Source organism: Salvia miltiorrhiza, chromosome 2 (assembly GCF_028751815.1).
Source record: "Salvia miltiorrhiza cultivar Shanhuang (shh) chromosome 2, IMPLAD_Smil_shh, whole genome shotgun sequence".
NCBI lineage: Eukaryota > Viridiplantae > Streptophyta > Magnoliopsida > Lamiales > Lamiaceae > Salvia > Salvia miltiorrhiza.
In genome coordinates, this window is record NC_080388.1 from 28,072,031 (window position 1) to 28,132,978 (window position 60,948).

The window sequence follows — 60,948 nt, forward strand, 5'->3', positions numbered from 1 at the left end:
AACTATATAACATATACTTGAAGACAATGTATTATAATAAAGTATTGTAATCGATATGATAATAAGAAATAATTATACTCAATGAAATAAAGTTAAATTAATTAATTGAAATAAAATAAATAATTAAAATAATTAAATAATTAAAAATGAAATTATAGAATTAGCAGCGGCAGTGGGCCGTCGGTAATCAGCGGCGGCAGTAGGCCGCCGGTACTCGTTCGGTCAACGTCCGGCATCGGCAAGCCATCACCGATCGGTCAAAGTTGCCGGCGGCACCATTGCCGCCGCTAATTGCCGGCGACATAATGGCCACCGCTACTTGCCGGCTGCGTTCGCAGCCGGTAAAAGTCAGGCCAACCACCCGACTTGGCCGACAATGTTTACCGGCGGGAATCGTCGGCCGCTTCATTTTGCCGTCGCCGATCACATCTCCGACGAGAGAATTGCCGACGGCAACTTGCCGCTGGAAACGCCGCCGCTAATCCCATCGCCGTCGGCCGCTTCATTTTTAGCGGCAGGAATTGACGCCGACGATTCAATTTTTTTTGTAGTGTTTGTTGCTAATAACAATCTGGAATACGGTGATGCTATGGTTGAAAATTAGATCAATAGAAACCTATTGTTGATCATATTTTAAAATAAAAAGAAAAAAAATCAAACTATTGTTAATAACTTTATAAACTTTTGAGTGGATTGTGAAAATACCCCATTTCCTTTAGTAAAAGTAAAAATTAGTCACTAAGATAAAAACTTAAAAAATTACCCACACTTACCATTTTAGCCCTTCAAACACTACCCTGTAAAAAATTTCCGTATTTCACAATCAGAATTTTTTGGTTGTGAATTCACAACCAATCGAGTGAATTCACAACCAGTTAAATTCACAACCAGAATTTATTTTGGTTGTGAATTCAAGTAGTTGTGATTTTGATGTTTAAAGTTTGAATTCACAGCTAAAAAAATTAGTTGTGAATTTACAACTAACAATAGAGTTGGTTGTGAATTCGAGATTTAAAACTCGAATTCAAAGCTAACACTAACAATTCTAGAATTCACAACCAAAACAACTAGTTGTGAATTCAAGCTTTTTTGTTGTAAATTCACAACCAGTAGAATTCACAACCAAAACTTAATTCACATCCAGAATTTTTTGGTTGTGAATTCACAACCAATCAAATTCACAACTAAAATTTAATACCGAAATTTATTTGGGTTGTGAATTCAGTCGAGTTGTGAATTCAAGTTTTTTTGGTTGTAAATTCATAACCAGTAGAATTCACAACCATAATTTAATTCACAATAAGAATTTTTTTGTTGTGAATTCACAACCAAAATTTAATTCACAACCCTACACCCACTCTAAACCCTAAACCCTAATTTAATTCACAACCCTAAATCCTAAACCCACTCTAAATCCTAAACCTTTACCTTAAATAGTCGAATTTACAATCAGAATTTAATTCACAACCCTAAACTCACTCTAAACCCTAAGCCCTAAACCATAAACTCTCAACTCACTCTAAACCCTAAACCCTAAACAGTCGAATTCACAACCAGAATTTAATTCACAATCGAAATTTATTTTGGTTGTAAATTCAAGTAGTTATGAATTTGAGTTTTTAAAGTTTGAATTCACAAAAAAAAAATTGACTTGAGGATGGGTGGTCGAGGGTGGGGTAGAGGGGGGGTCGAGGGGTGGGCAGTGGAGTGGAGTAGTAAAAAAAAATGGCTTGAGGGTGGGTGGTCACGGAGGTGGGGTCAGGGGCAGGGAGGGAGGAAAAGAAAAGAAAAATTGGCTTGGGGTGGGGGGTGGGGGTAGGTGGGGTCTGGTGGTAGGGGGGAGTAAAAAAAAAAATTGGCTTGGGGGGGTAGGTGGGGTCGGGGTCTGAGGGGTAGAACAGGGCGGAGGGAGTAGAAAAAAAAGATTTTTCTTTTTTTTGGCTGGGGGAGGGGGGGTCGCGGTGGGGTGGGCAGGGTAGGGGTAGTGAATTTTTTTTTAATTTTAATCTTAAGGATAGTTTAGTCATTTAACACAAAAAGTGGGTAATTTTTTACAAACAGTGGGTATTTTTTTAAGTTTTTATTTGAGTGGGTAAATTTTAATTTTACTAAAAAAAGTGGGTACTCTCATGTATTAACTCTAAAGTTTTTCATATGTTATAACTTTATAAATAATAAAACGATCATAAATTACGGCGTAAAGTGATACCCGTGAAATTTTTAAAATTTGAGTAAGAATGAAAAAAATTAAAAGAATTATTTTTTATTTTATTTCATTGAAAATTTTTCAATTTGACAACAATTTACCTCTTTCTGAATATATATGGTCATGGTGACCTTTTGATTTGCTTTTTTTTATAATCTTCTGTTTATTAGGTGGTTTCTAAAATTTGGAGCGTGAATTCAAACACGCATGCGGTAATTTTTGTATTTGTGCGTATTGTTGTTTTGCTAATGTTTACACAAAAAAAAGAAAAGAAAAATAATTATTGAATTGAAAGTATAAAAGTCATAAAGTGTATACCTTTTTTAGTATATATAGTTTGATTTAATACTTTTTTAGTAAAAAAATTCTAAAATTTATAAATATATTATAAAATAATTTCTACATCATTTAAAAAAAAAAAAATAATAACATCAAATAATTCCGGTCGAATTTGACGGGTTACACACTAGTTTACTTATACACATGGTAGGAGACCAGGTCTTCTCTTTTGATACCGATAAATTTAGCCGCTGATCGCTGCTAGAGGTGCATTATTATAGACGGCCTTGGGCATTGCGAGAGGGAGGTCGGGCAGCCGATGTTCAGATGTGAGAAGTTGCACAACTTGGCTTATTGAGGGGCGCTGGGTGCTATCTGGATGAACGCACCACAGCCCGACAACCATCAAACGCTCTATCTTGCTTACTTCGTATTCTGACGACTCCAGTTTGGGATCAGCTGCATCAAGCAACTGCCCACCTCCGTAGAGCTTCCACACCCACTCCACCAACACAATCTGGCCTTGGGGATACCTATGATCAATAGGCTTTCTTCCACAAGCAATCTCCAGTAAAACAATGCCGAAGCTGTACATGTCAGTCTCCTTGCTCGCCCGCCACGTCGCAACATACTCAGGAGCCATGTAACCTATGGTCCCTGCAGCCACGGTCGAATGCAGATCTTTATCGTGATCAACCAGCCGGGCCAATCCGAAGTCGCCCAGCTTGGCGTTGAAGTTGTTGTCGAGCATCACGTTGCTCGATTTTATATCCCTGTGCACTACATACTGTCTCAAGCCTTGGTGCAAGTACAGCAGAGCTGAAGCTAGCCCTTGTGCAATTCTGCATCGCATTTCCCATGTCAGCAATGAATTTAGTTTGAAGATGTGGGAATCTAAGCTCCCATTAGGCATGAACTCGTAGACTAGCAGAAGCTCTGCTCTTCGATGGCACCAACCGATGAGCTCCACCAAGTTCATGTGCCTTAACTGGCTGATGATTTTGACTTCGGCCTCGTATTCTTTTCGGCCTTGTTTGGATCCCTCAGCCACCTTCTTCACTGCGATGAAGGTGTTTGTCGCTTTCAGGAAGCCTTTGTAGACGCTGCCGAAACCCCCTTCTCCGAGCTTATGCTCCGCTGCGAAATCGTTGGTTGCAACAACCAATTCATTGTAGGAAAACCTTCTAGGTCCGTTTCCCTTTTCGAATTCATCATCCATAGCAGAATCGGAGAGCTGATCTGCCTCTAACACCTCGTACCGATTTGATAAAAAACAGAATATGGTAGCTGATGCAAGAATGAGTAGTGATACGGCAGCACCGCTCGATCCAAAAATGAGTGCCCTTTTATTGTTGGACTCCTTCTTATTAGGGCTCAAATCAGTGGACGAAAAATTCCAAGATTTAACATTGTTTTTCTCAAACAAGCCTCCAGTGGCAGCCAGGGGCGTAGCCAAGGGGGGGCTAGGGGGGGCTGAAGCCCCCTCCCAAATTTTGAGTTTTTTTTAGTATATATATATATAGATATATGTTTATATTATAAAAGAAATTTGTTTTACAAAAGTTGATTAGCTTGTTATATTCTTCCATTTATAATTAATTTAAGGATAATTGTGTTATTTAAAAATATATAATCTATAAAAATATTATACATTATTATCACTATTATGCTTGTCTTTTAATAGAAAATGCCTAAAATGGATGGAATGCCCAAAAAAAATTTGTTTGCTATTATTACTATGCTTGTCTTTTATTTTATTATTATTGATTCTAGCTTGTAATTTATTGAAAATATATAATTTATGAAAATATTGTTCGTTATTATTGTTATTATGCTTGTCTATTAATAAAAAAATGCCTAAAATGTACGAAATGACAAAAAAAAGTTTGTAATGTATTGAAATTAATTTGTAATATATTAAAACTATATAGTATATGAAAATGATGTTCTTTATAATTACTATTATGCTCGTCTTTTAATAAAAAAATGCTTTAAAAATACAGAATGTCCCAAAAAAAATTGTAATGTATTGAAACTAATTTGTTATATATATAAATTATATAATCTATGAAAATGTTGTTCTTTATTATTACTATTATGCTTGTCTTTTAATAAAATAATGCCTTAAATATACGGAATGTCCAAAAAAAATTTCTCGGGGAACCCCGTGTAAGTTCAGCCCCCTCCCAAATTAATTCCTGGCTCCGCCACTGGTGGCAGCTACAAATCCGACAGTAACATATTCAGGCAGGTAATTTCTAAGATCAACCTCGTAGCTGAGGTTGTGTTGTCGGAATATTCCGTTGGAGTTGCCCGTGAAATCGACCCTCAAGATCTTGGTAGTAGAATTGTAAGTAACCCAAACATCGTTTTCCCAGCCTGCAGAAATATTGTTGTACCATGTGGTGGTTGCTACGGAGGTGATGCTGTTGAGATCGATGCCCACATGCGGAACGACGGGGCCGCCATTAGAAGGTGGATCACCACCATTGGGAAAGGTATCGAACTCTACAGCAACGAAACTCTCCAAGGAAGACGAATCCACTGGTGAGGAGCCGTTGTCGAGGCCGAGGTGGCTGCCGTATGACCATGGTTTGATGGAGGAGCCTTGTGGGGCCAAGAAAAAGGCGAGGCCGTCGCCGAACTTGTCGCTGCCGTAGGAGTCTATGACGATGGAGAAATGAGTGGAGAAATCAGCCAGCTTCTGTGAAGCCTTGTCCCACAAGTGCAGCGTCTCGAGGTAGGTGGCTCGCCCGGCTCTGTCCACCCGCGCTTGGTCGTGCTCGTTGGTTGTGACTTGGATGCCGTCTTCGGCGATGTAAGCGTCGCCCGTGAAGTTGAAGTGGCCGCCGTCTGATCTACTGATGGGAGACATGTTGAAGTTCAGTGAGACTGTTGCAGGGATGATCAACGCCAGGAACACAAACATGGAAATGGAAGAAACCACGGATGTCCACATGTTTCTAACTCTTACTATGTTTTTCAGTATTCAAGAAAAATTTAAAAATTATTGGGGAAGAAATTGAAGGGCTTGATGACGGAGTCTTTTTTACCAAGTCAAATAATTTCGGCGACTTGACTTCTTGTAGTGGTCCAGATATGTAACCAGTGAATTAAGTGATAGATTTGCGATTGAAATGTAAATTCCAGACAAGAGAGGAAGATAGGGAGAAAGAGAGGAGGAAATTGATAATCTTCATTTCTAACTTTTCTTGTAACACAAGAGACACTTATATAAGTGGTCCCAATCAACACACGAAACAGCACTCTGGAAACTAACTAAAATTGTCACGATCGGACTTAATTAGCCGGGAAACCATGACCAAGGATTGGGGATAAGGAATGGGATAGAAAGGGGATGAACGAAATAAGAAATAAACAATGAAGAAACATACTTAATTATTAATAACGAAGGGAACGTTTACAACGGAGTTAGAGTCGTGATGACTTAGTCAAACTAGTAAGTTCAGATAGCTCCGACTTAGCCAAAAATAATATGAAATTCTTTTGAGTACGCAGCGGAAGAAGGTTCTGATTACATGTATGAAGACATGTACTCAAGAGTTCTTTAATACATATAACTTCAGACAAAGGGATTTCCTGCTCGTCACTTCATCACCACCGGCTACTGCTCAACCTGCACATTTAGAAATACATGCAGGGCTGAGTACAAAAGTACTCAGTGGGTACATATGCCTATAGAAACTTGCATTGAAAACATAATTAAATTGTCATGCCATCATATCAGTACAGCAAGGGAGTTTTCATGAAATAAGCCCAAGCTTACTAAATTCTTTTGTGATTCTTAAAGTTCGACTGATCAGTCTAAGTTCTCCTTGTATTTTATCATATCTAAAGCTTGTGTGCCAGAGAGGTGGCCACCTCTCACGGACACCTGACCGGCCAACCCGTTAGATGACTCACGACCCTGGGTGTACACTAGCCCTGGCAGGATAGCTATCAACTGCTCAGGACCCTGTTCGCTTTTATTTTTACTACGCCGCAAGTATACGGTGTAGTTGCAACATAGGGAAGCAAGGTCGTATTCCACAAGGATTAGAAGTCAAATTCTAGTGATTACCTTAAGTCATTATGCTAGAGCTATTTAGACTAAACAAGGAGGTGAGTGGTTTGATTAACTAACAAATTCAAAGACAAAATAAGGACAATAAAACAAAGTGGATTAATTAAGTGATGAAGGTGGTTTAGGGATTAGGCGTCGATGGATTAGCAATGGACTTCAAATTAGCTCAATATTAGTCTTGATATTCCTATTTATCTAGAGTAATCTCCCTACTAGTTCTAGCCCCCTCCCGGACGACTAAAACTGTAGATTACGGGTCATAGTTGCCGTCCCCGGTCAACTTCTAACCTATAACTCCCAAGAGCACAAATGATCGGTAAACTCTCACCCAACTCTCAACCTCCCGGTTTATTGAGTCAATATGTTTCAAGCTCCTAATCTATTATGATTATCCTCTCCCGATTCAAATCACAAATTAGAAATGCATAGAAAGTGGCCAACAGTCCATACACGAATTAAAGTTAGGGATTGAAAAGATAATGAAGAAGGCATAATCAAAGACAAATATTGAGCATAATAATCAATCCATTACATAATCTACTAGCCTAATCCCCAAACCAATGGGGGATTTTAGCCTAACATGTGCACAAACAACAATCCAAAAACAAAGAGATACATAAATGAAATAGAGAGTAAAGTGACAAATCCTATTTCAAGGTTGCTTTCTTCCTTCTCTCCTCTTCAATGCTTCAATCTTGGTAGGTGGGTGTGTTAATGGAGGCTAGGGTTTTGGTGTGGAGTATTGGGGAAGATGAAATTGGATGTGTTGAATGTTGGGGAAAATGGGGTTTTTGGGCTCAAAATCACGCCTGGGGCCCACTTGGGGGAAGCCCCGCCCTTTTCCCGCGGTCACGGCCCGCGTCCGCGGCCTTCAAACGTGGGGGATGGTCAGGGGACCCGCGGCCGCGGGTGATGACCGCGGGTTGTGACCGCGGGGTACTGGGCGTTTTGCGCAGTCCGCTCGTTTTGCTCCGTTCTCCCTCGTCCGGACTCCGATTTGGTCGCCGTTTGCGCTCATGGATTCCTCTTGAGACGTACTTCAATCCCATGTCTTCAAAATCCACCAATTAATCCTTGATTTTTCCTGAAATTACTCCAAAACTACACCAAGACATCAAATCTTCATAAAACTAAATATTCGGGCACAAACAAGCATTCACAAGCAGAACATGAAGGGAAATGACAACAAAACATGTGGAATTGAGGTACGAAAACCATGTTTGTCAGACCCGAATTCGATTACTTTAACTTTGGCATTGCCTCAGCAGATAGATATCATACTGAATGAAATATTTTATGGCAAGACAATAACTGAGATAACTGAAATAACTTTCCGTTCATAGATTCTATAATGAAATAGCTTGCTTGAAAGTAACATTAAAACTCATTTGATATATCTGAAAGTAAACCCACTTGATATGAAATCTCTGTGATTCGGTGGTTCCTTGATTGACTGTTATCCCCGACCTTGACCTTGATTTCGAGAAAAAAACATAAGATACTTACTCGAAAAAAATTCTCAGGATGAGAATGCATAGTTAACCATGCATGAATCTGGTATGCATGAACTAATCCTCTGAGCGATAGTCGGGAATTTCTACTGTTAATCCTCGTTAATAGATTTAGCTACCTCTCGTTTATCGCGGTCAAATAAAACTATAACTCTTCATTTCCCATCGGAATATTCTAATGTATAGTAAATAAATCTCGCTCTTGTATTCGATTATTAGGAACTGACTCGGCTTAAACAAGATGTGACCTTGTAGAAAATTATCGGGCTTAACAGTAGAACATACTCACTATTGTAGGTTTTAAAAAAAAAGAATAGGTTCAAAGAAATAAGATAGCCGATTAATTAAATAACAAGGTGGTTCCAAAGAAATAAACAATAACAACCCACTTTAAATAATTTGGGCTTGGAGGAAATAAGTTCAATAATTAAGAGGCTCAGTAAAGCAGCCTGATAATTAATCACAGATGGCTCGAATTAAAGCACTGTAGCTATCTAAATAAAATGATGGAAGTGTCCCATTGATATTCTAAATAATGTGGGCTGGAAAGAATAATTTTAGTCCAATAGGCACTTTAATCGGCCCAAATGAAGAATTAAACTGGCCCAACGAAATATAAATGGGATTAGAATAAAGTCTATCACAATATACACTTCAGCCCATCTCTTTTAAAATTTAGAGCCCAACAGAAAAAAAATAGTAAAAATGGTCCAATCTCACAATTAAAAGAAAAGCCCAAAATCAAACAAAATAGGAGCCCATCCCCTGATTAACACTCGGCTCTCTCTCTCTCTCTCTCTCTCCCTCTCCCCAAAACTAATTCTCGCCTTTCTCTCTCTAATCTTTCTCAAGGCCGGCCGCTCGGCCCCTTCTCCATAATCGATCGGCTCTTCCTTCTCCAGCCACTCAGCTACCGCCTGCTCCAGGCGGCGTCGACTGCCGACGCGTCAAACCCTGGCGACGTCCTCTCTCTCTCTCTCCTCACGCAGAACTCCGTCGAGCCCTAACTCTGGAAATCATCGCCGCGGTCGCATCCTTGTCTGAATCCGGCGAGCTGCCGCCGCCTGGAAGCTCCGTTGTCGCGCCGTCTTCCCGATTCAGAGCAGGGCAGCAGCCCACTCCTCTCTAAAGCTAAGTCAAAATCTCGCCCCCTTTTCTACCGGTTCCAATTGTGAATATAGACAATTGCAATCTCTCCTTGTTTTGCATAAGAAACATGCTATGCTCGATTGAAACTTCGTATATACTATCACTTGCACACTAGAATGTTGTTGGTGCTTGCTAAGTTCAAGATGATTATAAGGTCCTCTGTCGTGTGAAACTAATCATGATCATGCTTGGTATGAATGTTTTCTGGAATGGGTATTTGAGATAGTGAATTACCTCGAATGTGTTTGAACTGATTGCTTGCTGTTGGAGTTGAAAGAAATGTGTAGTAACTTAAATGAATTGAAGGTGCCATGTTGAAACGAATGGAGGAGACTTGAACTGAAATAGCAAGGTTAAGGACAGAGCTTACCTTGCAGTTGTTTGGTTTGATTGATGTATTGTTCGTTGTAGTTGATTAGTTCCAACTGGGGAATTAACTGAAATGAACGATGATTCTTGTTTTAATGCAGGTGAACTAATCAAAGAGAATGAAGTCATTGAAGCCAAGCCTTACCTTGAGAGCTTCGGCCGATCGAGCTGGGGCTATTCTTTGATTCTCTTTTGGGTGAAATGGGTTGAGAGTGAAAAACTGCATTTGTTGGCTGGGTTGATATTAATAGAGAAAATGACGCTGCATACTTGAGTATGCTAGAAAGATGAGCAGGCATAGGGTGGCTGGAGGTAGAGATTTGAGGGAACCGGGCAGCCATGGAAGGCGGCTGCAAGACTTTTACCGATGGTTGATGAGATGGAAGTGCAGAGGGGTGGCTGGCTGTTGCTCCAACACTCTTCTTTTACCTTTCTCTCTCTTTGACTTTTGTGCTCTAACTTGAGTGAAAAGTAATAAGTGGGCCATGTAAGTCCCAACCTTTGTAATATACTATACGAATTTCCCCAAGCTGGGAACTAAACTGTAATCCGTGAACTGTAAATAAAATACTGGTTCGAGTTCCTAAACATCGCGTTTCTGTATCCGTTTGATATCTGCTTTCTTGTTTGCCAATATCGATAAACTGTAATATAACTTAAATTAAATCCGGGGATTTAATCTGCTTTGCAGTCGGAATAATTCCACGACTTCGAGTAGCACTAATAAAAATATAACTGCATCTGTTTTTCAATTAGTAAATAACATGACTTCGCTAAGTCAGTTATAACTTGGAAATAATAATTACTGAATGGTTCAATAATTCTCATCGCGATTTACTCACGCGATACAAAAGCATAGAGGTAAAATAATAACTTCGTCTCTGATAAATAAATCAGGATCGTAAGCTGAATTCTCGTAAACTGTCAACTGGATTCTATTCACTGAAAGATGCGATTTTAATATCGCGATACTGTATTTAAATAACATGAAAAGAGTGGGTCACTACAAACTATCCCTCTTAACAAAATTTCGTCCCGAAATTTGATAAACTCGGCTAAAACAATCGGGGTATTTCTCTTTCATCTTGTCTTCAAGTTCCCACGTAGCTTCTTCTTGTCCGTGGTGTCTCCATAAGACTTTCACTGATGTGATTGCTTTATTTCTGAGTTGTTGCACTTTCCGATCCAGAATGGCTTCAAGTCTTTCTTCATAGCTCAAATCTGGGCTAAGAATCGTCTCTTCTTGGTGGATCACATGCTTTGGATCGAAGACGTATTTTTTGAGTTGTGACACGTGGAAAACGTTGTGAACGTTTCCAAAGCTTGGCGGTAACGCCAACCTATAGGCTATCGGACCTATCCTCTCTAGGATTTCATATGGTCCTATAAACCTGGGCCTAAGCTTTCCTTTGACACCAAACCTAGTTATCCCCTTAGAGGGAGATACTTTTAGGAAGACCTTGTCTCCTAATTCAAACTGTAACTCGGTTCGGCGTGCATCTGCGTAAGATTTCTGTCTATCTTGCGCTTCCTTCATTCGGCCTCGGATCTGGCGAACTATCTCAATCATTTCACTGACCGCATCCGGTCCTAAAGTTTTCCTTTCACCCACTTCATCCCAATAAAGCGGCGATCTACATTTTCTTCCATACAATGCCTCATATGGTGCCATATCGATGGTCGCCTGGTAACTGTTATTATATGCAAATTCGATCAAAAGCAGCACTGCTTCCCAACTTCCACCCCTGTCTAACACCACTGTTCTCAACATTTTTTCTAGGGTCTGAATTGTCCTTTCAGACTGCCCGTCTGTCTGCGGGTGGAAGGCGGTGCTAAAATTCAGTCTCGTGCCTAACTCCTTTTGTAAGCTCATCCAAAATCTAGATGTGAACTTCGAGTCTCGATCTGATGTGATTGACACGGGTACGCCGTGTAAGCGTACAATCTCCCTGACATACAACTGGGCTAGCTTATCTGCTCCGTATGTGATCGGTATCGATATAAAATGGGCACACTTCGTGAGTCGATCCACTATTACCCAAATTGTAGTGTTTCTTTTCTTTGTTCTGGGCAAACTAGTCACAAAATCCATTGCAATGTGTTCCCACTTCCATTCCGGAATTTCTAAAGGTTGCAACTTTCCATATGGCCTTTGGTGTAAAGCCTTCACTTGCTGGCATGCTAGGCATCTCTCTACAAATGATGCTATGTCTCGTTTCATGCCTTCCCACAAAAAATACTTCTTGAAATCTTGGTACATCTTAGTGCTGCCTGGGTGGGCAGTATAAGGGGTATCGTGAGCTTCACTCATGATTTTATCTTTAAGCTCCTCGTCGTGGGGAATACATATTCTTTCCTGAAAGAAGATAGCATTATCCGATGCTTCCCTATAGTTCTTGAGGTCTCCTTTCCTTATTGTTTCTCGAAGCTTTTCCATTTTCTCGTCCTTTCTTTGTGCTTCTATTATCATTTTTCTCAAGTTGGGTATCGTTGCAACAACGCTTGCTATCGTTCCTGGTGGTTTAACCACTTCTATGCTCATTTTTCCAAACTCTTTGATGAGCTCATTCTTTTGGGTGACGAGATATCCCAACCTAGATTGAGTCTTACGGCTCAATGCATCAGCTACTACATTGGCCTTACCCAGGTGGTAGTTAATACCGCAGTCATAATCCTTCACTAGTTCGAGCCACCTCATTTGTCTCATGTTAAGGTCCTTTTGCTCGAAAAAGTACTTCAGGCTTTTGTGATCCGTGAATATTTCACACCTGACTCCATATAGGTGGTGTCTCCAAATCTTCAGTGCATGCACCACTGCGGCTAATTCCAGATCATGGGTTGGGTAATTAAGTTCATGTGGCCTTAACTGTCGTGATGCGTATGCTATTACCTTTCCTTCTTGCATTAGCACGCAACTAAGTCCGTTCTTAGACGCGTCCGTGTAGATCACGTATTCTTTATCGGCTGTGGGGACTGCTAACACTGGTGCAGTAGTCAACTTTTCCTTAAGTTCTTGGAAACTCTTCTCGCACTCCTCTGTCCAAGAATACTTTATACCTTTTCTGAGTAATTGCGTCATTGGTCTTGCAATTTTGGAAAATCCTTCTATGAACCTCCGATAGTATCCTGCTAATCCCATGAAACTCCTTATCTCATTGGGGTTAGTTGGCGATCTCCATTCTCTCACTGCTTGTACTTTTTCAGGGTCCACTTTGATCCCTTCCGATGACACAATATGTCCCAAGAACATGACTTTGCTAAGCTAAAATTCACACTTGCTGAACTTGGCATACAGGCTCTCCGTCCTCAATGTCTCTAGGACGATTCTCAGATGTTCCTCATGGTCCTTTTTGTTCTTTGAGTATATCAAGATGTCGTCTATGAATACTAAGATAAATTTGTCTAAGTATGGATGGAAAACTCGATTCATGAGGTCCATGAACACGGCCGGTGTGTTGGTTAGCCCGAATGGTACAACCAAAAACTCATAGTGACCATACCTAGTTCGAAATGCTGTCTTAGGTACGTCTTCTGGATGAATCTTCAACTGATGATAACCAGACCGCAAATCAATATTTGAAAATACACTTGCTCCCTTGAGCTGGTCAAAGAGGTCATCTATCCTTGGCAAGGGGTAATTGTTCTTGAGTGTTACTTTATTCAACTCTCTGTAGTCTATGCACATTCGCAATGTGTCATCCTTCTTCTTCACGAAGAGCACGGGTGCGCCCCAAGGTGACACACTTGGTCTAATGAATCCAAGATCCAAAAGTTCTTGAAGTTGTATCTTGAGTTCTTCCAACTCCTTTGGAGCCATCCGGTATGGTGCCTTTGAAATGGGAGCCGACCCGAGCTCCAAATCAATGGTGAACTCGATTTGTCTGTCCGGTGGTGGTCCAGGTAAGATTTCTGGAAATACGTCTGAAAATTCTCGCACGATTGCTACATCGTCTATGCTCTTCTCTTCTCCAGGTTCTCCGTGCAGGTACACGAGGTAAGCTGGGTATCCCTTCTTCATCATTTTCGTTGCTTGTAGGGCGGAGATGATCATTTTTCGTCTTCCCATGCCGATCCCGTGGAAATGTGTCAGTTCCTTCCCTGGGGGTTGAAAGGATATCCGTCTTTCATTGCACAAGATGGTGGCGTAGTTCTCAGCTAGCCAATCCATTCCTAGGATTATATCCACGTCTTTCATCGGTATAACATACGAGTTATTCACTACAATCTTGAGTGACCCTAAGTTCAGTTCTAGGTTCAAGCACACATGATCTACTGTCGTCATCCCTCCTATTGGTGACGATATACTCAACTCCTGATTGGCTCTTCCCGTCTTTAGTCTTAATGCATCAACACATGCACTTGCAATGAAAGTATGCGATGCGCCCGTATCAAAAAGGAGTATAATAGGGGTATTGTGCATCATGCCCATACCTGCCAGGTTTCCCTGGTTGCTCTCGGGCTGCTTTTGTCTCATCGCATAAGCTCTAGCATGATGGGGTCATCCATGCTGCTTCTGCTGTTGCTGTGGTTGTTGTCGAGGTTGTTGCTGAAATAATTGTTGCTGTTGAGGCTGATACTGTTGTGGGTGTTGATATTGCAGCTGCAGATGTTGTGGCTGTTGATTTTGTTGTGATTGTCCAAGGTGTGGTTGGGGTTGAGCTTGGATTGCTCGCAAGTGTGGAGCCTGAATAGGTATGTTCGGCTTTGAACTTGTTCCGTACTGCTTGTTCGGGCACTGCTTCGCGTAGTGTCCCTTGTGGTGGCAAATATAGCAGCCATCACTGCCAGCTTTACAATTTCCCCCATGATTCTTGTTACACTTGGGACAAGGTGGAGCCCTTTGCTGGTTACCTCCCATCGGTCTCTGTGCATTTTGGTTCCCATAACCTGGTGACTGGAAGGTTTGTCCTTGCCATGGCCTCCTCTCGGCTTGGCCAGGGTTATTGTTGTCCCATTTCCTCTTTCCTTTGAAATTCTGATTATGACTCTGGTTATGCGGCGGTGCGGATGCAGTTGCCGTTGCTGGTCTTTCTCCCGGTATTGCTGCCTCAATGTCTAGCGCTCGACTGAGTGACTCAGTATAGGATAATCCTCCGTGACTTGCCAAAGTCATCCTATTCTCGTGCCTCAGACCGGCACAGAACTTCTCAGCCATCTTCTCATCTGTGTCAACCTGATCCGGTGCATACCTAGACATATCGCAGAACATTCTATCGTATTGTGTTACCGACAGTGACGTAGCCAGACTTTTTAATCAGGGGGGGCAAATAATAATTATAATATAATAAGTTCATAAAAAAGAATACAGAAGACTCCGAATAAATAACAATCTCAATAAAATCACAATAATGCTTTAGTTGCACTGCAGTATTACAAAACTATAAATAAATTTCCTACCATTATAACATTTCTCTTCTATTTTTCATGTTTTGAAACCGCTGCATAATCGCTTCATTAGTAACATTTACAAATACATCATTTTCGATGTAAGATATCATACAATCATTTAACAGCTTATCTCCCATACGATTGCGTAGAGCACTCTTTATGAACTTCATAGGTGAAAAAGCTCTTTCTACTGTAGCTGTAGCAACTGGTAGAACCAATGACAACTTGATTAACAGATAAACTAACGGAAAAATTTCATGTTTTCTTGTAGAAACCATCTTTTGAGCCAGACCTCCGATCCCTAATAATTTTGAGAACTTTTCATCTAAGCGCACATCAAAAATAAAGTTCTCAAGCTGACTTTCAAGTTCATACAAAGTTACTTCAGAAAATTCAGATGGGTAAAGCTTTGCAAGGCGAACCAGCTTCTTAACATCAAATGCAGAAAATGAATCTCTAGGATCCAAGCATGCCATGCATAAAAGTAACTCTGTGTTGATTTCATCAAAACGGTGATTTAACTCTAGAACTTGCATATCAATCACATAATAAAATAACTCAACTCGATAATGATGGAGATTGGTCATTTTCTCAACTCTACGTCTTCCTCTTCCTCGAGCTACATATTCATCTTCCATATCAAGCATAATTATCTCATGCGTGCTACAAAACTTGGAAACTTCAGTCAACAAAATCTCCCAACCATCATCTCTCATCGCTTGCAAACGTGTTTTTGCCACTTTAACAAGATTCATAGCATTAACAATATCTTGATCCTTTCTTTGTAGCACTTGAGATAGTTCATGTGTGATTCCCAAGATTTTCCTCATAATATGTAACACAAACACAAACTCAAAGCGATTCATAACTTCTAACAAATCAATGGCTTCAGCCCTCTGTGCATCATCATTTCCATTCTTCCCAACATACTCAAGAACATCAATAATCACTACTACAAAAATGCACATACATAACGCTTCATACATAACGGTTTTTTTAAAAAACCGTTATGTATGAGCGCATTTTTGGAATAGATAACGGTTTTTACAAAAAACCGTTATCTATATAGTGTTGTCCATACACTTAGATATCGGTTTGAGTTAAACCGTTATGTTTGTGCGTTATCTATTAGTTGCATACATAACGGTATTACAAACCGTTAAGCCGACTGTTATCTATGAGCATATTTTACAACGATTTATTAAACCGTTATGTATGAGAGTTTTGAAAACTGTTATGTATAAATATATTTTTTTAATTTTTTAAAACTTATATTATAATATATTATATTTAAAAATAATAAATAAATTGGTAGATTTAAAATTTGAATCTATTCATGAATATAGACTTTGAAAAATTTAAAACCCATGACATTTCATTAATAATATTTCTATAAAATATGAAAACATTATTAGAAAATAAAAAAAAAATTGAATAATAAAAGTATGAAACAAAAGCAAAAAAAAAAAAAAAGACTTACAGCACCACCGATTTCACTAACCCTATTCACTCCCGTTCAAAATTTTCGTTCCTCAATTTTCGCGGCTCCTTCCACCTCCAAATTTTCGTTCCCTCAACACTAATGTTCTCCCTCACCGATTTCGTTTAATTTTCTTGAAGTTGTCCGGCAGAAAGAACCGATTTACAGCACCTATTTCGTGTTTAAGTTCCGCCGATTTCGTTTCAGGCAAGACAAGAAGTCCGGTCGATTTCAGTTCTTCGTTCTCTGGCCGATTTCGTTTCAAGCAAGACTCGGAAGTTCTTCCCCAGTTTCCGTCGCCGCCAAGACCTCCGCCGCGTCCATCATCTGAAGCCCACTGCTTTCGCCGGCGACGAGGTAAGAGTTTCAGGTGGCTTTAATATGTGAATCGATGAAATTTTGTATAATTTCTGCTCCACTTTCTAATGTCTTCGAAAAGCAAGCGCAAATTCAGTCAATTCGAAACAAGCTCCGCAGAAAACCTAAAGCCCGAAGCCCTAGTCTAGCCGAAATTCAATCCGAAGCCTAGCCAAGATAAAATTAGGGCTAAACATTCAAATCGACAGAGCCGGAGCTAGAGTCCCAGCCGAGATAGAATTAGGGATAAGCATTCGAATCGGCGGACTAAGAGTCGGAGCCCTAGCTGGAGCCGCGACATGCGGTCGAGGCGGAGCCGTGAAGATGGGTCGAGGCGTCAATATCGGTCTAGGAGCAGGAGCAGAGAAAGGAATAGAGAGAGAAGTAACAGGCAAGGATCGCCCGAGTAGCGTAGGTTCGATAAAGGGTAGAAGCAGAAAGCGGTGCACGGTGTTGGTAGATCTGATTTTGCTAAATTGATTGACGGTTATGATAGTATGGTATGTTCTTCAGGAAATTCATATCTCTTGCACTGTTAATCATAATCTAAACCTTATTTTTTTAATTTCTTCAAGTTCTAATATTGTATTTAGACATGGATATATGAAGCTTCTAGCTGAATATATTGCATTAGAATTTATACTTATTTTCTATTGATTCTTTGTGGATTCCATTGATTGTACTGTTCTTAATTAGTATAATAGACACCAGCTGAAAGAGTCAAAGCTAAGATGAAGCTTTGGCTTTCAAAATGAGGGAGTTCAAAATGTTGTTACATAGATACTCTTTTGATTGTACCTGACTGAAGTCTTGTTTTCTCAGGTAACCATCATGAGTTGTATGCTGAATCTAGAATAAATATTACTAGTTCTCGTTGCCTTATGGTGATAATAGGTCTCTGAACTAGAAGGAGCAACTAGGTCACGTCGTGCAATGATTTTGAGCAACTCCAGAGTTGCAGATGGTGCCTCTGATATTCTGGCTTTCATAAGGCTTCTTAGATAAGGCTTCAGACTTGCGGTGTTGGTAGGTCTTCCCTTCTAGTGCCAATCTAATCTATATCCTATCAACGCCGGTTCTGCTCATCTCTATCTTATAGTGTAATATATGTGCTGCAAAGAAAAGATAAGGTTGCAGCAAGGCACTAATGAAGCCAAATCTCCCACTGTAAGTGATCAAATCTCAAATTTGATCAAAAACTCAACCAAAATACATTGCAGAAGCAGATTTTTTGGTTAATTAGTAAGTTCTCTTTCCCTTTTTCATCTTTCTAGGGATTCTTGAATTGAAGCAGAAGGGTGTTTTAGAATTGTGATGGCCAATAGAGGTCTCCCTTTTTCTAATATTCTCTTAATGGTTTATCAATTCCAGTTGTGATGTTAATCTCGATGTTGTTGTTATTGAGTTTCTAATACATTGTGCTTGTGTTTTATTTCAACGCAATTGTGTGGGAAGCAAAATTTATACTGTTTTGCTCATATAATTATGCTAGATTGGCCACTGTGATTATGACTTTAGTAGAAGTTGTTTATCTATATGCTATTGTTGTAAATTGTAGGAATTAATGCACCAACGTCGCAGTCGTTCTTGAATTATGTATTATTGGTATTGGTCTATAGAAGCATTATGCTCTATTGAAGACGACCTCTGAAGGTCAGTTCATTGGCCTCTCTCTCTATCTCTCTTTACTCTTACTCTGTGTTTTTGTTTCTTTCCTTATTTGGGGTTTTTGAGTTTTTAAGATAATTTAGAAATAGACCATCATGTGTGACTTGAGGTGTGATTGAGCTAATATTGGTTGAAAACAATAAATATTTCAGAAGTTTGGATATGTTTATTACTGATTCTGCTAGACTATCTTCAGCAGCACTGTAGCAGCCAACTTAACAAGCTTAAGAAAAATAGGTTGACACAGACGCTCCCTTGCTTCAAAGGCTGAGCATGGTCTGACTGATTAGAAATTAAGCTACTCTCCCTTGCTTCATCCAGACGCTAGACGTTATACCACTGGTCATAGTCATATTGCATTTTGGCGTCCTTGTCATTTATTTTTCACTTCAACAATCCAACCCTGGATGAGATAATATTTATGTAACTGATCTAACATCATATTGTTATCAAAGGATATTGGTTTTGAAAAGTTTTCGATAGTTCTGATAGGTTTTGTCCATTTTACCAATCACTTTGATATGCTTTTTAAGTGTTTATCATGATGCTCTATATTGTGATTCTTGGTTGGCTCTTTGTATGATTTTGTGGCAGGTTTGTGGTGGATTAAATGAGCCGTACGTTGAGCTGAAGAGGCTTGTGAATTCACAAGAAATGTTGTACCATATGGCTAGCTAGTTGCATATTTAATATGTTTAGTATTTTTGTAAGGCATAATAGTATAGATAAAGCAGTTGTTGAATTTTGGCTATATTCAAATCTTGTATGAATTCTTTTTTATGATAATAATATAAAATTAAATATTTTGGAGAATATATAATATTATTATTGTTGGTTTTATCATTTATATTGTTATGTATAAATTAATAGATAACGGAGAAATAGAAATCTAATTACGGTCAAAAACGTTATACATAACGGATTACCAAACGTTATTAATATCAAAAAACCGTTATGTATAGGTGTGTACATAACAGTGAATATTAAACTTTCATGACGGTTTGAAACGTTATGTATAATACTATAGATAACGGATATAATCCGTTACGTATATATAAACAATCGTTATGTATAATAGAATAGATAACGGATATAATACTATAGATAACGGATATAATCCGTTATGTATAATAGAATAGATAACGCTTAAATCTCCGTTATGTATGAAATCCACATACATTACACCATTATATATTACGGATGTTTTCGCACATAGATAACGGATAAAATCCGTTATCTATGAGCGAATCTGGTGTAGTGAATAGAAGAAAATAAATGCATTAGGTTGATAAGAGTACCATAATGAGAACTCCAACGAGTATCCCCGGGCCGATTCAATTCCATCTCTTGATTTAATCCTCTTCCCGTATTAATTTCACCATTTGCAATACCTTCAATGATTTTTTCTCTTTGATTCTCTCGAAGCATATCTCTGCGCTTACAAGAACCACCAACAACATTGCATAATCGTGTGACAGTATTAAAAAATGACCCAATACTTGTATGTTTTTAGCAACAGCAACAATTGTGAGTTGAAGTTGATGAGCAAAATAATGAACATAATAAGCACTAGGAGTTCTCTTAAGTATCAAACTTTTCAACCCATTGAACTCACCTCTCATGTTGCTTGCACCATCATATCCCTGACCTCTCAAACTGGAAACACTTAAACCATGAGTAGAGAACAAAGAATCAATACCCATCTCAAGTGAGGTTGAAGCTGTATCACTAACATGCACAAGACCAAGAAAACGTTCAATAACACATCCATTCTTATCCACATAGCGTATAACAACACCCATTTGCTCCTTGACAGATACATCCCGACACTCATCAACTAAAATAGAGAAAAGTCATTTCCAATATCCATAATGATAGCTTTTGTTGTCTCAACTGCAGCTGCATTTATGATATCACTTTGGATGTCAGGAGATGTAAGCTTGAGGTTGTCAGGAGCATTTTTCAATACAACTTTAGATATATCTTCATTGCAAGAAGCAACAACTTTCAGAAGCTCAATAAAATTCCCTTGATTTAAGGATCTTTCCGACTCATCTTTTCCTCGAAAAGCTAAACCTTGCATAATAAGATAGCGAAGACAAACAACCGAAGCATTCAATCTACAACGATAATCAATCTTAGATTGTTTTGATACTCTAGAAAGATTCACTTCAATGTGTTGGGCTTGATTCATCAAATCTTCGCATGCCAATCTACATCTATTATGCTCACTAGTATGGTCTCCAACATGATATCTCAATCTTTCTTTTTTGCGCCAAAAATTAAATCCTCCAGATACGAAAGCATCATGTCCCTTTTCACTACGCCCCGATGAAAAGAGATAACAGTTTAAACAAAAAACTGCGTCTTTTGTAATGCTATATTCTAGCCAAGTCTTGAATTCATCAAACCAAAATGGAACAAATTTGCGTTTTCGATTTCCTTCCATCCTTTGAGGAAAGTCATGATTCCGTGGCTGACATGGACCTTTCAATAAATAAGCTCTATGAACCTACTCAATTAAATTTGGTGGATAGCTCATTATATCAAGTCGTAGTCCCGGATCACTTGGAAGATTTTCTAAATCGATTTCAATATTCATTCCCTTTGTTGATGCTTGAGGTGGAGAATCAACTCCAATGCTCACTTCCTTTGGTAATATTTGAGGATGTTCATTCACTGATGAAGATGGAACATCTACCTTGGGAGATGCTTTCGAATAATAGCGTTCCATTTATCTAAAATATAATAAACAAAATTAAACAATAAATAAATAATAAACAAACAAATAAATAAAGATGAAACAAAGGAATAACTAAACAATTAACTCAGTTTTTGATTATACACGTTTCAAATGAAAGGAATTAAGGAAACTAGGGAAGACCACTTTGAATAAACAAATATACAAATTTCAATGGCTTTAAGAGTGTTTTTTTTGCTTTACACGTGTTGTTCAAAGCCAAATCCCATGGCCATATGTATTTTTTTTTTCTTTTCTTCCACTTTAGTCTTTGGAAATCATGGAACCTCCAGTTCAGATCGCAACAGCGCCGCAGAAGGTAATCTTTTTTTGCTATTCATGTTTCTTATTTTTATGATGATTTTCGTTGATAATTGATTATATTATTCATACGCATACCCTGTTTATTAAAGGGAAAAATCATAAAATTGAATTAGGGCTTGTGATTTGGGGATATTCTTACTCTGAATTAGTATGATGTGCAACCTGCAGTGTTGATGGAGCAGCGGTGGTGCCGTAGTGGGGAGGGTCGTCGCAGCATCGTCGTTGGAGTAGGGGCGGCGTTGGAGTTGCTGATTGCGGGGAGAGAGAGAGAGCGAATTTCTGGGAGAACCGCGATCAACGAGGGAGAAACTAGGATTGAAACTAAAATAATATTATTTAATTATTTATTTAATATTAATGTGAAATTACTTAAATACCCCTAGTTTTTTTTGAAATTTCCAGTGGGGCCCAGTGCCCCCACTGCCCCCCCCCCCTCTACCTCCGTCACTGGTTACCGACATCCTTCCTTGCTTCAGGTTGTAAAATTCGGCTTCATTTTTCTTACGATAGCTCTTGGGTATGTACTTGTCATATATACTTGCCTTGAATTGCTCCCAAGTCAAATTTTCCAATTGTTCCTCTGTCATCGTTTTCTTTCTTGCTTCCCACCAAAAGTCGGTTGACCCCGTCAGCTGAAAAGACATGCAAGCCAGGCGCTCTTGGTCAATGCAACGCAAAAAGTTGAAGATACGCTCAATAGCGTGTATCCAAGTCTCGGCTTCTGCCGGGTCCCCTGTTCCGTTAAAGGTGGGTGGATTCTGTCGTAGGAATAATTTCTCAATTCGCCGTTCCGGCTGTACAAGTGGTGGAACTACCTCCGGTTCTGGCCCTGCTTCTGGGCCTCTTTCTTCATTTCGGGGAATTCTTTCTCCTCCTCTTGGACGTCCTCGTTTTGGCGGCATTCTATTTGGTCACAACACAAGTTGTTAATGCAACATAACAAGGCATACTATCATTCTTATTGTTCTGCCCAACTTCTCATATTTCATTCATGCTTAAACATAGACAAAACATATAAAGTAAACATTGGTGGGTGACTCATCCCAAAAAACCGGTAAGATCGCTTTATAACATAGGAAAATCGCCTCAGTGAGGACTTTACATCAGCATAAGGATCTAGATTCCTCCAAGTACAATTCATGATGTACTGGCTAACTGGCTAAGCCATCACAAAAATCCTTAGTTCACAGAACGCCTCAACATCTCGCGTTTCCATACTACTATTACACAAAGACTGTGCCATCATAAGGCGTACAAATTAAACATCAGTACTACATATGCTTTTGGAATAATTACATAACAAGCTACTAGGTACATAAGGTTCTATCTACGAAGGTCAAGTGTACGATCCCTGAGTCGGGGCCTGGTCACTAGCTGGCGTGGCAGGTATGTCCTCCTCCGGATCTTCCTCCGGATCCTCCTCTGTTTCTCCATCAGAGGGGTGTAACTCACCATCTCTCCTACCCACGGCCTAGGCAATGGTAGCCAAGTGAGCTAACTCCCCTGTGACCCTGCTGTTCGGGTCGTCACCTGTGCGAATCCTGGTCGTAGTGTCTCTGGGCTGGTGCGAGGCGGTAGGTGATGAGAATCTCAAGCGAACCATATCCAAGGTGGCACGTAAAGCTGAGTGGTTGTCCTGGGCTGGGGCCTTGCCTTTGATAATAAAATTCTTAGCATCGGCTAAGACTCTGTCGATGTCAGCCATGGCGGCTGTTATCTCTGCATCGCTCATACGCCTCGATGGTCGTGGTCATCCCAGGGCTAGGGGTACTGAGCCCATGCCAAATGGAAAATCTCTGTGGGCTTGAGGCCTAGAGGGGCCTGCTTCTGCGTCATGCCTCCCGAGGTGCCATGGGATGAGGGCTACTGGTGGGGTCAGCTGTGGGAGTGCCGCCGATGGCTCATCTGCTGAAGGTATTCCAACCGGTGCAAAGTCCCCTGGGCACAAGTATGGTCCTTGAGGGGCTCTTTCCCAACGAGTGAAGCGGGTCTAGATCTCAGCCATAAATCCAGGAAAATCATAGTGTAGGTCGTAGGTCATGCCGGAGCGAGTGGCGAAACGAGTCGAGATCTTCCTCGCCCAACTTTGCCATTCCGATGGCAGCAACTCAATCAACCGCTGAATCCCATCATAGTCTGATATCTCGTGGTCTCTCGCAGCGACCCAGTGTCGATGGAACCCTGCCAAGAACTGGCCCAAATTGTCGCCGTGGCATTGGCGGTAGGTGAAATATGAGTTCCGAACAGCCTCCGGACTCGTATCTCGACGTAACGGTCGACGCCTGGTGAAGCGTATTCTTGCCATCTACACACGAAGGTTGCATAGTCAAGTCACGTATAACATAACAAGTGGCAAGAACAGTAAGGTTCCAAATCTAAAGCTGTAAGGCAACAATTCTACTCAGGACATCGCAATTCTAACCATTGCATATCGTAACGTAGTAAGGTTTAACACTAAACTTGAGTCTTCATCATGTAATCTCTATCATGATCACTAGTACTAGCTAAGGTTTCGAAAGGGCGACTTTGATGTATCGCGATTCAGCTAACTATGTGTAGCACTCTCACTGTCATGAGAAGTGTTCAAGACATACTAATTAAGGCAATAGTTGATTCGGTATTCCGCCTTACGCGAATAATCCGAATGAAGATCTATGCCCGTGTCACTACCTCGTACGTGACACCTTTCTTTACTCCACATTTTATCTTGTTTGTCGATTTCTCATTTGATTCACAACCCTTGTAACTTACTCCTCACCTCAATCTACAGAGAAAAGCAAAAGTGTTCTTGCTAACTTGTTTCTACTGTTCTGCTCACATTAGTGATCATGCACACTTAGCGCATCTAAGTTCATTGAGTAACCTCTCCAAAAAAAAGGCATAAGTAAAATAATCACTTGCATAAAGGTGAAATATAAACTTTAACATCTGAAACTTTCTGCTGCCTTCCTTTCTGTTGAGCATGGTGATGTGATGAAATGTTGAGCTTTTGGTGTGGAGTATTGGGGAAGATGAAATTGGATGTGTTGAATGTTGGGGAAAATGGGGTTTTTGGGCTCAAAATCACGTCTGGGGCCCACTTGGGGGAAGCCCCGCTCTTTTCCCGCGGTCACGGCCCGCGTCCGCGGCCTTCAAACGTGGGGGAAGGTCAGGGGACCCGCGGTCCCGCCCCGCGGCCGCGGGTGATGACCGCGGGGTACTCCTGGAGTCGGGGACAGCTGACCCGCGGTCCCACCTCGCGGCCGCGGGTGGTGACCGCGGGGTACTGGGCGTTTTGCGCAGTCCGCTCGTTTTGCTCCGTTCTCCCTCGTCCGGACTCCGATTTGGTCGCCGTTTGCGCTCATGGATTCCTCTTGAGACGTACTTCAATCCCATGTCTTCAAAATCCTCCAATTAATCCTTGATTGTTCCTGAAATTACTCCAAAACTACACCAAGACATCAAATCTTCATAAAACTAAATATTCGGGCATAAACAAGCATTCACAAGCAGAACATGAAGGGAAATGACAACAAAACATGTGGAATTGAGGTACAAAAACCATGTTTGTCAGACCCGAATTCGATCACTTTAACTTTGGCATTGCCTCATCAGGTAGATATCATACTAAATGAAACATTTTATGGCAAGACAATAACTGAGATAACTGAAATAACTTTCCGTTCATAGATTCTATAATGAAATAGCTTGCTTGAAAGTAACATTAAAACTCATTTGATATATCTGAAAGTAAACCCACCTGATATGAAATCTCTGTGATTCGGTGGTTCCTTGATTGACTGTTATCCCCGACCTTGACCTTGATTTCGAGAAAAAAACATAAGATACTTACTCGGGAAAAATTCTCAGGATGAGAATGCATAGTTAACCATGCATGAATCTGGTATGCATGAACTAATCCTCTGAGCGATAGTCGGGAATTTCTACTGTTAATCCTCGTTAATAGACTTAGCTACCTCTCGTTTATCGCGGTCAAATAAAACTATAACTCTTCCTTTCCCATCGGAATATTCTAATGTAAAGTAAATAAATCTCGCTCTTGTATTCGATTATTAGAAACTGACTCGGCTTAAACAAGATGTGACCTTGTAGAAAATTATCGGGCTTAACAGTAGAACATACTCACTATTGTAGGTTTTAAAAAAAAGAATAGGTTCAAAGAAATAAGATAGCCGATTAATTAAATAACAAGGTGGTTCCAAAGAAATAAACAATAACAACCCACTTTAAATCATTTGGGCTTGGAGGAAATAAGTTCAATATTTAAGAGGCTCAGTAAAGCAGCCTGATAATTAATCACAGATGGCTCGAATTAAAGCATTGTAGCTATCTAAATAAAATGATGAAAGTGTCCCATTGATATTCTAAATAATGTGGGCTGGAAAGAATAATTTTAGTCCAATAGGCACTTTAATCGGCCCAAATGAAGAATTAAATTGGCCCAACGAAATATAAATGGGATTAGAATAAAGTCTATCACAATATACACTTCAGCCCATCTCTTTTAACATTTAGAGCCCAACAGAAAAAAATAGTAAAAATGGTCCAATCTCACAATTAAAAGAAAAGCCCAAAATCAAACAAAATAGGAGCTCATCCCCTGATTAACACTCGGCTCTCTCTCTCTCTCTCTCTCTCTCTCTCTCTCCCCAAAACCAATTCTCGCCTTTCTCTCTCTAATCTTTCTCAAGGCCGGCCGCTCGGCCCCTTCTCCATAATCGATCGGCTCTTCCTTCTCCAGCCACTCAGCTACCGCCTGCTCCAGGCGGCGTCGACTGCCGACGCGTCGAACCCTGGCGACGTCCTCTCTCTCTCTCTCCTCACGCAGAACTCCGTCGAGCCCTAACTCTGGAAATCATTGCCGCGGTCGCATCCTTGTCTGAATCCGGCGAGCTGCCGCCGCCTGGAAGCTCTGTTGTCACACCGTCTTCCCGATTCAGAGCAGGGCAGCAGCCCACTCCTCTCTAAAGCTAAGTCAAAATCTCGCCCCCTTTTCTACCGGTTCCAATTGTGAATATAGACAATTGCAATCTCTCCTTGTTTTGCATAAGAAACATGTTATGCTCGATTGAAACTTCGTATATACTATCACTTGCACACTAGAATGTTGTTGGTGCTTGCTAAGTTCAAGATGATTATAAGGCCTCTGTCGTGTGAAACTAATCATGATCATGCTTGGTATGAATGTTTACTGGAATGGGTATTTGAGATAGTGAATTACCTCGAATGTGTTTGAACTGATTGCTTGCTGTTGGAGTTGAAAGAAATGTGTAGTAACTGAAATGAATTGAAGGTGCCATGTTGAAACGAATGGAGGAGACTTGAACTGAAATAGCAAGGTTAAGGACAGAGCTTACCTTGCAGTTGTTTGGTTTGATTGATGTATTGTTCGTTGTAGTTGATTAGTTCCAACTGGGGAATTAACTGAAATGAACGATGATTCTTGTTTTAATGCAGGTGAACTAATCAAAGAGAATGAAGTCATTGAAGCCAAGCCTTACCTTGAGAGCTTCGGCCGATCGAGTTGGGGCTATTCTTTGATTCTCTTTTGGGTGAAATGGGTTGAGAGTGAAAAACTGCATTTGTTGGCTGGGTTGATATTAATAGAGAAAATGACGCTGCATACTTGAGTATGCTAGAAAGATGAGCAGGCATAGGGTGGCTGGAGGTAGAGATTTGAGGGAACCGGGCAGCCATGGAAGGCGGCTGCAAGACTTTTACCGATGGTTGATGAGATGGAAGTGCAGATGGGTGGCTGGCTGTTGCTCCAACACTCTTCTTTTACCTTTCTCTCTCTTTGACTTTTGTGCTCTAACTTGAGTGAAAAGTAATAAGTGGGCCATGTAAGTCCCAACCTTTGTAATATACTATACGAATTTCCCCAAGCTGGGAACTAAACTGTAATCCGTGAACTATAAATAAAGTACTTGTTCGAGTTCCTAAACATCGCGTTTCTGTATCCGTTTGATATCTGCTTTCTTGTTTGCCAATATCGATAAACTATAATATAACTTAAATTAAATCCGGGGATTTAATCTGCTTTGCAGTCGGAATAATTCCACGACTTCGAGTAGCACTAATAAAAATATAACTGCATCTGTTTTTCAATTAGTAAATAACATGACTTCGCTAAGTCAGTTATAACTTGGAAATAATAATTACTGAATGGTTCAATAATTCTCATCGCGATTTACTCACGCGATACAAAAGCATAGAGGTAAAATAATAACTTCGTCTCTGATAAATCAGGATCGTAAGCTGAATTCTCATAAACTGTCAACTGGATTCTATTCACTGAAAGATGCGATTTTAATATCGCGATACTGTATTTAAATAACATGAAAAGAACGGGTCACTACAAAAATAAAACAATTGCAATATCTATAATCTTTAATCTATACCTATTATATTAAATTAATTTTTATTAAAAAGAAAGAGAAAACCAAGAACCCTTGAGTGCACAAACAACAAACTAAGGGCCGAGCCTCATTAAAACCCTTTTTAAGGCAAACCTGGTCGGAAAATCCTTAAAAGGGAAAAAGAGTACTCGTCTAAACAAGGAGCTGTGTGGGAACGGAAGTGAGACAACTTCAGAGATTCCGGCCGAACCATCACCCCTAAGCAGCTCGGTTCCCGAACACATCAAAGCAAACCAACAAAAGAGAACAAGCAAAGAACAAGCAAAAACACAACCAACCAAAAAGGAACCAAAATGAAAACCAGAAACAGCACGACACCAGCCACAACTAGCGAAGCTAAAAGGAAAATCAGCAGACCAAGAAAAACAATGTAAACGGAAGAAGTAGGAACCATCCCAACACCAACAGACAACCGAAACCCCAACGAAGCAACCGCACCTGTCACGAGAAGCATCCAACCTATTCGAAACAAACACTAACACCTTAAAGCACCATTCTAACAAAGCTATGGGTAGAAAAATCACGAGCCACCGCATGTTTAATATCGTCAATCGCATAAGGCCACCATCCCTCTTGTCTATCATCATTGGCCATTATGTCCGCGGGGTGATTTCCTTCCCGAAAGATGTGAGTAACAATCAAAGAAAAACCATGAAGACGACGAAGAACCTGCTTCCAGGAAGCTAAGAAACGCCAGGGAACATTTGTGGAGCGATTCTCCAACAACCGCACCACATACATCGAATCGGACTCAACCCAAAGATGAAGCCAGCCACGATCATGAGCAATATTAATAGCAGTAATAACCGCGAGAAGCTCAGCTTCAAAAGCAAACCCACTACCACCCTTGATGTGAAAACAGCCACGGACATAAGCAAAATTATCCCTAAAAACTCCTCCCGCGGCAATACGACCAGGAGCCCCTTTAGCAGAGCCATCGGTGTTGACCTTAATCCAATGAGTCACCGAAGGCCACCAATAAACCTCCACCATGCGAGGGGGAGGAGCAGCTCGACTGCCAATTCCAAGACTTCTAACAATCACGTAGTCAGTCCAATTATTCTTGATGGTACCAAGCCGTGAAAAATTAGAATCCATCTCTTTAAAATAAGCTTTAACAAAAGTAAGAATCGACCGAGCCTCAAAACGGAGATCATGGAAAACAAGCGCATTCCTACAGTCCAATATCTTCCACAGAATCGAAATAATGCCTCCTTTCCAAAAAGCCAAAATTTGGGGGCTGAAGCAAGCATTCCAAGCCAGCACTAAAAAAGTGTGAATATCCAAGCAACTTAACAGATCCGTTTTATGAAACCAGACCAGAAATGTTTCCCAAATGTAACTAATCCGAGGACAGCTCCACATGATATGCTCAATGGTTTCAGCATCCATATAACAAAAGGGACAACCATTAGGAGTGACCATACCTTGTCTAACGAGAGTATCCAAGGTTGGAAGACGCCCATGAAGAATCCTCCAGCATAAGATCGAACGACGAATCGGAATGTACGGTTCCCAAATCCATGTCCCCCATTTCACCATAGTGTAACGATGACAATTCTTGGAGAAGGCTAAAGCCGCCGAGACATCCCCCTTGAGCGAATGCTTCCAATATCTAGAATCTTTTTCCTCGCTCATAGGAATCAATAAAATATCAGCCACCACCTCAGGAAAATAATTCACAAACGAAGGCGAGAAATGCCACAGACCATCGTAGTAGTAATCTTTCACAGAGAAATGGAGATAATCATGCATGTAGTGAGGAATTTTGAGCTTATCCACCAAAATGTAACCCAGCCAATCATCCTTCCAAAAATAAGTATTAGCACCATTATTGATGCAAGAGTAAGAATCAACCACCAAGGGATCAATCTCCTGTTTCACGCCGAGCCAAATAGTCGAATTAGCAATATTTTGCTTAGCATAGCTGAAGGTCGTGAGGTATCTGGACCTCATAATCCGATGAGCCCAATCATCACCTTTTATCATCTTCCATGCCAGCTTCATCAAAAAAGATTTATTCATTAAGGTAAAAGAACGAATGCCAAGACCCCCTTCCTCTTTAGGAGCGCACACCCGTCTCCAACTAACAGAACAACGCGGTTGCTGATCAATGCTGCCCGTCCAAATGAAATTACGACATTTACGGTCAAGCGAATGCAATAACGATTTAGGCCATTTATAAACCATCATCGAATGCACAATCGAACTCTGAATCACAGACCTCACCAAACATAAACGGCCTGCGATAGACAGTTGAAGACCTTTCCACCTTGCAAACTTTTGGACAATTTTATCAAAGATCGGCATGAGATACGAGGCCCGCGGACGACCAACAAATATAGGAACTCCCAAATACGTCATCGGAAGATTCCCCACAGAGAAACCCATGACACGCTGAATAGCCCTTCTCCTATCCGTAGTCACGCCCCTAGCGAAGTAGAGATTCGATTTCTCCTGACTGCAAACCTGACCAGAAATCGAACCATAATAATTCAGAATTTCCTTGATCTTTCGAGCATTATGAACCGTAGCAGTGCTAAAAAGGATAATATCATCAGCATAAAATAAGTGTGTTGGAAAATTAGTGGCCCGGCTGAAACCCATCGGAGTAAGGTGTCTCGATTCCACACAACTGCTGATAAGGTGACTCAGGACGTCTTCCGCAATCCCAAATAAAATCGGTGACAACGGATCACCCTGCCTAACCCCACGAGAACAAGAGAAGTACCCCGAAAGCTGACCATTGTAAAGAATGGAGAGCCGGGCAGAGCTAAAAATGATCCAAATCCAATTGACGAACTTCTCATGATATCCATTCGTTCTATACCTATCATAAAAAAAAAGTCTTGTTTTATAAAATTTGATTTGCCTATTATGTCCCTATTTTAAAATCTATTTTAAAGGCAATGATGTAAGATCATATTATTATTATTATTATTATTATTATTATTATTATTATTATTATTATTATTATTATTATTATTATTATTATTATTATTATAAACATACAAGAATCCTACAGTAATCATAATTCTAAATAAGTTCAAATTCTTCAAAATTACTAGTACAACTTAATTTCTTCTTTCATCCCTCTTTCGTTTTCATTTTCATCATAAATAAGTTAGTGAAATTTTACTCTTTTAAACTCTTTTCGCATAAATAAGTTTGTATGCGTGAACTTAGATCAACGATTATATAATTCTCCACATGCAAATTAAGTTGCAACTATAAGGGTCGAAGATAATAATGACAACATACCATTTGAGTGAGACATCATGAGTTATTCTGGTGATAGACATAGAATAAAGCATTGCTATGGATGTTATATATGATCCTATGTAGTGTCCGCTCATTTTTTTTAAGAGGCGAAATAGGTTGGCATCAAAACATCAAAAAGATCAACATCTTCAGTTTATAACAAAAATCTGGATACTACTTCGTCACTATAAACAAGTATGATTGTAAAGATATCATCTCCAAAGAAGAATCAGGTATGTATGTTTGTTCAGCTTTATATATTATTCTCATGTTAAAGTTATTTTCAATAGCTAGCGCTTATTTAAGTATTAAGTTATGAAAATTATTATATGGATTTATTATAAAATAAAACTTAGTATCGATGTTAATAGTTGAAACATAATTAAACTTAATTAATTGCTACACTGGAAAGTTGAAAATAATTTTAAATCATTAGTCCTCGCGTCCACAAAAAGAGCTTTAAGGGAGGGCAACACGGGTTTTAAGAAAAGTTAGTTGTTTATTTAATGAGTAAAGAAAGGGTCACACAAATTAAAACAAGTGGAGAGAGTTAGTGAGAGAAAAGGCCTAAAAAATAATACTCCCTCCGTCCCACTAAAAGTGGCCTATATTCCATTTTGGGCCGTCCCACTATAAGTGATCTATTTCCAAAATTGAAAACATTTAACCCTTGAAAAAGTGGGGGCCCTACCACTTATAACAAATTTACACTATCTCCTTAATTCTCGTGCCGAAAAGTTATAGCCACTTATAGTGGGACGGAGGGAGTAATGGACACATGAATGACAAAAAAAGGGTCACGACATATTTTTATGGACATACGAAAATGATAAATTATTACCTCTTTTATAGCTTAAAATAGATATTGGAGTATTAACTTTTAATAATATAAATATTTATGTGTTTATTTAGTTAAGCAGGGGCGGCTCTAGGAGGCTGAAGCCCCCTACCAATTTTTGAGATTTTATATATATATATATATATAAGAAAAATTATATATTACTCAAAAAACTCAATTATTCAAGAATGAGAGTTTTGGACGTAGATGCACATATCATGAAATTGGATTTTCGACATGAGGGTTACCACATGTCCAAATGTTGATAATTTTTTAAGTATGAAAATAAGATAAATATCACAAACGAAATTGACAAATTTGTGTGCCCTTATCAAGAAAAAATTTATGAGTTAGATGAATTAGTGAAAAAACATGAAATGCATGAAGAATCCAAAAAATTCTTTTGATGTGAATATAAATTCACATTTAATAATTTAGACTAATTAATAGTTGACATTTGACTTTTCGTAAATTTAATACGTATTTTAACAAACTTTATTCACAATAATTTTCTCAATAATCACTACAAAAAAACGCCGATTTAGCGGCGAAAATTACCAGCGGCTCACCGACGGCGGAGCGGACGACCCGTGTTTGTCAAAATAGCAGCGGCATTACCGATGGCAATACTGCCGCCGGTGATTACCGGCGGCGGCGCCGCCGGTAGCAATAATATGAATTAATTTATATACGTAAATAGGTTACCGGCGGCGATGCCGCCGCTATTTACAGGCGGCGTGTGGCCGCCGCTAATCACCGGCGGCATCCGCCGCCGGTGAGGTCCGGCAATAGAAACACCGTCGTCCGGCCACAGTTACCGGCGGCGTTACCGCCGCCGCTAATCACCGGCGGTGTGTGCCACCGCTAATCTGCTAAAAAAAAATTCTTTCTTTTTTTTCTTTCTGTTCATTTTGTTTTTGTTATTTTTTTCGTTTTCAGCATTGAGTAATTATAATTGTTAAAAAAATTGATTAGTCAATAAAAATATCATATCTCGATATAAAATTTAAGCATTTCCTAATATCAAAATAAATTAGTAAACACTACACGCATACATGTGCATATTATAATTAATTGTTATTGAATAATAAAAATATAAATATAATTTTAAGAACGTAAATGTTATTTGACAATATTTATCATTATTAATAATTTACTGAAACATTTAATATGAGTGAGAGAGAAAGATAAATGATATATTTTTATATTATTAATATTCTAATTAAAATATGATTAAGTTGGGAGGATCCCACCAATTAAGGAGGTAAACGGTTGTTGAAATATAAATAATCACTAATCCAAGATTATTACTAAGAATTCAAGATTCTTAGTAAGAATCTTATAATTATAACTTAAGAATGTTAATTTGATTAGTGATTCAATCATCAATCATCACTAATCCAAGATTATTACTAAGAATTCAAGATTCTTAGTAAGAATCTTATAATTATAACTTAAGAATGCTAATTTGATTAGTGATTCACTCATCAATCATCACTAATCCAAGATTATTACTAAGAATTCAAGATTCTTAGTAAGAATCTTATAATTATATCTTAAGAATGTTAATTTGATTAGTGATTCACACATCAATCATCACTAATCCAAGATTATTACTAAGAATTCAAGATTCTTAGTAAGAATCTTATAATTATAACTTAAGAATGCTAATTTGATTAGTGATTAACTCATCAATCATCACTAATCCAAGATTATTACTAAGAATTCAAGATTCTTAGTAAAAATCTTATAATTATAACTTAAGAATGTTAATTTGGTTAGTGATTCACTCATCAATCATCACTAATCCAAGATTATTACTAAGAATTCAAGATTCTTAGTAGGAATCTTATAATTATAACTTAAGAATGTTAATTTGATTAGTGATTCACTCATCAATCATCACTAATCCAAGATTATTACTAAGAATTCAAGATTCTTAGTAAGAATCTTATAATTATATATAACTTAAGAATGCTAATTTGATTAGTGATTCACTCATCAATCATCACTAATCCAAGATTATTACTAAGAATTCAAGATTCTAAGTAAGAATCTTATAATTATAACTTAAGAATGCTAATTTGATTAGTGATTCACTCATCAATCATCACTAATCCAAGATTATTACTAAGAATTCAAGATTCTTAGTAAGAAACTTATAATTATAACTTAAGAATGTTAATTTGATTAGTGATTCACTCATCAATCATCACTAATCTAAGATATATTCATAGTAAGAATTAAAGATTGTTACTAGATTGATAAAAAAAAAACAAAAAAAAAATTAAATTAAAATAATAAATAAATATTTTTCCGACATTAAAATAAGGACAGAAACGAGCCCGATCCATAATTAACAATATCTCTTGGATATCATCTTGACATATTCTAAGGTTATATATGTATATTGTATATTGTATATTGAAATAGAGTTTAAATGAATTAATAGGTCCTTATAGAGGGTGTTTGGCTGAAATACGGAATTCTCTCTCTAGAGAAGTCAAAAAAAGGACTGCTCGTGTTTCTACCACCGCGCTGCCGCTCGCCGGCGTCGCGAGCCTGCCGTCCAATCGTCCACTGCCTTTGCCGCCTGCCTTGCTGCCCTGATCCTGGTCCGTTCAGAGTGACTACAGACGCGCCGCAGAAGCTCTGACCATCGGAGCAAGCAGCAGCAGTTCCGGCCACTTCTTTGGACTCCAGTTCAGCCTTCTCCTCCGAGCAGCATCTGTTACCGATCAGCATCTGCAGCAGCTGTTTTTGGACGAGAGAAAGAACAGTCACGACGTGAGAAAAGTCCATCATCTGCCTTTATTTTCAGATCTAGATCTACCCAACCCACGACAAATTCTCACGGCCACCGGGCCACGGCTGCGCAGCACCTCTTCGCTGCCATCACGTGTCCGCCTCCGGAGGGCCGTCTTCGTCGGAGATCAGAAGGTGATGAAACTCTAGCGCCTTCACGACGCAAGCACATATGGATTCCGGCGATCACCTGCCTCGTGGCGAACATGATCGATCGGCGCTCAACCTCCCACCCGTTTCGAACAATTTCTCACCGAACAAGGGTGGCTCTAAACCGCACAAGGCCAGTTCGTCACAACTGCTCCCAAATTCTGATTTTGTTCCAGTTGGGAATACTGATGATAGAACGGTGGAGCAGACCGCTAAGCAACCAGAACGAACCTATGCTGCTGCTGTCACTCCTCGACCGCGCAAGCCAGATGTCCCCGCTCACAGATTTCAAGCCCTAAACACAAGCAAGATCAATGGCGTGGACACGCTCATGATACCCAAGGAATTTTACCAGCAGCGGGTGGCTGACTTTAAGCATGCTCTTATTGGAAGATTGATACTTCGCAAAGGGATCAAGCCACGTATGGCGCACGAGCTAAAGGCGGAACTGCAGCGACTCTGGCAAGTTCCAAATGAGTGGCAACTAATAACCATGGGCAAGGGGTATTTTACGTTGAAATTTGGATCGATGGATGAGAAGAAGATAGTTAAGAAAACTTTGACTCAAGAAATTTCTGGAGGTCAATTTAAACTACGTGAATGGGTTCCAAAGTTTAATCCTTACAAGGAAGCCTCAGCGTTGGCACAGGTTTGGGTTCGCATTTATTACCTTCCCATCGAGCTTTGGCATCCGGAAGTTATTTCCGCAATTGGTAGGTATCTCGGATCTCCTTTAAAAATTGACGCTTCCTCGGCGGTTGGAGAAGTAGGACATTACGCGAGGGTTTTGATTGAAATTGATATGTCTTTACCCCTTCGTGAGTATGTAATGATTGATGAAGATGATAGTTCCTTATATGTGGAATTCAGTTATGAAAATCTTCCTGCTTTCTGCACTGTATGTAAGATCACAGGGCATTCGATTGATAAATGTCGTCGAGCAAGGGATAGAGCGGAGCACGTCAACGCTAAGGGGAAGAATGACCCACCTAAGCAGGACACGCTAGGAAATGCTATCACTAATAAGGAACAGCAGAAGGTTGTGCAGCAGCAAGGAGCGGCGGCTGCTTGGCAACCAAAAGAAGTTGTGACAGATCAGCAATTGCAGGACATCGCAGAAGAAACGATTGACGAACGGGATGCTGGGGAAACTGAAGACACAGGTGACTATCAACTTGAGTCTATACAGGAAATTCGGAATGATATCTCTGGGCCTGATTTGCTTGGAAAAATCTTGGTGCCTGCAAAATATTCGAATAATCACGAAATTGTAGATGTGGAAAATGTCAATGAACTTGACAAGTCATCTACTGAAACGCTTACTACAGGAGCGGTGAATGATTCTACAAGGGAGATGATTGAAGAAGTGCTTACTTTTAAAGAAGGGACGATACAGGAGACCGATCTAAAAGCTTTAACGCTTGAGAATGCCATGAAGATTCAGAGACTGGAATCTTTCTTTAAAGAAATTCCTAAGGATGCCAATCAAGCTGCTGCAAAGCGGGGTCGTGGACGGCCGCCAGGAAGTGGACGTGGGAGAAGCATTCACACTCCAGCCACGGATTCTATTAAGAACAGACTTCGAAAATCTATTGATTTGGGACACCAAGTTCATGATTTTGTGGTTGAGCAACCGGATACGCCGAGTATACGCACCATGCATAATATGGCAGCTAAGAGCTGGGCTGCTGAAATGGAGATGGGGGACACCCCATCGCCAGATTTTTAATCTCTTCTCTGATGAATCTTCTCGTTTGGAATGTCCGAGGACTTACGGACGAGTCTAAACGGCTTCTCAAGGAGCATTGTCGTTCTTTTTCTCCATTGATTTTGGGCATCATTGAGCCCAAATCCAAGTTTCGCAAAATTCAGATGAGTTTCTGGCAATCTCTGAATCTCACGCCTCGCCACCAGAATTGTAGATTGCCGCGGCGATCTAACATTTGGTTTTTGGCTCAGCCTGCTGTGGCCACTACCATTCTCTTCTCTTCAGATCAGGTGGTTGTTTCTAATTGTACTTGGCAGAATCTTTGTTTTCGGGTTGCGGTTATTCATGGTGCCAATGATGCGGTTCTCAGAAGGAATCTCTGGGCTGACCTTCTTAATTATATTGATGGAAACACGGTTTTTATTGGTGATTTTAATGCTGTCAAAGGAGCTCACGAGCGTCTAAGCACGGTTCTCCCTTCTAGAAGTTCTTGTGCGGATTTTTGCAGGTTCATCGATGACACAAGTTTTCTGGAACCCTCCTCCTCGGGTCTGCAATTTTCCTGGTCGGGCAGAAGGTTTTTACCCAATCATGTGGAAACTCTTCTGGATAGAGCTATTATTTCTTCTTCTTTCGATAATCTTTGGGATTCTGTTAATTCTCATGTTTTGCCAAGGCTTACGTCGGATCATTCAGCCATTGTGCTTCAATGCAAATCTCGTTTTGCTCCTGGAAAAAGGCCGTTCCGATTCCAGAATTTGTGGGTGGGCCACGCTGGTTTTCTTGATCTTGTGCGGGAATCTTGGGATGCCGTGGTTTACACTCCTTGCCCGATCTTTAAGGTTATGATAAAGTTGAAAAGATTAAAAAGTGTGCTAAGGGAATGGAACAGAACTACCTTTGGCAACCTTGATGCTAAGTTAGCTGAAGCACAGGAGGAGCTTGCTTCTGTTCAGGCGCGTATTTCAAGGGAAGGGTACACGGATGATAACTTTGATGAGGAAGTAACTAAGCAAGCTGCTATAAACACGATGCTTACCAGAAAGAACGTACAACTTCAGCGACAAAGTCGGGTCAAGTGGCTTCAAGATGGTGATAGAAACACGGCTTTTTTCCATAAGGCGCTTCGGAATAGGAAATCGGGTCTGGTCATTAATCATCTCAACTTTGAGGGTGACATGGTTTATGAGCAGTCAGCTATTGAGCGCCACATTGTGGAACATTTTACTGCTCTTTTTTCGCAAGGAGCTGCCACCAATGTGGATTTGGTTGATTTGGAAGCACACATCGACATGCAGGTCAACGAGGCACATAATAGGTGCTTGATTGATATTCCTTCTGATGAGGAAATCGCGGCTAATGTCCGCAGCATGGATGCTTCCAGCGCTCCGGGGCCGGATGGGTTCTCAGGGGTGTTCTTTCATCACTGTTGGGATATAATTAAGGAAGATATAATCCGTGCTGTGCATTGTTTCTTCCTAAATTCTTATCTCCCCGATGGTTGCAATGCTAATACTCTGGTGCTGATTCCTAAGGCAGAGGCGGTGTCTTCGGTCTCTGACCTAAGGCCGATCATCCTTTCGAATTTCTTCTTTAAAATCATCTCTAAAGTTTTGGCGGTCAGGCTCAACAGAGTTGCTTCTGATATTGTTTCCCAGAATCAATTTGGCTTTATCAGCGGTCGGTCTATCCATGATTGCATCATGCTTGGTTCAGAAGGCTTCAACTGCATGAATCACACTAATCGAAGCGCGAACATGGCTTGCAAGATTGATATCAAGAAAGCATTTGACACCATGAACTGGGATTTCATTCTCAAGGTTTTTCGTGTTTTGGGCTTCCATGAAAGATTCATTCAATGGATTTCCATCATTTTCAGCTCGGCCAGAATTTCCATACTTTACAATGGACATCTCAGTGGTTATTTTGCTTGCACTAGAGGGGTCAGACAAGGAGATCCTCTTTCTCCTATTATCTTTGGCATCGCCGAAGACATGCTTAGTCACCTGATCTTGAATTGTGTCGCTGCTCGTCGCCTCACTCCTATGAGCTTTTGTAGATCGATGTTGTTCCCAACTCATCTTCTATATGCCGATGATATTCTCATTTTTTGCAGGTCTTCCATTCGTAATGCTAAAACGATAAAACATATTCTGGAGTACTATGGGGAGCTGTCTGGACAAGTTTGCAGCTTGGAGAAATCACGGATATACTTTGCGAAGGGAGTTTCTACGTCTATGAAGCGTGGAATAAATCAGGTCTTGAATTTCACTCAAGGGAATGATCATATTACTTACCTGGGAGCGCCGTTATTTGTGGGGAAACCAAGGGCTTCTCATCTCACAAGCATCAAAGATAAAATTATTCATAAATTTTCAAGATGGGCGGGTTTGCATCTTTCGATGGCTGGCCGAATTTGCCTTGTGAATTCTGTCATTCAAAGTTCCTTAACTCACACTATGATGGTTTACAGCTGGCCAAAGTCGCTTCTTTATGAGCTGGATCGAAAATGCAGAAACTTTATATGGACTGGGAACACTGAGCAAAAGCCTTCTTGTTCGGTAAAATGGAGCAGATGCTGCGCCATTAAGGAGGAGGGTGGATTAGGAATACGCTCGTTTACGTTAATGAACAAGAGCTTTCTAATGAAGCTGGCTTGGAATATTATAAAAGGTAATTCCTTTGCACACAAAACCCTTTCTTCTCGTTATCTCAATCCGCAGGGCTATGCCAAAGAGAATGTGGCAAACTCCTCGATCTGGATAGGTGTTAAGCATGAAATTAATGTACTGGTGGATGACTCTTATGTCATGGTGGGGAACGGGCGGTACACCCTCTTTTGGCTTGATGATTGGTTGGGGTATAGGATTCGTGATAAACTTGGCATTCCTGTCTTTTTATGGGGTTTATTACAACAGCCTATTTCAGATTACTTCTTTGATGGCAAGTGGCATTTCTCTGAAAACTTTGTTGATAATTTCCCTGAAATTGTGTGCGATATCCTTCTTATCCATTTGGGAGATGGGCATGATGAGCGCTTTTGGAAGGCCTCTTTGCGCGGAGATGTTACTTCCTCATTGGCTTTCGCCAATATATCACATAGATACCCCAAAGTTGTTTGGGGGAAGTGGATCTGGGATACGGCTGTTCCTATACGCCGCTCCATTGTCTGCTGGAGACTCATTCATGGGAGGCTTCCTACGATTGATTGCATGATTAGGCAGGGGCTCATTGTTCCCAATGCTTGTCCGATTTGCCTTACTGCTGCGGAATCTATTAATCACACTTTCTGGGGATGTTCTAGGGTGATTCCGATTTGGCAAGCCTTTCTTGGCTGGTTTAGGCAGTTGCATCTGCTTGACTGCCTTGACATCCAGAGTTTCTTGGTCATGTCTTTTGTCTTGAGTCTGTGTGCATGTTTTGTTTTGGTCTTCCTTTTGAGTCTGTCTATGGCAACTTTTCATGCGAGCATTTCGATTTGTTAGGATGAGCATATTGATATGGATTGTATGGTTGTTTTCTTGGATGATACAAAAATGTGTTGAAACCCATATGTGTTTGAGGATGACGAATGTGCAAATTGATCAATTTTGTTGAAAACCACTCATATAGTGAGGATTGAGCCTTTAGAGCAATAACTTGAATGCTCCTTGCTTGTTTTCGATGAGTGTTATGCATTCTTGACTTCTTGATATTCGGTTTGCCATGTTGCCATAATAAATTTTTAAACAACCAATTGGACTCATTTGTGAAAGCGATTTAGGCATTAGGAATAAACCTCATTGGCCTTAAAAATTTCATACCTTGCAATATCCATTAGTGAGCCATTTTGAAGCCTTGACCCTTTTTATTGTTATATATGATTGAAGCCTCGAAAATTTTAGCCATTAGCCTTCTTTTAGCCTTGCTTTGTCCATTTCCAGCATGATGCAAGTGGTTTGTTTTGTGATATTACTTTGTTGGAAGAATAAGGTTGATTGAAATTTAGTGCTTGGTTGGAATGATTGAGGATTGAAATTGACAAAAGAGGTTGTTGGTTGTTTAAAAATGAGGTGATCTTATGATGTTAATTCAAAAAAAAAAAAAAAAACAAAAAAACAAAAAAACAAAAAAAAAAGAGAAAAAAAAAGAAAAAAAAGAGAATGCTGGAGTTTGAATGTCTATGTATTGGGAATAAGGGTTGATTTGATTTAGTTTGATTTTGGGATTAGAATGTGGTGAACTACTTGCATTGTGTTGGTTTTATTAGCCTTGTTTATCCACTTTTGTTTATCCTACCTATGCACCCTAGCCCCATTACAACCTTGTGGAAAGACCTATTGATTCATGGATAAGTTCAGTTTTCGAATTGAAGATATTGACATAGTGGCAAACTTATAATGGATAGTGTCGAGTTGCATGTGTGTGAATTTACCTACCTTTTGATATTGAGAGATTTGAGCGAATTTAGTGAGGCTGGATTGATTTTCACGTTTTTGACTCGAATGAAGGGTGAATGCACATGATTGTTGATTCCAAGAATGGTTTGAGGAAAAATGATGATTGTATCTTATTCTAACTTTGAGATTTGCTTGTTGTGATTGTTGCCATGGCTAGTCGTCGTTAGTTGCGTCATGTCTTGTCTTGTTTGTGTCTTGAGTTTTGTTCTTCCCTTTGTTTTGTTTTTCTTATGCTCGAGAGCGAGCATTGTCTAAGTGTGGGGGAGTTTGATTGGGCATATTTTATACGCATATTTTGAGTGTTTTTGGTGAATTTTAAATGCCTAGTTCCTGCTTATTATTATCTTTTGGACTTAATTGTGAAACTAATAAATATTCTTCATGGTTTTGATAGGTTTTGGATAAGAGGATCGAATTTTGAAGAGTTTGAATCTGTGCGCGTTTGCTGTGCGCGTTTGCTGTGCGGTGTGCCCATACTGTCTGTGATGTCCGAAATTAAGGCTGAATTGGCGAGAGTTGGGCGACTGATATCTCTTTTACTTTCTTTTAGTGGGCTTTGACTTTTAAAAGGGCTGCATTTTGCCTTATATCTTTAGTTAGGCCCATGGGCCATTTTTTATATTACTTTATTAGATTAGGTTTGTTATTTCCATAGATATATATATATATTTGTGATGATACACGCTTAGAGAGACATCACATATAGACGCCACCCATTCTGGAGAGCAGCTGGGACGTGATTTTGGAGCAATTTAATTCAAGTTTTCTTTTCTTCATCTGTTCTTCGCAATTTATTTCTTAATTTTCTTTATTTATTTGTTTATGCGTTCTAGCTAATTCGTTTATTCCAGCATCGATTAGGGAAGCACTAGCAAGATTATTCTGTGAGATCTAATTTGTTCTTATACTTTATTTTTATGCTTGTATCTGTGATTCTCTGTGTTTATCGTTATTAATTGTTTTAATCCATTAAGTAGTGCGCAATATTTAGTGGGTTAGAATTAATTATACAACCAATTGAACCGGCCATCCGTAATTGTGGTTTAGGTTTGATTAGTGGTAAATTGACACATCAGGGTCAAGGGAAAAGCAGTCTTAATTCAATAATCCTGCGTCAGAGTTTATTGATTTTGAATCGGGTTTCTCTAGTAATTAATGCTGTCGGCTCATTAAACCTATAGAGCGTCTCTTACGGTTGTCAGTCGATTAGGGTAGTAATTAGTGAAGCGTCTTCCTGGTTACCAAATAATTAAGGAGAAATAAGATCACGTCAGAAGCGTCTTCGGTGGTTATAACTGGTTTGCTTGCATAAATTAAAGTTATATTTGCATCAATGATCGGAATAATTAAGCTAGGGTGGACTTAATTGATTGCTGGAATTCTTTATTAATTGTTAGAATTTTCTATTTATTTATTTAGGATTATAACCTTTGCAATTCTTTTGGGTTTTATTTATTTATTTCTATTTTAGTATTTTCTCAATATTTTCCCCATAAATCTCGTTTTTGGAGTTTCTTTACAGGTTGGATTTTAGGAGAATTCTCGCCGATCCCTTGGGAGACGATTTTGCTTGCTGCTTCTGCGCAGTGTGGGCATACCGGCTGACTGCCGGATATTTTTGGTGTAAAACGACGCACCAAATTTTGGCGCCGTTGCCGGGGATCGGTTTTTAAGTAGTAATTTTCCTATTATTTCGATTTGTTTTTTTTTTATTTTTTTTATTTTTGTTTGAGTTTGATCTATAGCTGAAATTGAGATGTCTGAAGATGGGGATGATGACCGTGATGACATTCTGCCACCACCACCGTTGATAAGAGAGTTGGGCCGCCACAAGAGAAATCATCCGCTATGCATTGTGTTGCCCACGATTAATCAAAATGCTGAAATCAAGCCTGACTTTATTCAAGTTCTTCCAAAATTCAGCAACTCGCTTGGAGAGAGTGCACATAAACATCTTGCTGAATTTGATTTAGTTTGCACTACTTTACGCCCTCAAGGTTTTCCTGAAGATCATTTAAAATTACTAACTTTTCCTCATACATTGCAGAGTAGAGCTCGAGATTGGTTGTTAGATCTATCACCTGGCTCAATCAGAACTTGGAACGATTTAGAGGAGCAGTTCTTGCGTAAATTCTTTCCAGAATCAAAGGCTGCAAATCTAAGAATAGCTATTAGTAGCATCAAGCAGAGGCAACACGAGTGTTTGTCTGATTATTGGGAGAGATTTCAACAATTATGTCATCGATGTCCTAACCACGGATTTTCTGATTATCAGTTGCTCATTAATTATTTTTATCGTGGTATGTCTTCTTTTGACAGGAGGATTGTTGATGCTGCTTGTGGAGGAAGTTTGACCAACAAGACCTTAGATGAAGCAAAACAATTGATTTTTGATATGGTCACCAATGGTCAACAATATGAGGATGAGGATGATGATAGGTACAGGCCGATCAACAGAGCAGAAGATGTATGTGTGAATGAGAAACTCGATGCTCTAACTTCCTTAGTTAGAGGCATGGTTGGAGCTCAAATTCAGAAGGATAATCATCCAAATTTCAGCTGGAATCATTCGCCTGAATTTTTCACCAGCGCACAGCCGCAGGCTGGGTGGTATGCCCATACCGACCGCCCAGAGCCCAGTATGAGCGATATTCTTCAGAGTCTGGCACAGAGCAGCCAGATTGTTAACAATTTGGTGCAAAGTCAGCAAGCTTTCCAGCAAGAGACGCAAGCTGCGTTGGGTAGTATGGGCACACAGATCACTCTGCTCACCACTCAAGTGAACAAGTTGCAAGTAAATCTTGGAAAACTTCCATCTCAAGAAGAAGTACATTCCAAGGAGCATGTTTATGCTATGAATTTAATGAGTGAGGAAGATTTCTTTGATCCAAAGCCCATGGAAGATGAAAAGGAGAAGGAAGAGCAAGAAAGTGCTCAGAATGATGAAGTTGTCGAAGAGGCACAACAATATGAAAATCTCTCTTCTTCCGAGGTAAGTGTTGAATCTGAAATTTATAATTCTAAAGCATTAATTTCTCTCACTTTTCCTTTCAGGTTGGCTCAACATAAGAATGGAAATGAGGAAAATGAGATTCTGGAAATATTCACGATGAATAAAGAACCACCAGAATATTATGATGAAATTCAAGGGTGTAAAGTGCAGCTGAACCCCACCAATGACGTTTTCACTCAGCATCTGTCATGCGGTATGCCCATACCAACCAGCACTGGACAGATTGTGCCTTCAATTGTGAAACTGCCAAAGCGGAAATTGAAACCACCTGATGATTGATCCAGTTTCAGGGAAGTTTTTGTTAGTTTACTTTCGTTTTTATTTTATTTTATTTTATTTTTCTTTTTCTTGTCTTTTATGCTTTCTTTGTTTTGTGTCTTTGTTCTTAGTATTTCCCCACACAATGAGGACATTGTGTTGTTTAAGTGTGGGGGAGTTTTTATGTCTTTTGTCTTGAGTCTGTGTGCATGTTTTGTTTTGGTCTTCCTTTTGAGTCTGTCTATGGCAACTTTTCATGCGAGCATTTCGATTTGTTAGGATGAGCATATTGATATGGATTGTATGGTTGTTTTCTTGGATGATACGAAAATGTGTTGAAACCCATATGTGTTTGAGGATGACGAATGTGCAAATTGATCAATTTTGTTGAAAACCACTCATATAGTGAGGATTGAGCCTTTAGAGCAATAACTTGAATGCTCCTTGCTTGTTTTCGATGAGTGTTATGCATTCTTGACTTCTTGATATTCGGTTTGCCATGTTGCCATAATAAATTTTTAAACAACCAATTGGACTCATTTGTGAAAGCGATTTAGGCATTAGGAATAAACCTCATTGGCCTTAAAAATTTCATACCTTGCAATATCCATTAGTGAGCCATTTTGAAGCCTTGACCCTTTTTATTGTTATATATGATTGAAGCCTCGAAAATTTTAGCCATTAGCCTTCTTTTAGCCTTGCTTTGTCCATTTCCAGCATGATGCAAGTGGTTTGTTTTGTGATATTACTTTGTTGGAAGAATAAGGTTGATTGAAATTTAGTGCTTGGTTGGAATGATTGAGGATTGAAATTGACAAAAGAGGTTGTTGGTTGTTTAAAAATGAGGTGATCTTATGATGTTAATTCAAAAAAAAAAAAAAAACAAAAAAACAAAAAAACAAAAAAAAAAGAGAAAAAAAAAGAAAAAAAAGAGAATGCTGGAGTTTGAATGTCTATGTATTGGGAATAAGGGTTGATTTGATTTAGTTTGATTTTGGGATTAGAATGTGGTGAACTACTTGCATTGTGTTGGTTTTATTAGCCTTGTTTATCCACTTTTGTTTATCCTACCTATGCACCCTAGCCCCATTACAACCTTGTGGAAAGACCTATTGATTCATGGATAAGTTCAGTTTTCGAATTGAAGATATTGACATAGTGGCAAACTTATAATGGATAGTGTCGAGTTGCATGTGTGTGAATTTACCTACCTTTTGATATTGAGAGATTTGAGCGAATTTAGTGAGGCTGGATTGATTTTCACGTTTTTGACTCGAATGAAGGGTGAATGCACATGATTGTTGATTCCAAGAATGGTTTGAGGAAAAATGATGATTGTATCTTATTCTAACTTTGAGATTTGCTTGTTGTGATTGTTGCCATGGCTAGTCGTCGTTAGTTGCGTCATGTCTTGTCTTGTTTGTGTCTTGAGTTTTGTTCTTCCCTTTGTTTTGTTTTTCTTATGCTCGAGAGCGAGCATTGTCTAAGTGTGGGGGAGTTTGATTGGGCATATTTTATACGCATATTTTGAGTGTTTTTGGTGAATTTTAAATGCCTAGTTCCTGCTTATTATTATCTTTTGGACTTAATTGTGAAACTAATAAATATTCTTCATGGTTTTGATAGGTTTTGGATAAGAGGATCGAATTTTGAAGAGTTTGAATCTGTGCGCGTTTGCTGTGCGCGTTTGCTGTGCGGTGTGCCCATACTGTCTGTGATGTCCGAAATTAAGGCTGAATTGGCGAGAGTTGGGCGACTGATATCTCTTTTACTTTCTTTTAGTGGGCTTTGACTTTTAAAAGGGCTGCATTTTGCCTTATATCTTTAGTTAGGCCCATGGGCCATTTTTTATATTACTTTATTAGATTAGGTTTGTTATTTCCATAGATATATATATATATATTTGTGATGATACACGCTTAGAGAGACATCACATATAGACGCCACCCATTCTGGAGAGCAGCTGGGACGTGATTTTGGAGCAATTTAATTCAAGTTTTCTTTTCTTCATCTGTTCTTCGCAATTTATTTCTTAATTTTCTTTATTTATTTGTTTATGCGTTCTAGCTAATTCGTTTATTCCAGCATCGATTAGGGAAGCACTAGCAAGATTATTCTGTGAGATCTAATTTGTTCTTATACTTTATTTTTATGCTTGTATCTGTGATTCTCTGTGTTTATCGTTATTAATTGTTTTAATCCATTAAGTAGTGCGCAATATTTAGTGGGTTAGAATTAATTATACAACCAATTGAACCGGCCATCCGTAATTGTGGTTTAGGTTTGATTAGTGGTAAATTGACACATCAGGGTCAAGGGAAAAGCAGTCTTAATTCAATAATCCTGCGTCAGAGTTTATTGATTTTGAATCGGGTTTCTCTAGTAATTAATGCTGTCGGCTCATTAAACCTATAGAGCGTCTCTTACGGTTGTCAGTCGATTAGGGTAGTAATTAGTGAAGCGTCTTCCTGGTTACCAAATAATTAAGGAGAAATAAGATCACGTCAGAAGCGTCTTCGGTGGTTATAACTGGTTTGCTTGCATAAATTAAAGTTATATTTGCATCAATGATCGGAATAATTAAGCTAGGGTGGACTTAATTGATTGCTGGAATTCTTTATTAATTGTTAGAATTTTCTATTTATTTATTTAGGATTAGAACCTTTGCAATTCTTTTGGGTTTTATTTATTTATTTCTATTTTAGTATTTTCTCAATATTTTCCCCATAAATCTCGTTTTTGGAGTTTCTTTACAGGTTGGATTTTAGGAGAATTCTCGCCGATCCCTTGGGAGACGATTTTGCTTGCTGCTTCTGCGCAGTGTGGGCATACCGGCTGACTGCCGGATATTTTTGGTGTAAAACGACGCACCAAATTTTGGCGCCGTTGCCGGGGATCGGTTTTTAAGTAGTAATTTTCCTATTATTTCGATTTGTTTTTTTTTTATTTTTTTTATTTTTGTTTGAGTTTGATCTATAGCTGAAATTGAGATGTCTGAAGATGGGGATGATGACCGTGATGACATTCTGCCACCACCACCGTTGATAAGAGAGTTGGGCCGCCACAAGAGAAATCATCCGCTATGCATTGTGTTGCCCACGATTAATCAAAATGCTGAAATCAAGCCTGACTTTATTCAAGTTCTTCCAAAATTCAGCAACTCGCTTGGAGAGAGTGCACATAAACATCTTGCTGAATTTGATTTAGTTTGCACTACTTTACGCCCTCAAGGTTTTCCTGAAGATCATTTAAAATTACTAACTTTTCCTCATACATTGCAGAGTAGAGCTCGAGATTGGTTGTTAGATCTATCACCTGGCTCAATCAGAACTTGGAACGATTTAGAGGAGCAGTTCTTGCGTAAATTCTTTCCAGAATCAAAGGCTGCAAATCTAAGAATAGCTATTAGTAGCATCAAGCAGAGGCAACACGAGTGTTTGTCTGATTATTGGGAGAGATTTCAACAATTATGTCATAGATGTCCTAACCACGGATTTTCTGATTATCAGTTGCTCATTAATTATTTTTATCGTGGTATGTCTTCTTTTGACAGGAGGATTGTTGATGCTGCTTGTGGAGGAAGTTTGACCAACAAGACCTTAGATGAAGCAAAACAATTGATTTTTGATATGGTCACCAATGGTCAACAATATGAGGATGAGGATGATGATAGGTACAGGCCGATCAACAGAGCAGAAGATGTATGTGTGAATGAGAAACTCGATGCTCTAACTTCCTTAGTTAGAGGCATGGTTGGAGCTCAAATTCAGAAGGATAATCATCCAAATTTCAGCTGGAATCATTCGCCTGAATTTTTCACCAGCGCACAGCCGCAGGCTGGGTGGTATGCCCATACCGACCGCCCAGAGCCCAGTATGAGCGATATTCTTCAGAGTCTGGCACAGAGCAGCCAGATTGTTAACAATTTGGTGCAAAGTCAGCAAGCTTTCCAGCAAGAGACGCAAGCTGCGTTGGGTAGTATGGGCACACAGATCACTCTGCTCACCACTCAAGTGAACAAGTTGCAAGTAAATCTTGGAAAACTTCCATCTCAAGAAGAAGTACATTCCAAGGAGCATGTTTATGCTATGAATTTAATGAGTGAGGAAGATTTCTTTGATCCAAAGCCCATGGAAGATGAAAAGGAGAAGGAAGAGCAAGAAAGTGCTCAGAATGATGAAGTTGTCGAAGAGGCACAACAATATGAAAATCTCTCTTCTTCCGAGGTAAGTGTTGAATCTGAAATTTATAATTCTAAAGCATTAATTTCTCTCACTTTTCCTTTCAGGTTGGCTCAACATAAGAATGGAAATGAGGAAAATGAGATTCTGGAAATATTCACGATGAATAAAGAACCACCAGAATATTATGATGAAATTCAAGGGTGTAAAGTGCAGCTGAACCCCACCAATGACGTTTTCACTCAGCATCTGTCATGCGGTATGCCCATACCAACCAGCACTGGACAGATTGTGCCTTCAATTGTGAAACTGCCAAAGCGGAAATTGAAACCACCTGATGATTGATCCAGTTTCAGGGAAGTTTTTGTTAGTTTACTTTCGTTTTTATTTTATTTTATTTTATTTTTCTTTTTCTTGTCTTTTATGCTTTCTTTGTTTTGTGTCTTTGTTCTTAGTATTTCCCCACACAATGAGGACATTGTGTTGTTTAAGTGTGGGGGAGTTTTTATGTCTTTTGTCTTGAGTCTGTGTGCATGTTTTGTTTTGGTCTTCCTTTTGAGTCTGTCTATGGCAACTTTTCATGCGAGCATTTCGATTTGTTAGGATGAGCATATTGATATGGATTGTATGGTTGTTTTCTTGGATGATACAAAAATGTGTTGAAACCCATATGTGTTTGAGGATGACGAATGTGCAAATTGATCAATTTTGTTGAAAACCACTCATATAGTGAGGATTGAGCCTTTAGAGCAATAACTTGAATGCTCCTTGCTTGTTTTCGATGAGTGTTATGCATTCTTGACTTCTTGATATTCGGTTTGCCATGTTGCCATAATAAATTTTTAAACAACCAATTGGACTCATTTGTGAAAGCGATTTAGGCATTAGGAATAAACCTCATTGGCCTTAAAAATTTCATACCTTGCAATATCCATTAGTGAGCCATTTTGAAGCCTTGACCCTTTTTATTGTTATATATGATTGAAGCCTCGAAAATTTTAGCCATTAGCCTTCTTTTAGCCTTGCTTTGTCCATTTCCAGCATGATGCAAGTGGTTTGTTTTGTGATATTACTTTGTTGGAAGAATAAGGTTGATTGAAATTTAGTGCTTGGTTGGAATGATTGAGGATTGAAATTGACAAAAGAGGTTGTTGGTTGTTTAAAAATGAGGTGATCTTATGATGTTAATTCAAAAAAAAAAAAAAACAAAAAAACAAAAAAACAAAAAAAAAAGAGAAAAAAAAAGAAAAAAAAGAGAATGCTGGAGTTTGAATGTCTATGTATTGGGAATAAGGGTTGATTTGATTTAGTTTGATTTTGGGATTAGAATGTGGTGAACTACTTGCATTGTGTTGGTTTTATTAGCCTTGTTTATCCACTTTTGTTTATCCTACCTATGCACCCTAGCCCCATTACAACCTTGTGGAAAGACCTATTGATTCATGGATAAGTTCAGTTTTCGAATTGAAGATATTGACATAGTGGCAAACTTATAATGGATAGAGTCGAGTTGCATGTGTGTGAATTTACCTACCTTTTGATATTGAGAGATTTGAGCGAATTTAGTGAGGCTGGATTGATTTTCACGTTTTTGACTCGAATGAAGGGTGAATGCACATGATTGTTGATTCCAAGAATGGTTTGAGGAAAAATGATGATTGTATCTTATTCTAACTTTGAGATTTGCTTGTTGTGATTGTTGCCATGGCTAGTCGTCGTTAGTTGCGTCATGTCTTGTCTTGTTTGTGTCTTGAGTTTTGTTCTTCCCTTTGTTTTGTTTTTCTTATGCTCGAGAGCGAGCATTGTCTAAGTGTGGGGGAGTTTGATTGGGCATATTTTATACGCATATTTTGAGTGTTTTTGGTGAATTTTAAATGCCTAGTTCCTGCTTATTATTATCTTTTGGACTTAATTGTGAAACTAATAAATATTCTTCATGGTTTTGATAGGTTTTGGATAAGAGGATCGAATTTTGAAGAGTTTGAATCTGTGCGCGTTTGCTGTGCGCGTTTGCTGTGCGGTGTGCCCATACTGTCTGTGATGTCCGAAATTAAGGCTGAATTGGCGAGAGTTGGGCGACTGATATCTCTTTTACTTTCTTTTAGTGGGCTTTGACTTTTAAAAGGGCTGCATTTTGCCTTATATCTTTAGTTAGGCCCATGGGCCATTTTTTATATTACTTTATTAGATTAGGTTTGTTATTTCCATAGATATATATATATATTTGTGATGATACACGCTTAGAGAGACATCACATATAGACGCCACCCATTCTGGAGAGCAGCTGGGACGTGATTTTGGAGCAATTTAATTCAAGTTTTCTTTTCTTCATCTGTTCTTCGCAATTTATTTCTTAATTTTCTTTATTTATTTGTTTATGCGTTCTAGCTAATTCGTTTATTCCAGCATCGATTAGGGAAGCACTAGCAAGATTATTCTGTGAGATCTAATTTGTTCTTATACTTTATTTTTATGCTTGTATCTGTGATTCTCTGTGTTTATCGTTATTAATTGTTTTAATCCATTAAGTAGTGCGCAATATTTAGTGGGTTAGAATTAATTATACAACCAATTGAACCGGCCATCCGTAATTGTGGTTTAGGTTTGATTAGTGGTAAATTGACACATCAGGGTCAAGGGAAAAGCAGTCTTAATTCAATAATCCTGCGTCAGAGTTTATTGATTTTGAATCGGGTTTCTCTAGTAATTAATGCTGTCGGCTCATTAAACCTATAGAGCGTCTCTTACGGTTGTCAGTCGATTAGGGTAGTAATTAGTGAAGCGTCTTCCTGGTTACCAAATAATTAAGGAGAAATAAGATCACGTCAGAAGCGTCTTCGGTGGTTATAACTGGTTTGCTTGCATAAATTAAAGTTATATTTGCATCAATGATCGGAATAATTAAGCTAGGGTGGACTTAATTGATTGCTGGAATTCTTTATTAATTGTTAGAATTTTCTATTTATTTATTTAGGATTAGAACCTTTGCAATTCTTTTGGGTTTTATTTATTTATTTCTATTTTAGTATTTTCTCAATATTTTCCCCATAAATCTCGTTTTTGGAGTTTCTTTACAGGTTGGATTTTAGGAGAATTCTCGCCGATCCCTTGGGAGACGATTTTGCTTGCTGCTTCTGCGCAGTGTGGGCATACCGGCTGACTGCCGGATATTTTTGGTGTAAAACGACGCACCAGCTACTTGCGGCGATCACTGCCATTGCGATAGCTTATAACCGAGGATGGCGCAAGCTCTGGCTCGAGGCGGACTCCTCTTATGTTGTTCGTCTCCTACAGCAGCGATCGATGGAGGTTCCTTGGCGTTTCATCAGTTATTGGAAGGAGACGTTAGCTCGCTTACATGAGATCACTTTTCGGGTTTCGCATATTTATCGGGAAGGAAACGTTGTGGCGGACATTATGGCAAACCATGCGAGACAAGAGGGTTTTTGGAGCAATGGGATTGAGGTCATTGAGGACGCTGTCATCCGAGACATCGCGAGCCATAGTCATCTTCGTCGCATCTAAGTCCCGTTAGGGGTGCTTCTGATTGTTGTTGTTCCGTGCCCGTCTTGGCCTGCTTCATGGCTGCTTGAGTTCTTTGGTCTTTGTCTTTTGTTTGTTTGAGCCGGATTTACTTGGGAACGATGGTGAGGCCGGAGTTCCTGAAGTGTTTCCTTCCGCTCGTTTGCTTTTTTGTTCTGCTCTTGTGAAGTACACTTTCTGCTCTTGTTAAGTACACTCGTCCCATAGTTGGCGTCTCTGTGCCTTCATGGGTTTGTTCTTCCTTTGTTTTATCTTTTATAAAATACCGCTTTTAATAAAAAAAAATGAATTAATAGGCATTAGATATATCAATAATACGAGTGTTCTGTACTGGTGACCACTCGAAAAGAACTTCAAGATTAAGCGTGCTTGGCTCAGAGTACAAGTAAGATGGGTGACCGAGTGGGAAGTTCGTCTAAGTTATGCAATACTGTATAAATACGAAAATAAATTGTGGACATACAATAAATTAAATAAATAAATTAAATAAATTAAATAAATTAAAAAATATTACCGACGGCAAAAAGCCGCCGGTAACCCTCCGGCAGTCCGGCGAGCGTGCGGCCGTCGTCTGGTGGACTTTACCGGCGGCGTTGGCGCCGCCACTAATCACCGGCGGCAACAGCCGCCGGTGATTACCGGCGGCCGCCATATGCCGCCGGAATAGAGATCACCGACGACAAAATTATCGGCGGCCTCTCGCCGCCGGTAAATGTGTTTCCGGCGGCCGCCCTATATTTAGCGGCGGGAAAAAGCCGCCGGTAATTTTAAATTTTTTTGTAGTGAATATTTGATATTTTGCACAGCACTGACGGTCACAGGGCGCTGGTCTCACGGGCACAAGGCCCAGCCTTGATAACTCAGTTTTGACAGCTTTGGAGCTTAGCTTTGTCTCAGCCTTGGAGCTCGGTTTTGCAGCTTAGCTCAACATTGACAATCCAACGTCGCACCACCCCTTGACAGTTCAGCCTCAAAACAAAGATTATTATAACTAAATTTGGGCCCAATTGACTTCATTACTTTAGAGCTAAGTTAACTTTATAACTTATAAATATGATTATCATATGTAGATTGAAGAGAGACTTTTTTTCATTCTTATGACATGACTCAACCTTATCATTGTAAAATTGGGTAATTAATAGTGAAATTTCTATGGTGATCTTCGTGGGCATAGATCTTTATGATCGAACTACATAAATTCTTGGTGTTATTTTCTATTTTTATTTATTTTGATGTTGAGATTAATTGTAGGCTCAACAATGATTACACATCATCTATAAAGATAATTTTTGACATAACTTACATCAAGCAATTCATCATCTGCAATACGTGTGCAACGCACGTTTTCTCTGCTAGTAAATAGCAGAGAAAACCCCCGAACCAAACCCTAGCAGTAGTCATGGCAATGGGGCAGGAAGAACTCGTCCTCCGCGGCACAATGCGCGGCCACACCGACTGGGTGACGGCCATCGCCGCCCCCATGGACAACTCCGACACCATCGTCACCGCCTCCCGCGACAAATCCCTAATCCTCTGGACTCTCACCAAAGAGGACAGCACGTTCGGCGTGGCGACCCGCCGATTGACCGGCCACTCGCACTTTGTCCAGGACGTCGTCCTCTCCTCTGACGGCCAATTCGCCCTCTCCGGCTCATGGGATGACGAGCTCCGCCTCTGGGATCTGCAGACCGGAGACACCGCCCGGCGCTTCGTCGGCCACACCAAGGACGTCCTCTCCGTTGCCTTCTCCGCCGACAACCGCCAGATCGTGTCGGCGTCTCGCGACAAGAGCATCAAGCTCTGGAACACGCTCGGGGAGTGCAAGTATACGATTCAGGGCGGCGAATCGCATAAAGATTGGGTGTCGTGCGTCCGTTTCTCCCCTGACAACACCCAGCCCACGCTTGCGTCGGGGTCTTGGGATAAGAGTGTGAAGGTTTGGAATTTGACCAATTGCAAGCTGCGCGCCACGCTGAGTTGGCACACTGGTTACGTTAACACGGTGGCTGTGTCGCCCGATGGGTCGCTGTGCGCGAGTGGGGGCGAGGATGGTGACATTTTGCTTTGGAATTTGTCGGACGGGGAGATGTTGCACTGCTTGGAAGCTGGCTCATCGTTAATGCTCTCTGCTTTAGCCCTAATAGGTATTGGCTTTGTGCTGCCACCGAATCGGGCATCAAGATTTGGGATTTGGAGAGCAAAAGTGTTGTTGCGGATCTCAAGCAGGAGAGTGAAATGGCGACAGACGAAGCTGCCCAAACTACTGCGGCCATATATTGCACCAGTCTCGTCTGGAAAGCTGATGGAAGCACCCTTTTCAGTGGTTATACCGATGGTGTCATCCGAGTTTGGGGTATCGGCCGATGAGATTCAACTCATAAATTTCCAGTATGTGGAAATATTTTCTACTGTGTTTTGATCACTTGCCATTTTGTATCCAAACTTTCGTATCACTGTTAGGATTCAGCTCAACTGTCGATTCCAATTTTATATACATAATTATATGTTTGGATTCTCCTTCGTGTTTGAGTTTCTATCTTATGTACTCTCAAAGATTCACAGGGTTTCAATATTCCATTTTTTTGCTAGTTGTGCTAAAAATATATATATATTAGCTTCTATGGAGACCACTCCCCTACAAAGACAAATCATGTGTGTCGATCTTGCTTAATCTAACGGTTCATTTGATTTTTCATGTAATTAAATATTGATTAATTAAATTCACTGAAATCTGGAAATTCCGAAACTTTCTGTTTTGGGACCTGATCCGTCAATAAACGTAATATGTGAACATTATTATGTTCATTTGTTTTCTTACGAAAATATCGACAAACATTAGTATATTCATTTATTTTTTTACGAAAATATCAATGAACATTAGTAATGTTCATTTATTTTTTATGAACATTAGTATGTTTATTAGTATTTTCTACAAACACTGAAATAAGCATTATGTGGATGCCTTATTCACGTAACAGATTCTTCATCAAATTAATATTCCATAAATAAAAGATTTGATTGCCTATATTTATGACAATTAACGAAAATATCAAATCTTCACCAGATGAATCATCACCCTTGGATATACTAAGATCGATGCATAGGATTTGATCTTTGTTCTTCGAATTTTTAATGGTCTCCATAGAACTCTATCCTATATATTTAAATATATATATATATATATATAGGGTGTGGTTCTAGAGAGAACTACATTATTTGTGAGAACGTGAGAACCATCAAATCTAATGCATTCACTATAAAAATTAATGCATTCGCTGTTAAAATTAATGCACTCAAAAAAATAAAAAAAATTGCTCCCTTCAGGATTCGAACCCAGGATCTGCATTCATCCAACAAGATGATACATCCACCGTAGATCTTGATGATCGAATGGCTGAAAATGGTTCTCTGTTCTTTTTTTATTTATGGTTCTTTCTTGAACCTCTCCCTATATATATATATATATAGGGTGCGGTTATAGTGAGAACCACAATTATCGTGAGAACATAAGAACCAAAAAAATTACTGCATCTGCTATACAAACTAATGCATCCGCTATTAAATTTAATGCATCCGAAAAAAATATTTTTTTGCTCCCTTCAGGATTCGAACCCAGCATCTGCATCCATCCACTAAGATGATGCATCCACCGTAGATCTTGATGATCCAATGGCTTAAAATGGTTCTCTGTTCTTATTTTATTAGTGGTTCTTATTTGAACCTCTCCCTATATATATATATATATATATATATATATATATATATATATATATATATATTTCTGAACTCTCATATTTTTCACAAAAACAAAAATAAAAAGAAAGGGAAAACTGGGTTTTTGCATGGAGGGAAAAAAGTATAGAATGGACTGGTTTTTTCCTATGTTGTGATTTTACTAAAATATCCCTTCCTAAATATACTCAACAGTTTATTTTGTATTTTTCAGTTTTGATAAGATCCAAAATTTAAGTTCTTTGTTTCCTTATTTTTTATTTTATTTTTTCCGAAAATCATATCAATAACATAATTCAAAATTTATATGATTTTTTCCAAATTTTTTTGATTTATTTGTTTAAAATTTTTATGGGTAAAGTATCAAATAAGCCCCTGACATAGTAGCCCTTATCACGTTTACCTCCCTATAGTCCAAGTTGGGCCAATTAAACCCTCATAGTACCTAAAATTGAATAAGTGAGCCCTCGCCTCTAACGACCATATAACGCCGTCTGACCAGGGCTGACCAGGGCGCCAGAGCAGATCGCATAGCAGAGCACAACAAAGCGCATGAGTCAGCTCTGACGCCCTTGGTCAGCTATGCGCTCTGCTCTGCTTTGCTATGCACTCTGCTCTGCTATGCTTTGTGCTCTGCTCTGCTCTATTATGCGCTTTGTTGTGCTCTGCTCTGGCGCCCTGGTTAGCCCTGGTCGGACGACGTTATATGGTCGTTAGAGGCGAGGGCTCACTTATTCGATTTTAGGTACTATGAGGGTTTAATTGGCCCAACTTGGACTATAGGGAGGTAAACGTGATAAGAGCTACTATGTCAGGGGCTTATTTGATACTTAACCCAATTTTTATTACTGATTTGTTACCACTAATTTTGGGTTTCTTATTAAAATAATCCTTGATTTGTTTCTAGATATTTCTTTTTTCAAATAATATATTATTTTTTTATCGAAAATTATACTCCCTCCGTCCATGATTCAGTGCCTTGTTTGGCCTTTAAAAAGTGTCCACAATTGAATGCCCTGTTTTACTTTTTGTACCCTTTTACCCTCCCTCTTTATTTAAAATTGCTACCCTTTGCCATTCATTACCCCACCCCTTTTTTAAAATCAGTTAATTAAAGCTTGATTAACACCTAATTATATTACTCTCTCTCTATTTTACTACCTCGGTCGGATATCTCATTAAGTATTCTACCCTATCCTTTATTCTCTCCATTCTCAGCACCGCTTCCTCTCTCTCCATTCTGAAAACCCTAGAATCATCTCTCTTCCCGATCTTGAGACTCTCGATTCATGAATCCACCTCCATCTAAATCTGATCCATCTTCATAGATGGAAGGCATTTTTATCGATTATCTGGATGGATTTGTGTTGCGGGAGACGATTGTGCCAGAAATTGAATTTCCTCTTCCCGATCTCTCTGAATCGGTTGATTTCGTGCTCAAATCCGAAGCGGTGCCGTGATTGCTGCTGGAATCTGTAGCGGCGTGCCTCCCTCTCTCTGGATCGGAGTCGATTGTGCCTGAAACTGAAACTGGGGCTTATGATTTGTGTGTAGTGCCGTGGTTGCTCCCTCTCACTGGATCGGAGTCGTCGCCACCGGAATCCGAAGCGGCGCCATGGATGCTGCCGGGAATCGAGGCGGCCTCCCTCCCTCGCTCTGAATCGGAGCAGATTTTGCCTCCTTACGAAGGCAGACCATGGTTGCTACCGGAAACTGAGTCGGCGCCCCTCCCTCTCTCTGACTCGCCGGAACCTCTCTCTGAACCGCCGGAATACGATTCTGATGGCTTCCATCTCTCTGAACAAATCAGAAGAGAGAAGGAAAAGGCCAAGCGAATTGCAGCCCTCCGAGAATCTTTCAGATGCGATCGGGAAGAGGCACAACGAATCGCCGAGATCAAAGAGTCTTTCAGATGCGATCAGGAAAAGGCCGAGCGATTAAGGTGATTTCGTTCTGTGATTGTTGTTTTCTTTGGTGGGGATTGGCTGGTGATGCCTTGTTATTCTATGTTGTTGTGCTTTGGTGGGGATTGGCTGGTGATGCCTTCTTATCTGTGTATCTATGATGTGTAATTGTTGTGGCAATTTGTGTATCTTTGTCGTATTGGTGTTGTCTTTGGTGGGGATTTGCTGCCGAATGTCTGTTTGTGGTGACAATTGTGCATCTAAGGTGCCAATTTGTGTATCTCTGGTGCCAATTGTGTATTTCTCTAGTCTGTATAAGTAAGCTGACCCTGTGATGACTTTATAGTCTTAGGGTTGTTTGTATTCAGCCATCACTTCAGTCTTGGAGGTTGAATATAAACAAAACTCTGCAGTCAATGATGCTAAATAAATGGCAGAGACTAACATGCTTACAAAAAATGATTTACATTACAAACACATCAAAAGATTGTGAAGGAATATTAAATTGAATTAACGTTCCGCTTTGCCCGATGATCGTTTCTTGGTTATTATTAATTTATCATACAACGATTAATCTTAAACATGCTCCTATGAATTTAACAGCTGCACATATGTGTTAGAAATTACTTACTTGTGAAGCGGATGCAGAGGTCGTTGATGATCGTGTCGAAAGACTCCAGTTCTGATATTCTCGACTGTATCCCGCTCAGCTTTCACCGTTGGATGGACAACGAGCTATGAAAGTCCCAAGCTAGAAATCACCCTACACGTTTCCTGCGCCTCCTTAGCTCTCAAAAACCCTAATAATTATCAGTGTCTATTTCCTGAGAGCTGACAGCTGCATTTTATAATAAAACACAGAGAGGGGGCGCCAGTTTTAGGGTATGGGCGATTTCTAGCCCTTCTTGGGCTAGGAGACATTGGGCCAGTCCAGGGACCAGATACAAGGAATAAAGATGGGCCTCAAATAAATTAATTTATCTATGGTCAGCCCAGACCATAATTAATTTATAAATATCAGTTCATTCCACTAGAGAACCGATATTGACTTACCCCTTTATTGCCGGCATTTGAGTCGGGGCTTGTATTTAGACTTATTAAATCCTCGTATTTAAAATATCCGACATCCATTAATTAATTAGAGCTCTGACAGCTTAAATTAATTAATCTCTTTGTAATCCTTAAGCAGTACCACTCAAACTTTATTATTGCGCCTGAACTTAATCAACCTGCGGGGTTTAGCGCAATAAACATTATTGAGCTCCTTAAGGGGATGTCATTATCCTATACGGATACGAGTACTAATACAGATAATCAAATATCATATATTAACCGCTATCACCCAAGATGCAGAGTACTCAAGTTACTATATAACTCTCACTCATAGCAAATCAAAGTGATAAACGAATCAACATATATATCTGAAATCTTATTAGTATTAAGATCATATAAGTTACCGAGATCTTGATTCTTCACTTAAGTCAGATAGAAGAATACATCTCACTGTGGTCCTATCAATACGTTATGATGTACCAGTATAGATAAGTAGTCAAGACAAACTACTTCAATCTATACCGCAGCCTAAACCAATAACTTGTCCTAGAGTCAAGACAAACAGTTTCTGATAGCAGGCATTAATAAAAAGAAAAAGTACCAGCTGACCTCTTTTATCAGGCAACATTTAATCACTTCCTTAGTAACAGCTGTGATTGGCTTCACTTCCATGGTACCTTTCATTCTGTTTTTTGAATTCCGTTGTGCTGCTTCCATGGTTGTGAAAGGAAAGATGCCAAACTTTCCATCAAAGATTATTCTGCCATCTAGGCCAAATATTGGTCGGACAACGACACACATAAACATAATCTTTTCAATGTACCTCTTTGATTTGCATGTCCGATATGGTTCCCCTTCATCCGGCGGGAGGTAATACCTATCATTGGTTTTGGTACCGTAAAACCACTTCTCATCGATGTGAATGGTGTTGTACATACTTTGAAACTTTATAAAACCATCTTCAGTTATTGAACTAAGCTGATTTAGGCTCCACCTCACTCTTGACAGCCTATTATGTGGGGTAAGAAAGGGTTTTATAGCATTTGTGCGTGGTTTAAGCTTTTTCTCCTTCACCCACTTGTGAATCAAAGATTTAGACACACCTAGGTTTGTAGACATGACTCTTATTGATGACCTTTGAAGCATAGAAAGATTCTTGACTTTTTCAACATCTACAAGCATCTTATTTTTGTATGAACAACCTTTTCTAATGGATTTTACCTGTACAGGTACACCACAAGCTCTTTGCTTTGACACTTGGCTCCAAATCCTCCAAATTGTCTTCAAATCCACTTTGAAGAGAAGAGTTGCCTCTTTTTTGGCACCAAATTCAAGCTTCTCTCTAAGGCTATGCTCAAGAAGCCACTATGCTAACTTATTTCTTTCATCATCTTCGATTCTAGCTCTGTGTATGGCCATTTTTTATTTGTTTTGATAGAATTGAATGTTGTTTCAATTTATGGTTGTATTTATAGGCTGCCTCTTTAAGGTGAAGTGTACCTTTTTTCCCTCCAAACTTTTGGAGGGAGCATTTTCGCTGCCATCTAGGCCAAAAAAACTATACTGTCAGCTTTTGTGTTTGGAATGAAAATTTATTTTGCCTCCATTTTGTACTCTAGCTTTTATTGTGAAGTTGTGTATGCTTTTTCGATTAATTGAAATAAGGCAACAAGTGTATCTCAATTAAAAAAATGGGAAAAAATAAATTGCAGAAAAATTTAGCCAAAAAAACGAAATTTAAGGCAAAATGGGGCCAAAAAAACAAAATTTAATAAACTGAAAATTTTAAATTAAAAAAATAAACTCAAATGGTGCTAAAAATAAATTCATAAATTAAAAACACTCTTTTAACACAAAATTAGTAAAAGTCATCTAATCTTTTAATCACTACCCTTATACTTTATCCACATCACCTTTTTCAGCTTTTCTTAGACTCCGTGCCCACACCCAAATGGGGCACTGAATCATGGACGGAGGGAGTATTTTTTTTTTCAAAAATTATGTTAAATTTTTTATAAAATTAATTTATTGTTTTGGAAATTATGTTATTTTTATTTATTTCCACTAATTTGGATATTCTTCTAAAAAT

At 39.3% G+C, this 60,948-nt stretch overlaps 8 protein-coding genes, 1 long non-coding RNA gene and 1 pseudogene across 9 annotated transcripts; 6 read left to right on the forward strand and 4 right to left on the reverse strand.

Annotated features, from left to right (window-relative positions):
• Positions 1–2,729: 2,729 nt before the first annotated feature.
• Positions 2,730–5,453, reverse strand: LOC131008225 (L-type lectin-domain containing receptor kinase IX.1-like). Its single transcript, XM_057935118.1, has 2 exons — positions 4,710–5,453; positions 2,730–3,845 (listed from the first exon to the last, which is right to left on the reverse strand). The coding sequence occupies exons 1-2, from the start codon at positions 5,442–5,444 to the stop codon at positions 2,730–2,732; spliced, it is 1,851 nt and encodes a 616-aa protein (XP_057791101.1). The 5' UTR covers positions 5,445–5,453.
• Positions 5,454–14,096: 8,643 nt separating this feature from the next.
• LOC131008226 (uncharacterized) lies at positions 14,097–14,807 on the reverse strand. Its single transcript, XM_057935119.1, has one exon. The coding sequence runs from the start codon at positions 14,805–14,807 to the stop codon at positions 14,097–14,099; it is 711 nt and encodes a 236-aa protein (XP_057791102.1).
• Positions 14,808–14,997: 190 nt separating this feature from the next.
• Positions 14,998–15,954, reverse strand: LOC131008227 (uncharacterized). Its single transcript, XM_057935120.1, has one exon. It carries the CDS (start codon positions 15,952–15,954, stop codon positions 14,998–15,000), a length of 957 nt encoding a protein of 318 aa, XP_057791103.1.
• Positions 15,955–16,910: 956 nt separating this feature from the next.
• On the forward strand, positions 16,911–19,296 carry LOC131007732 (uncharacterized). The gene is made up of 3 exons (XR_009096238.1): positions 16,911–18,065; positions 18,382–18,476; positions 19,086–19,296. It is a non-coding gene; the product is annotated as an uncharacterized LOC131007732 (long non-coding RNA).
• Positions 19,297–19,843: 547 nt separating this feature from the next.
• LOC131008229 (uncharacterized) lies at positions 19,844–21,225 on the reverse strand. The gene is made up of 3 exons (XM_057935121.1): positions 21,008–21,225; positions 20,409–20,611; positions 19,844–20,328 (listed from the first exon to the last, which is right to left on the reverse strand). Exons 1-3 carry the CDS (start codon positions 21,223–21,225, stop codon positions 19,844–19,846), a joined length of 906 nt encoding a protein of 301 aa, XP_057791104.1.
• Positions 21,226–35,050: 13,825 nt separating this feature from the next.
• Positions 35,051–36,757, forward strand: LOC131008230 (uncharacterized). The gene has a single exon (XM_057935122.1). The coding sequence runs from the start codon at positions 35,051–35,053 to the stop codon at positions 36,755–36,757; it is 1,707 nt and encodes a 568-aa protein (XP_057791105.1).
• Positions 36,758–36,768: 11 nt separating this feature from the next.
• Positions 36,769–40,221, forward strand: LOC131008231 (uncharacterized). The gene has a single exon (XM_057935123.1). It carries the CDS (start codon positions 36,769–36,771, stop codon positions 40,219–40,221), a length of 3,453 nt encoding a protein of 1,150 aa, XP_057791106.1.
• Positions 40,222–41,626: 1,405 nt separating this feature from the next.
• Positions 41,627–45,618, forward strand: LOC131007685 (uncharacterized). Its single transcript, XM_057934618.1, has 2 exons — positions 41,627–44,167; positions 44,230–45,618. The coding sequence occupies exons 1-2, from the start codon at positions 42,932–42,934 to the stop codon at positions 44,242–44,244; spliced, it is 1,251 nt and encodes a 416-aa protein (XP_057790601.1). The 5' UTR covers positions 41,627–42,931; the 3' UTR covers positions 44,245–45,618.
• Positions 45,619–46,129: 511 nt separating this feature from the next.
• Positions 46,130–48,882, forward strand: LOC131007684 (uncharacterized). The gene is made up of 2 exons (XM_057934617.1): positions 46,130–48,672; positions 48,735–48,882. Exons 1-2 carry the CDS (start codon positions 47,437–47,439, stop codon positions 48,747–48,749), a joined length of 1,251 nt encoding a protein of 416 aa, XP_057790600.1. The 5' UTR covers positions 46,130–47,436; the 3' UTR covers positions 48,750–48,882.
• Positions 48,883–53,544: 4,662 nt separating this feature from the next.
• Positions 53,545–54,642, forward strand: LOC131007692 (guanine nucleotide-binding protein subunit beta-like protein; annotated as a pseudogene).
• Positions 54,643–60,948: the final 6,306 nt, after the last annotated feature.

What these genes read in the sequence shown, in the direction of transcription:
- LOC131008225 (XM_057935118.1), bottom strand. Translation starts at nt 5,444, where the DNA reads ATGTGGACATCCGTGGTTTCTTCCATTTCCATGTTTGTGTTCCTGGCG. An exon ending in AATATGTTACTGTCGGATTT is followed by an intron (nt 3,846 to 4,709) that starts GTAGCTGCCACC and finishes CCTAATAAGAAG; the next exon opens with GAGTCCAACAATAAAAGGGC.
- LOC131008226 (XM_057935119.1), bottom strand. Translation starts at nt 14,807, where the DNA reads ATGTTCTGCGATATGTCTAGGTATGCACCGGATCAGGTTGACACAGAT.
- LOC131008227 (XM_057935120.1), bottom strand. Translation starts at nt 15,954, where the DNA reads ATGTGCATTTTTGTAGTAGTGATTATTGATGTTCTTGAGTATGTTGGG.
- LOC131008229 (XM_057935121.1), bottom strand. Translation starts at nt 21,225, where the DNA reads ATGGAACGCTATTATTCGAAAGCATCTCCCAAGGTAGATGTTCCATCT. An exon ending in TATCCACCAAATTTAATTGA is followed by an intron (nt 20,612 to 21,007) that starts GTAGGTTCATAG and finishes TTATCGTTGTAG; the next exon opens with ATTGAATGCTTCGGTTGTTT. An exon ending in TACATCTCCTGACATCCAAA is followed by an intron (nt 20,329 to 20,408) that starts GTGATATCATAA and finishes TCTCTATTTTAG; the next exon opens with TTGATGAGTGTCGGGATGTA.
- LOC131008230 (XM_057935122.1), top strand. Translation starts at nt 35,051, where the DNA reads ATGGATTCCGGCGATCACCTGCCTCGTGGCGAACATGATCGATCGGCG.
- LOC131008231 (XM_057935123.1), top strand. Translation starts at nt 36,769, where the DNA reads ATGAATCTTCTCGTTTGGAATGTCCGAGGACTTACGGACGAGTCTAAA.
- LOC131007685 (XM_057934618.1), top strand. Translation starts at nt 42,932, where the DNA reads ATGTCTGAAGATGGGGATGATGACCGTGATGACATTCTGCCACCACCA.
- LOC131007684 (XM_057934617.1), top strand. Translation starts at nt 47,437, where the DNA reads ATGTCTGAAGATGGGGATGATGACCGTGATGACATTCTGCCACCACCA.